The 72,089-nt window shown below is 43.3% G+C and overlaps 5 non-coding genes across 5 annotated transcripts; all 5 read left to right on the top strand.

Moving 5' to 3' along the window:
- The first annotated feature begins 26,697 nt into the window (after positions 1–26,697).
- TRNAI-AAU (transfer RNA isoleucine (anticodon AAU)) lies at positions 26,698–26,771 on the top strand. The gene has a single exon. It is a non-coding gene; the product is annotated as a tRNA-Ile (tRNA).
- Positions 26,772–34,421: 7,650 nt separating this feature from the next.
- On the top strand, positions 34,422–34,495 carry TRNAI-AAU (transfer RNA isoleucine (anticodon AAU)). The gene has a single exon. It is a non-coding gene; the product is annotated as a tRNA-Ile (tRNA).
- A 3,788-nt stretch (positions 34,496–38,283) lies between these two features.
- TRNAI-AAU (transfer RNA isoleucine (anticodon AAU)) lies at positions 38,284–38,357 on the top strand. The gene has a single exon. It is a non-coding gene; the product is annotated as a tRNA-Ile (tRNA).
- Positions 38,358–45,811: 7,454 nt separating this feature from the next.
- On the top strand, positions 45,812–45,885 carry TRNAI-AAU (transfer RNA isoleucine (anticodon AAU)). Its single transcript has one exon. It is a non-coding gene; the product is annotated as a tRNA-Ile (tRNA).
- A 7,260-nt stretch (positions 45,886–53,145) lies between these two features.
- TRNAI-AAU (transfer RNA isoleucine (anticodon AAU)) lies at positions 53,146–53,219 on the top strand. Its single transcript has one exon. It is a non-coding gene; the product is annotated as a tRNA-Ile (tRNA).
- The last annotated feature ends 18,870 nt before the right edge of the window (positions 53,220–72,089 follow it).

Below are 72,089 nucleotides of genomic sequence, written 5' to 3'. Positions count from 1 at the left end.
CAGATGATGATGGGAAAACTTCAAAGCCCTGAAGATTACCATCAACTCCATCTATTTCCATGACCTCCGACTCTCTAGGAAAGACCACTTGAATCGACAGGATCAGTCCAACCCAGTAGCTCTCCAGCCAGGTTTGCTGGCATCTGTTGCGAGGAATTCAGGAGCATCCAGGTGTATTAGTGTCCACTTAGACCAGTGGTCTTCAAACTCTTTAATGCCGCATCCACCCAATGGGAAAAAAAAACATTGGTGCCTCCCCTCTGAATTGTCCACAATTCTTCTATTAAATTGACACTGTTTAAATATGTCTAGACCTATTTAAACATTGCAGTTAAGTTCTGTTACTGTTTTAAAAATGCAATCAAATACATGACCCCAAATATACTATTCTGGTCAGGCCTGCCCTACTAACCAATTGCAGCGTCATGCTCTGCTGAGTAAACTGATCTCACGACAGTGAGGAATGCACAGGCCGGGTGGTGCCCGGCGCACGAAAGTGCGCCTTCTTGTGTTGTACGTCTCTTCGCGCAAATGCAAACTCAGATTTCCTGCACTGTGGTTGGCAGGAGAGACATGGGAAGGCGCAGTAGGGAAGGCTTGAGCAACGAACCGTTGGCTATGTTTTGTTGTTACTTTGTTGACATGAGCTCAAGTAATTTGAAGCAGAAGGAACGGCCAGACCTAAAAAAAACTCTCTTACCTCCAACGCCGAATAACCACTATAATTATAATATCTCAAAAGCAGCTGGCCTTGTAAACTTAATGAGCAAGCAAGCCGATGCATTTTGGGTTTTGTTGTAAAAGAATAAAAATACTATCCATCCTTTCCTTTTTTTCCGGCAACAAGCGATGTTACAAAGATATCACAGCACACAGTGAGATTGAGTGAAAGAAGAGGCACTGAGGCTGGCGTGCAGCACTCCACAGCTCTTGTTATTGTAATCCAGACAGGGGGCGGAAGGAGAAAAGTATGAAGGAATTGCGATAGTAAGACCAACTCTTCTATCTATCTGCATTTCATGGAAAAAGGATATCTGTAGTACTCATGGCCGGTTAGCTCAGTTGGTTAGAGTGTGCTGCTAATAACGCCCAGGTCGCGGGTTTGATCCCCGTACGGGCCAGGTTGCATTTTTTCTCTCAACTAGACTCTTTTTTTATCATTTAATCAAGCTCTTATAAATCCATACACTCTGTTGCTCCAGTATACGTTCACTTTCCATTAGTCCTTCTTTTGCCACTGCTGACCAAAGCTCAAGCCGGCAATGCCAGTAGAACAACACAAGTGCAAGGGATTGTCTCTCCAAGATGGAGACACTGCCTCAGACTATGTCTCGTGAGAGGTGGAGGGAGACCAAGAGCTGATTATTAGATACGTGGGGATAAGAGGAACATAACTCAGGTGAACAGATTCTGGATAGTGATGCTATAGCTAGGATCGGCAACGTTACAGGGGAAAGGATAGGAAAATAATTAGGTGACAGAAGTATAGAAGTGGCTACAAGGGGGTGTGTCTCTTAAGAGGGACGAAAGATACACTGAAGGCGAAGGTGAAGTAAAAGAAGAAAGAAAGATCAAAGGAAGTCGACAGTGATTGAGAGAAAACTCACAAAGGCAAATTGAGCAAAAGACAAGGCCTGGGGAGTTAGACTACTTCAATGCAAATTTACGCCGCAGATGAGCATGACAACTGACCCTTGTACAGTGGTGCTGAAACAATTTTCAGTGTGGGGGTGCTGCCATCAAAGGGCTTCTGAAAATCCAGGAATCATACAAAGAACAAGTCCTGCGGAATGAGCCACTCACATTCAGAAAGAATGGTGATGCGTTGGTTACTTATTGGTAATCTTCATTAGCCTTAGTCCATTGCGTCCTTTTGACAGTCATTACAAAGTAAGGTGATGTCACCTTCCAACAGGAAGAAAGAACAGGAGGATCCTTAAATGCTAGCCCCATGCACCCAACCTGGGTGCCAAGCCCTTGCCAAAGGACTGATGGGAGGGTGGGCAGGATGTAATGTTTGTGACAAAGACAAGATGGACTAAGGGTAATGCAGAGTTCAAAACATTGGTACTCAAATGCAAAACAGAAAAATTATTAAGCCCTAATGCTTGACAAATGTATGATCTGAGGACCAAGTAGCCACCCTAGGAATTTCCTAGATTGTTACTCACTGGAATTTAACCCAGGAGGTGGCCATTCCTCTCGTAGACCATCCCTGAACTGGAAGATATTCTAAAAAGCCTTGCAAAGCCGGAAAAATTGACAACTTAATCCACCTACTCAGAGTCATAAAAGTCACCTTCTTGTCTTTTCCAGGCTGTCCAAAAGTCACAAACAAGGAGTCGGTTTTCCTGAACTGCAGATGCCTGGTGACATAAAAGAAAAGAGCTCTTTAAACATCAAGTGTATTCAGAAAATGTTCCTCCGGAGAGGAAGGAGAGGGAATGAAAGAAGGAAGAATTATTTCCTAAGATCTATCAAAAATAGACTTAACCTTTGCAGCAAAGGTAAGGCTAGGCCTTAAAGTTACCCCATCTTCCAAAGTATCAAATGAAGAGAGGACAGCATTTTAAGGCTCCCAGCTCACCAATTGTTCTCAGCAAGGTGATAGGAAATAGGAAAATAACTTTATAGGAAACAATCTTTATGTCTACAGTATCCAGATCCTCAAAGAGATAAAATTGCAAAGCCTATAAAAGAGTAGGAAGATTCTGAGTTGGAGAAAGGGATTTTTCAACTGGTCTTACAATTGACAAAAGATCAGAACAGTCTAAACACCAAAGACTGTAACATCGACGAAAGTACAGAAAAGTCCCTAAAAACCTTTATCGCAAAGCAATGAGCTTTCAGAGTGGAAAGAGATTCAAGTGAAACCCATTCAGAAGAAAATGCAAAATAGCAGACAAACTACAGGTAGGTGCCAAAAGATCATGAGCAGAACATCACGTCTCAAAAGACTTCCAGTTCTTTGAGTAAGACTTCGAAGTAGAAGGCCTGCTGGAGTGCTGAATTAACTCCACTAAGGAAAAGGAAAGACCCTTTGCTAGCAGTCCAGACTTCTCAACCTCCAAAGCGATAGAGTGAGTTGGAGCAAGAAGGTCAGGGACGACGTTCTGAGAGAGACACACTTGAGCAGTACCCATGGAGGTAGAAGAGCCAGGGGTTCAGAAGAGGAAACCATGACATCTCTGGCCAATAAGGGCCCACAAGAATAAAGTTCCCTCCCCCTGCTGAGACTTGAAGAGAACCATCTGGATCAATAAAAAGTGGGGGAATGTATAAAGGAGACTTCTCAGCCACTTTATCACCAATACGTCCACTACCTAGGCTCCTTGTTCCGGAAGCCTGGATCAGAATCGACAAAGATGAGCATTGTCCTTGTTTGAAAAGAGATCCAGAAAGGGTTTCACAAACTCTCGGCATATCTCTCAAAACAACGACCTGGATAACGTCAACTCCAGCAAATTTGGAAACCTCCAGCTGTCTGCCATCACATTGTCGGTGCCCTTGATGTGTACTGTCGACGTGTGCAACAGGTTGATCTCTGCCCAATAACCCAATTGTTCTGCTATTGCATTGAGGGATTTTGAATGCATGCTTCACTGTTGGTTAATGTAAAAGACAGCTACCTTATTCTCTGTCTTTACTAGCACATTTTTTTGAGACAGATGATGATGGGAAAACTTCAAAGCCCTGAAGATTACCATCAACTCCATCTATTTCCATGACCTCCGACTCTCTAGGAAAGACCACTTGAATCGACAGGATCAGTCCAACACAGTAGCTCTCCAGCCAGGTTTGCTGGCATCTGTTGCGAGGAATTCAGGAGCATCCAGGTGTATTAGTGTCCACTTAGACCAGTGGTCTTCAAACTCTTTAATGCCGCATCCACCCAATGGGAAAAAAAACATTGGTGCCTCCCCTCTGAATTGTCCACAATTCTTCTATTAAATTGACACTGTTTAAATATGTCTAGACCTATTTAAACATTGCAGTTAAGTTCTGTTACTGTTTTAAAAATGCAATCAAATACATGACCCCAAATATACTATTCTGGTCAGGCCTGCCCTACTAACCAATTGCAGCGTCATGCTCTGCTGAGTAAACTGATCTCACGACAGTGAGGAATGCACATGCCGGGTGGTGCCCGGCGCACGAAAGCGCGCCTTCTTGTGTTGTACGTCTCTTCGCGCAAATGCAAACTCAGATTTCCTGCACTGTGGTCGGCAGGAGAGACATGGGAAGGCGCAGTAGGGAAGGCTTGAGCAACGAACCGTTGGCTATGTTTTGTTGTTACTTTGTTGACATGAGCTCAAGTAATTTGAAGCAGAAGGAACGGCCAGACCTAAAAAAAACTCTCTTACCTCCAACGCCGAATAACCACTATAATTATAATATCTCAAAAGCAGCTGGCCTTGTAAACTTAATGAGCAAGCAAGCCGATGCATTTTGGGTTTTGTTGTAAAAGAATAAAAATACTATCCATCCTTTCCTTTTTTTCCGGCAACAAGCGATGTTACAAAGATATCACAGCACACAGTGAGATTGAGTGAAAGAAGAGGCACTGAGGCTGGCGTGCAGCACTCCACAGCTCTTGTTATTGTAATCCAGACAGGGGGCGGAAGGAGAAAAGTATGAAGGAAATGCGATAGTGAGACCAACTCTTCTATCTATCTGCATTACATGGAAAAAGGATATATTTAGTACTCCTGGCCGGTTAGCTCAGTTGGTTAGAGCGTACTGCTAATAACGCCAAGGTCGCGGGTTCGATCCCCGCACGGGCCAGGTTGGATTTTTTCTCTCAACTAAACTCTTTTTTTCTCATTTTATCAAGCTCTTATAAATCCATACACTCTGTTGCTCCAGTATACGTTCACTTTCCATTAGTCCTTCTTTTGCCACTGCTGACCAAAGCTCAAGCCGGCAGCGCCAGTAGAACAACACAAGTGCAAGGGATTGTCTCTCCAAGATGGAGACACTGCCTCAGACTATGTCTCGTGAGAGGTGGAGGGAGACCAAGAGCTGATTATTAGATGCGTGGGGATAAGAGGAACATAACTCAGGTGAACAGATTCTGGATAGTGATGCTATAGCTAGGATCAGCAACGTTACAGGGCAAAGGATAGGAAAATAATTAGGTGACAGAAGTATAGAAGTGGCTACAAGGGGGTGTGTCTCTTAAGAGGGCCGAAAGATACACTGAAGGCGAAGGTGAAGTGAAAGAAGAAAGAAAGATCAAAGGAAGTCGACAGTGATTGAGAGAAAACTCACAAAGGCAAATTGAGCAAAAGACAAGGCCTGGGGAGTTAGACTACTTCAATGCAAATTTACGCCGCAGATGAGCATGACAACTGACCCTTGTACAGTGGTGCTGAAACAATTTTCAGTGTGGGGGTGCTGCCATCAAAGGGCTTCTGAAAATCCAGGAATTATACAAAGAACAAGTCCTACGGAATGAGCCACGCACATTCAGAAAGAGTGGTGATGCGTTGGTTACTTATTGCTAATCTTCCTTAGCCTTAGTCCATTGCGTCCTTTTGACAGTCATTACAAAGTAAGGTTATGTCACCTTCCAACAGGAAGAAAGAACAGGAAGATCCTTAAATGCTAGCCCCATGCACCCAACCTGGGTGCCAAGCCCTTGCCAAAGGACTGATGGGAAGGTGGGCAGGATGTAATGTTTGTGACAAAGACAAGATGGACTAAGGGTAATGCAGAGTTCAAAACATTGGTACTCAAATGCAAAACAGAAAAATTATTAAGCCATAATGCTTGACAAATGTATGCTCTGAGGACCAAGTAGCCACCCTAGGAATTTCCTAGATTGTTACTCACTGGAATTCAACCCAGGAGGTGGCCATTCCTCTCGTAGACCATCCCTGAACTGGAAGATATTCTAAAAAGCCTTGCAAAGCCAGAAAAATTGACAACTTAATCCACCTACTCAGAGTCATAAAAGTCACCTTCTTGTCTTTTCCAGGCTGTCCAAAAGTCACAAACAAGGAGTCGGTTTTCCTGAACTGCAGAGGCCTGGTGACATAAATGAAAAGAGCTCTTTAAACATCAAGTGTATTCAGCAAATGTTCCTCCGGAGAGGAAGGAGAGGGAATGAAAGAAGGAAGAATTATTTCCTAAGATCTATCAAAAATAGACTTAACCTTTGCAGCAAAGGTAAGGCTAGGCCTTAAAGTTACCCCATCTTCTAAAGTATCAAGTGAAGAGAGGACAGCATTTTAAGGCTCCCAGCTCCCCAATTGTTCTCAGCAAGATGATAGGAAATAGGAAAATAACTTTATAGGAAACAATCTTTATGTCTACAGTATCCAGATCCTCAAAGAGATAAAATTGCAAAGCCTATAAAAGAGTAGGAAGATTCTGAGTTGGAGAAAAGGGATTTTTCAACTGGTCTTACAATTGACAAAAGATCAGAACAGTCTAGACACCAAAGATTGTAACATCTTCGAAGGTACAGAAAAGTCCCTAAAAACCTTTATCGCAAAGCAATGAGCTTTCAGAGTGGAAAGAGATTGAAGTGAAACCCATTTGAAGAAAATGCAAAATAGCAGACAAACTACAGGTAGGTGCCAAAAGATCATGAGCAGAACATCACGTCTCAAAAGACTTCCAGTTCTTTGAGTAAGACGTCGAAGTAGAAGGCCTGCTGGAGTGCTGAATTAACTCCACTAAGGAAGAGGAAAGACCCTTTGCTAGCAGTCCAGACTTCTCAACCTCCAAAGCGATAGAGTGAGTTGGAGCAAGAAGGTCAGGGACGACGTTCTGAGAGAGACACACTTGAGCAGTACCCAATGAGGTAGAAGAGCCAGGGTTCAGAAGAGGAAACCATGACATCTCTGGCCAATAAGGGCCCACAAGAATAAAGTTCCCTCGCCCCTGCTGAGACTTGAAGAGAACCATCTGGATCAATAAAAAGTGGGGGAATGTATAAAGGAGACTTCTCAGCCACTTTATCACCAATACGTCCACTACCTAGGCTCCTTGTTCCGGAAGCCTGGATCAGAATCGACAAAGATGAGCATTGTCCTTGTTTGAAAAGAGATCCAGAAAGGGTTTCACAAACTCTCGGCATATCTCTCAAAACAACGACCTGGATAACGTCAACTCCAGCAAATTTGGAAACCTCCAGCTGTCTGCCATCACATTGTCGGTGCCCTTGATGTGTACTGTCGACGTGTGCAACAGGTTGATCTCTGCCCAATAACCCAATTGTTCTGCTATTGCATTGAGGGATTTTGAATGCATGCTTCACTGTTGGTTAATGTAAAAGACAGCTACCTTATTCTCTGTCTTTACTAGCACATTTTTTTGAGACAGATGATGATGGGAAAACTTCAAAGCCTTGAAGATTACCATCAACTCCATCTATTTCCATGACCTCCGACTCTCTAGGAAAGACCTCTTGAATCGACAGGATCAGTCCAACACAGTAGCTCTCCAGCCAGGTTTGCTGGCATCTGTTGCGAGGAATTCAGGAGCATCCAGGTGTATTAGTGTCCACTTAGACCAGTGGTCTTCAAACTCTTTAATGCCGCATCCACCCAATGGGAAAAAAAACATTGGTGCCTCCCCTCTGAATTGTCCACAATTCTTCTATTAAATTGACACTGTTTAAATATGTCTAGACCTATTTAAACATTGCAGTTAAGTTCTGTTACTGTTTTAAAAATGCAATCAAATACATGACCCCAAATATACTATTCTGGTCAGGCCTGCCCTACTAACCAATTGCAGCGTCATGCTCTGCTGAGTAAACTGATCTCACGACAGTGAGGAATGCACAGGCCGGGTGGTGCCCGGTGCACGAAAGCGCGCCTTCTTGTGTTGTACGTCTCTTCGCGCAAATGCAAACTCAGATTTCCTGCACTGTGGTCGGCAGGAGAGACATGGGAAGGCGCAGTAGGGAAGGCTTGAGCAACGAACCGTTGGCTATGTTTTGTTGTTACTTTGTTGACATGAGCTCAAGTAATTTGAAGCAGAAGGAACGGCCAGATCTAAAAAAAACTCTCTTACCTCCAACGCCGAATAACCACTATAATTATAATATCTCAAAAGCAGCTGGCCTTGTAAACTTAATGAGCAAGCAAGCCGATGCATTTTGGGTTTTGTTGTAAAAGAATAAAAATACTATCCATCCTTTCCTTTTTTTCCGGCAACAAGCGATGTTACAAAGATATCACAGCACACAGTGAGATTGAGTGAAAGAAGAGGCACTGAGGCTGGCGTGCAGCACTCCACAGCTCTTGTTATTGTAATCCAGACAGGGGGCGGAAGGAGAAAAGTATGAAGGAATTGCGACAGTGAGACCAACTCTTCTATCTATCTGCATTTCATGGAAAAAGGATATGTGTAGTACTCATGGCCGGTTAGCTCAGTTTGTTAGAGTGTGCTGCTAATAACGCTAAGGTTGCGGGTTCGATCCCCGTACGGGCAAGGTTGCAATTTTTCTCTCAACTAAACTCTTTTTTTCTCATTTAATCAAGCTCTTATAAATCCATACACTCTGTTGCTCCAGTATACGTTCACTTTCCATTAGTCCTTCTTTTTCCACTGCTGACCAAAGCTCAAGCCGGCAGCGCCAGTAGAACAACACAAGTGCAAGGGATTGTCTCTCCAAGATGGAGACACTGCCTCAGACTATGTCTCGTGAGAGGTGGAGGGAGACCAAGAGCTGATTATTAGATGCGTGGGGATAAGAGGAACATAACTCAGGTGAACAGATTCTGGATAGTGATGCTATAGCTAGGATCAGCAACGTTACAGGGCAAAGGATAGGAAAATAATTAGGTGACAGAAGTATAGAAGTGGCTACAAGGGGGTGTGTCTCTTAAGAGGGCCGAAAGATACACTGAAGGCGAAGGTGAAGTGAAAGAAGAAAGAAAGATCAAAGGAAGTCGACAGTGATTGAGAGAAAACTCACAAAGGCAAATTGAGCAAAAGACAAGGCCTGGGGAGTTAGACTACTTCAATGCAAATTTACGCCGCAGATGAGCATGACAACTGACCCTTGTACAGTGGTGCTGAAACAATTTTCAGTGTGGGGGTGCTGCCATCAAAGGGCTTCTGAAAATCCAGGAATTATACAAAGAACAAGTCCTGCGGAATGAGCCACGCACATTCAGAAAGAGTGGTGATGCGTTGGTTACTTATTGGTAATCTTCATTAGCCTTAGTCCATTGCGTCCTTTTGACAGTCATTACAAAGTAAGGTTATGTCACCTTCCAACAGGAAGAAAGAACAGGAGGATCCTTAAATGCTAGCCCCATGCACCCAACCTGGGTGCCAAGCCCTTGCCAAAGGACTGATGGGAAGGTGGGCAGGATGTAATGTTTGTGACAAGGACAAGATGGACTAAGGGTAATGCAGAGTTCAAAACATTGGTACTCAAATGCAAAACAGAAAAATTACTAAGCCATAATGCTTGACAAATGTATGCTGTGAGGACCAAGTAGCTACCTTAGGAATTTCCTAGATTGTTACTCACTGGAATTCAACCCAGGAGGTGGCCATTCCTCTCGTAGACCATCTCTGAACTGGAAGATATTCTAAAAAGCCTTGCAAAGCCAGAAAAATTGACAACTTAATCCACCTACTCAGAGTCATAAAAGTCACCTTCTTGTCTTTTCCAGGCTGTCCAAAAGTCACAAACAAGGAGTCGGTTTTCCTGAACTGCAGAGGCCTGGTGACATAAATGAAAAGAGCTCTTTAAACATCAAGTGTATTCAGCAAATGTTCCTCCGGAGAGGAAGGAGAGGGAATGAAAGAAGGAAGAATTATTTCCTAAGATCTATCAAAAATAGACTTAACCTTTGCAGCAAAGGTAAGGTTAGGCCTTAAATTTACCCCATCTTCCAAAGTATCAAATGAAGAGAGGACAGCATTTTAAGGCTCCCAGCTCCCCAATTGTTCTCAGCAAGGTGATAGGAAATAGGAAAATAACTTTAAAGGAAACAATCTTTAAGTCTACAGTATCCAGATCCTCAAAGAGATAAAATTGCAAAGCCTATAAAAGAGTAGGAAGATTCTGAGTTGGAGAAAAGGGATTTTTCAACTGGTCTTACAATTGACAAAAGATCAGAACAGTCTAGACACCAAAGATTGTAACATCGACGAAGGTACAGAAAAGTCCCTAAAAACCTTTATCGCAAAGCAATGAGCTTTCAGAGTGGAAAGAGATTCAAGTGAAACCAATTCAGAAGAAAATGCAAAATAGCAGACAAACTACAGGTTGGTGCCAAAAGATCATGAGCAGAACATCACGTCTCAAAAGACTTCCAGATCTTTGAGTAAGACTTCGAAGTAGAAGGCCTGCTGGAGTGCTGAATTAACTCCACTAAGGAAGAGGAAAGACCCTTTGCTAGCAGTCCAGAGTTCTCAACCTCCAAAGCGATAGAGTGAGTTGGAGCAAGAAGGTCAGGGACGACGTTCTGAGAGAGACAAACTTGAGCAGTACCCAAGGAGGTAGAAGAGCCAGTGGTTCAGAAGAGGAAACCATGACATCTCTGGCCAATAAGGGCCCACAAGAATAAAGTTCCCTCCCCCCTGCTGAGACTTGAAGAGAACCATCTGGATCAATAAAAAGTGGGGGAATGTATAAAGGAAACTTCTCAGCCACTTTATCACCAATACGTCCACTACCTAGGCTCCTTGTTCCAGAAACCTGGATCAGAATCGACAAAGATGAGCATTGTCCTTGTTTGAAAAGAGATCCAGAAAGGTTTTCACAAACTCTCGGCATATCTCTCAAAACAAAGACCTGGATAACGTCAACTCCAGCAAATTTGGAAACCTCCAGCTGTCTGCCATCACATTGTCGGTGCCCTTGATGTGTACTGCCGACGTGTGCAACAGGTTGATCTCTGCCCAATAACCCAATTGTTCTGCTATTGCATTGAGGGATTTTGAATGCATGCTTCACTGTTGGTTAATGTAAAAGACAGCTACCTTATTCTCTGTCTTTACTATCACATTTTTTTGAGACAGATGATGATGGGAAAACTTCAAAGCCCTGAAGATTACCATCAACTCCATCTAATTCCATGACCTCCGACTCTCTAGGAAAGACCACTTGAATCGACAGGATCAGTCCAACACAGTAGCTCTCCAGCCAGGTTTGCTGGCATCTGTTGCGAGGAATTCAGAAGCATCCAGATGTATTAGTGTCCACTTAGACCAGTGGTCTTCAAACTCTTTAATGCCGCATCCACCCAATGGGAAAAAAAAACATTGGTGCCTCCCCTCTGAATTGTCCACAATTCTTCTATTAAATTGACACTGTTTAAATATGTCTAGACCTATTTAAACATTGCAGTTACGTTCTGTTACTGTTTTAAAAATGCAATCAAATACATGACCCCAAATATAGTATTCTGGTCAGGCAGGCCCTACTAACCAATTGCAGCGTCATGCTCTGCTGAGTAAACTGATCTCACGACAGTGAGGAATGCACAGGCCGGGTGGTGCCCGGCGCACGAAAGCGCACCTTCTTGTGTTGTACGTCTCTTCGCGCAAATGCAAACTCAGATTTCCTGCACTGTGGTCGTCAGGAGAGACATGGGAAGGCGCAGTAGGGAAGGCTTGAGCAACGAACCGTTGGCTATGTTTTGTTGTTACTTTGTTGACATGAGCTCAAGTAATTTGAAGCAGAAGGAACGGCAAGACCTAAAAAAAACTCTCTTACCTCCAACGCCGAATAACCACTATAATTATAATATCTCAAAAGCAGCTGGCCTTGTAAACTTAATGACTAAGCAAGCCGATGCATTTTGGGTTTTGTTGTAAAAGAATAAAAATACTATCCATCCTTTCCTTTTTTTCCGGCAACAAGCGATGTTACAAAGATATCACAGCACACAGTGAGATTGAGTGAAAGAAGAAGCACTGAGGCTGGCGTGCAGCACTCCACAGCTCTTGTTATTGTAATCCAGACAGGGGGCGGAAGGATAAAAGTATGAAGGAATTGCGATAGTGAGACTAACTCTTCTATGTATCTGCATTTCATGCAATACGGATAACTGTCGTACTCATGTCCGGTTAGCTCAGTTGGTTAGAGCGTGGTGCTAATAATGCCAAGGTCGAGTGTTTGATCCCCATACGGGCCAGGTTGCATTTTTTCTCTCAACTAAACTCTTTTTTTCTTATTTAATCAAGCTCTTATAAATCCATACACTCTGTTGCTCCAGTATACGTTCACTTTCCATTAGTCCTTCTTTTGCCACTGCTGACCAAAGCTCAAGCCGGCAGAGCCAGTAGAACAACACAAGTGCAAGGGATTGTCTCTCCAAGATGGAGACACTGCCTCAGACTATGTCTCGTGAGAGGTGGAGGGAGACCAAGAGCTGATTATTAGATGCGTGGGGATAAGAGGACCATAACTCAGGTGAACAGATTCTGGATAGTGATGCTATAGCTAGGATCAGCAACGTTACAGGGGAAAGGATAGGAAAATAATTAGGTGACAGAAGTATAGAAGTGGCTACAAGGGGGTGTGTCTCTTAAGAGGGCCGAAAGATACACTGAAGGCGAAGGTGAAGTGAAAGAAGAAAGAAAGATCAAAGGAAGTCGACAGTGATTGAGAGAAAACTCACAAAGGCAAATTGAGCAAAAGACAAGGCCTGGGGAGTTAGACTACTTCAATGCAAATTTACGCCGCAGATGAGCATGACAACTGACCCTTGTCCAGTGGTGCTGAAACAATTTTCAGTGTGGGGGTGCTGCCATCAAAGGGCTTCTGAAAATCCAGGAATCATACAAAGAACAAGTCCTGTGGAATGAGCCACGCACATTCAGAAAGAGTGGTGATGCGTTGGTTACTTATTGGTAATCTTCATTAGCCTTAGTCCATTGCGTCCTTGTGACAGTCATTACAAAGTAAGGTGATGTCACCTTCCAACAGGAAGAAAGAACAGGAGGATCCTTAAATGCTAGCCCCATGCACCCAACCTGGGTGCCAAGCCCTTGCAAAAGGACTGATGGGAAGGTGGGCAGGATGTAATGTTTGTGACAAGGACAAGATGGACTCAGGGTAATGCAGAGTTCAAAACATTGGTACTCAAATGCAAAACAGAAAAATTATTAAGCGATAATGCTTGACAAATGTATGCTCTGAGGACCAAGTAGCCACCCTAGGAATTTCCTAGATTGTTACTCACTGGAATTCAACCCAGGAGGTGGCCATTCCTCTCGTAGACCATCCCTGAACTGGAAGATATTCTAAAAAGCCTTGCAAAGCCAGAAAAATTGACAACTTAATCCACCTACTCAGAGTCATAAAAGTCACCTTCTTGTCTTTTCCAGGCTGTCCAAAAGTCACAAACAAGGAGTCGGTTTTCCTGAACTGCAGAGGCCTGGTGACATAAATGAAAAGAGCTCTTTAAACATCAAGTGTATTCAGCAAATGTTCCTCCGGAGAGGAAGGAGAGGGAATGAAAGAAGGAAGAATTATTTCCTAAGATCTATCAAAAATAGACTTAACCTTTGCAGCAAAGGTAAGGCTAGGCCTTAAAGTTACCCCATCTTCCAAATTATCAAATGAAGAGAGGACAGCATTTTATGGCTCCCAGCTCCCCAATTGTTCTCAGCAAGGTGATAGGAAATAGGAAAATAACTTTATAGGAAACAATCTTTAAGTCTACAGTATCCAGATCCTCAAAGAGATAAAATTGCAAAGCCTATAAAAGAGTAGGAAGATTCTGAGTTGGAGAAAAGGGATTTTTCAACTGCTCTTACAATTGACAAAAGATCAGAACAGTCTAGACACCAAAGACTGTAACATCGACGAAGGTACAGAAAAGTCCCTAAAAACCTTTATTGCAAAGCAATGAGCTTTCAGAGTGGAAAGAGATTCAAGTGAAACCCATTCAGAAGAAAATGCAAAATAGCAGACAAACTACAGGTAGGTGCCAAAAGATCATGAGCAGAACATCACGTCTCAAAAGACTTCCAGTTCTTTGAGTAAGACTTCGAAGTAGAAGGCCTGCTGGAGTGCTGAATTAACTCCACTAAGGAAGAGGAAAGACCCTTTGCTAGCAGTCCAGACTTCTCAACCTCCAAAGCGATAGAGTGAGTTGGAGCAAGAAGGTCAGGGACGACGTTCTAAGAGAGACACACTTGAGCAGTACCCAAGGAGGTAAAAGAGCCAGGGGTTCAGAAGAGGAAACCATGACATCTCTGGCCAATAAGGGCCCACAAGAATAAAGTTCCCTCCCCCTGCTGAGACTTGAAGAGAACCATCTGGATCAATAAAAAGGGGGGGGAATGTATAAAGGAGACTTCTCAGACACTTTATCATTAATACGTCCACTACCTAGGCTCCTTGTTCCGGAAACCTGGATCAGAATCGACAAAGATGAGCATTGTCCTTGTTTGAAAAGAGATCAAGAAAGGGTTTCACAAACTCTTGGCATATCTGTCAAAACAACGACACTCATAACGTCAACTCCAGCAAATTTGGAAACCTCCAGCTGTCTGCCATCACATTGTCGGTGCCCTTGATGTGTACTGCCCGTATGCAACAGGTTGATCTCTGCCCAATAACCCAATTGTTCTGCTATTGCATTGAGGGATTTTGAATGCATGCTTCACTGTTGGTTAATGTAAAAGACAGCTACCTTATTCTCTGTCTTTATTAGCACATTCTTTTGAGACAGATGATGATGGGAAAACTTCAAAGCCCTGAAGATTACCATCAACTCCATCTATTTCCATGACCTCCGACTCTCTAGGAAAGACCACTTGAATCGACAGGATCAGTCCAACACAGTAGCTCTCCAGCCAGGTTTCCTGGCATCTGTTGCGAGGAATTCAGGAGCATCCAGGTGTATTGGTGTCCACTTAGACCAGTGGTCTTCAAACTCTTTAATGCCGCATCCACCCAATGAAAAAAAAATACATTGGTGCCTCCCCTCTGAATTGTCCACAATTCTTCTATTAAATTGACACTGTTTAAATATGTCTAGACCTATTTAGACATTGCAGTTAAGTTCTGTTACTATTTTAAAAATGCAATCAAATACATGACCCCAAATATACTATTCTGGTCAGGCAGGCCTTACTAACCAATTGCAGCGTCATGCTCTGCTGAGTAAACTGATCTCACGACAGTGAGGAATGCACAGGCCAGGTGGTGCCCGGCGCACGAAAGCGCGCCTTCTTGTGTTGTACGTCTCTTCGGGGAAATGCAAACTCAGATTTCCTGCACTGTGGTCGGCAGGAGAGACATGGGAAGGCGCAGTAGGGAAGGCTTGAGCAACGAACTGTTGGCTATGTTTTGTTGTTACTTTGTTGACATGAGCTCAAGTAATTTGAAGCAGAAGGAACGGCCAGACCTAAAAAAAACTCTCTTACCTCCAACGCCGAATAACCACTATAATTATAATATCTCAAAAGCAGCTGGCCTTGTAAACTTAATGACCAAGCAAGCCGATACATTTTGGGTTTTGTTGTAAAAGAATAAAAATACCATCCATCCTTTCCTTTTTTCCCGGCAACAAGCGATGTTACAAAGATATCACAGCACACAGTGAGATTGAGTGAAAGAAGAGGCACTGAGGCTGGCGTGCAGCACTCCACAGCTCTTGTTATTGTAATCCAGACGGGGCGGAAGGAGAAAAGTATGTAGGAATTGCGATAGTGAGACCAACTCTTCTATGTATCTGCATGTCCTGGACTAAGGATAACATTAGTACTCATGGATGGTTAGCTCAGTTATTTAGAGCGTGGTGTCAATAATGCCAAGGTTGTGGGTTCGGTCCACATTTGGGCCAGGTTGATTTTTTCTCTCAACTAAACTCTTTTTTTCTCATTTAATCAAGCTCTTATAAATCCATACACTCTGTTGCTCCAATATACGTTCACTTTCCATTAGTCCTTCTTTTGCCACTGCTGACCAAAGCTCAAGCCGGCAGCGCCAGTAGAACAACACAAGTGCAAGGGATTGTCTCTCCAAGATTGAGACACTGCCTCAGACTATGTCTAGTGAGAGGTGGAGGGAGACCAAGAGCTGATTATTAGATGCGTGGGGATAAGAGGAACATAACTCAGGTGAACAGATTCTGGATAGTGATGCTATAGCTAGGATCAGCAACGTTACAGGGAAAAGGATAGGAAAATAATTAGGTGACAGAAGTATAGAAGTGGGTACAAGGGGGTGTGTCACTTAAGAGGGCCGAAAGATACACTGAAGGCGAAGGTGAAGTAAAAGAAGAAAGAAAGATCAAAGGAAGTCGACAGTGATTGAGAGAAAACTCACAAAGGCAAATTGAGCAAAAGACAAGGCCTGGGGAGTTAGACTACTTCAATGCAAATTTACGATCAGATGAGCATGACAACTGACCCTTGTACAGTGGTGCTGAAACAATTTTCAGTGTGGGGGTGCTGCCATCAAAGGGCTTCTGAAAATCCAGGAATCATACAAAGAACAAGTCCTGCGGAATGAGCCACGCACATTCAGAAAGAGTGGTGATGCGTTGGTTACTTATTGGTAATCTTCATTAGCCTTAGTCCATTGCGTCCTTGTGACAGTCATTACAAAGTAAGGTGATGTCACCTTCCAACAGGAAGAAAGAACAGGAGGATCCTTAAATGCTAGCCCCATGCACCCAACCTGGGTGCCAAGCCCTTGCCAAAGGACTGATGGGAAGGCGGGCAGGATGTAATGTTTGTGACAAGGACAAGATGGACTAAGGGTAATGCAGAGTTCAAAACATTGGTACTCAAATGCAAAACAGAAAAATTATTAAGCGATAATGCTTGACAAATGTATGCTCTGAGGACCAAGTAGCCACCCTAGGAATTTCCTAGATTGTTACTCACTGGAATTCAACCCAGGAGGTGGCCATTCCTCTCGTAGACCATCCCTGAACTGGAAGATATTCTAAAAAGCCTTGCCAAGCCAGAAAAATTGACAACTTAATCCACCTACTCAGAGTCATAAAAGTCACCTTCTTGTCTTTTCCAGGCTGTCCAAAAGTCACAAACAAGGAGTCGGTTTTCCTGAACTGCAGAGGCCTGGTGACATAAATGAAAAGAGCTCTTTAAACATCAAGTGTATTCAGCAAATGTTCCTCCGGAGAGGAAGGAGAGGGAATGAAAGAAGGAATAATTATTTCCTAAGATCTATCAAAAATAGACTTAACCTTTGCAGCAAAGGTAAGGCTAGACCTTAAAGTTACCCCATCTTCCAAATTATCAAATGAAGAGAGGACAGCATTTTAAGGCTCCCAGCTCCCCAATTGTTCTCAGCAAGGTGATAGGAAATAGGAAAATAACTTTATAGGAAACAATCTTTAAGTCTACAGTATCCAGATCCTCAAAGAGAAAAAATTGCAAAGCCTATAAAAGAGTAGGAAGATTCTGAGTTGGAGAAAAGGGATTTTTCAACTGGTCTTACAATTGACAAAAGATCAGAACAGTCTAGACACCAGAGATTGTAACATCGACGAAGGTACAGAAAAGTCCCTAAAAACCTTTATCGCAAAGCAATGAGCTTTCAGAGTGGAAAGAGATTCAAGTGAAACCCATTCAGAAGAAAATGCAAAATAGCAGACAAACTACAGGTAGGTGCGAAAAGATCATGAGCAGAACATCACGTCTCAAAAGACTTCCAGTTCTTTGAGTAAGACTTCGAAGTAGAAGGCCTGCTGGAGTGCTGAATTAACTCCACTAAGGAAGAGGAAAGACCCTTTGCTAGCAGTCCAGACTTCTCAACCTCCAAAGCGATAGAGTGAGTTGGAGCAAGAAGGTCAGTGACGACGTTCTGAGAGAGACACACTTGAGCAGTACCCAAGGAGGTAGAAGAGCCAGGGGTTCAGAAGAGGAAACCATGACATCTCTGGCCAATAAGGGCCCACAAGAATAAAGTTCCCTCCCCCCTGCTGAGACTTGAAGAGAACCATCTGGGTCAATAAAAAGGGGGGGAATGTATAAAGGAGACTTCTCAGCCACTTTATCACCAATACGTCCACTACCTAGGCTCCTTGTTCCGGAAACCTGGATCAGAATCGACAAAGATGAGCATTGTCCTTGTTTGAAAAGAGATCCAGAAAGGGTTTCACAAACTCTCGGCATATCTCTCAAAACAACGACTTGGATAACGTCAACTCCAGCAAATTTGGAAACCTCCAGCTGTCTGCCATCACATTGTCGGTGCCCTTGATGTGTACTGCCGATGTATGCAACAGGTTGATCTCTGGCCAAAATCTCAATTGTTCTGCTATTGCATTGAGGGATTTTGAATGCATGCTTCACTGTTGGTTAATGTAAAAGACAGCTACCTTATTCTCTGTCTTTACTAGCACATTTTTTTGAGACAGATGATGATGGGAAAACTTCAAAGCCCTGAAGATTACCATCAACTCCATCTATTTCCATGACCTCCGACTCTCTAGGAAAGACCACTTTAATCGACAGGATCAGTCCAACACAGTAGCTCTCCAGCCAGGTTTGCTGGCATCTGTTGCGAGGAATTCAGGAGCATCCAGGTGTATTAGTGTCCACATAGACCAGTGGTCTTCAAACTCTTTAATGCCGCATCCACCCAATGGGAAACAAAAACATTGGTGCCTCCCCTCTGAATTGTCCACAATTCTTCTATTAAATTGACACTGTTTAAATATGTCTAGACCTATTTAAACATTGCAGTTAAGTTCTGTTACTGTTTTAAAAATGCAATCAAATACATGAGCCCAAATATACTATTCTGGTCAGGCAGGCTCTACTAACCAATTACAGCGTCATGCTCTGCTGAGTAAACTGATCTTACGACAGTGAGGAATGCACAGGACGGGTGGTGCCCGGCACACGAAAGCGCACCTTCTTGTGTTGTACGTCTCTTCGCGCAAATGCAAACTCAGATTTCCTGCACTGTGGTCGTCAGGAGAGACATGGGAAGGCGCAGTAGGGAAGGCTTGAGCAACGAACCGTTGGCTATGTTTTGTTGTTACTTTGTTGACATGAGCTCAAGTAATTTGAAGCAGAAGGAACGGCAAGACCTAAAAAAAACTCTCTTACCTCCAACGCCGAATAACCACTATAATTATAATATCTCAAAAGCAGCTGGCCTTGTAAACTTAATGACTAAGCAAGCCGATGCATTTTGGGTTTTGTTGTAAAAGAATAAAAATACTATCCATCCTTTCCTTTTTTTCCGGCAACAAGCGATGTTACAAAGATATCACAGCACACAGTGAGATTGAGTGAAAGAAGAAGCACTGAGGCTGGCGTGCAGCACTCCACAGCTCTTGTTATTGTAATCCAGACAGGGGGCGGAAGGAGAAAAGTATGAAGGAATTGCGATAGTGAGACTAACTCTTCTATGTATCTGCATTTCATGCAATACGGATAACTGTCGTACTCATGGCCGGTTAGCTCAGTTGGTTAGAGCGTGGTGCTAATAATGCCAAGGTCGAGTGTTTGATCCCCATACGGGCCAGGTTGCATTTTTTCTCTCAACTAAACTCTTTTTTTCTCATTTAATCAAGCTCTTATAAATCCATACACTCTGTTGCTCCAGTATACGTTCACTTTCCATTAGTCCTTCTTTTGCCACTGCTGACCAAAGCTCAAGCCGGCAGAGCCAGTAGAACAACACAAGTGCAAGGGATTGTCTCTCCAAGATGGAGACACTGCCTCAGACTATGTCTCGTGAGAGGTGGAGGGAGACCAAGAGCTGATTATTAGATGCGTGGGGATAAGAGGACCATAACTCAGGTGAACAGATTCTGGATAGTGATGCTATAGCTAGGATCAGCAACGTTACAGGGGAAAGGATAGGAAAATAATTAGGTGACAGAAGTATAGAAGTGGCTACAAGGGGGTGTGTCTCTTAAGAGGGCCGAAAGATACACTGAAGGCGAAGGTGAAGTGAAAGAAGAAAGAAAGATCAAAGGAAGTCGACAGTGATTGAGAGAAAACTCACAAAGGCAAATTGAGCAAAAGACAAGGCCTGGGGAGTTAGACTACTTCAATGCAAATTTACGCCGCAGATGAGCATGACAACTGACCCTTGTCCAGTGGTGCTGAAACAATTTTCAGTGTGGGGGTGCTGCCATCAAAGGGCTTCTGAAAATCCAGGAATCATACAAAGAACAAGTCCTGTGGAATGAGCCACGCACATTCAGAAAGAGTGGTGATGCGTTGGTTACTTATTGGTAATCTTCATTAGCCTTAGTCCATTGCGTCCTTGTGACAGTCATTACAAAGTAAGGTGATGTCACCTTCCAACCGGAAGAAAGAACAGGAGGATCCTTAAATGCTAGCCCCATGCACCCAACCTGGGTGCCAAGCCCTTGCAAAAGGACTGATGGGAAGGTGGGCAGGATGTAATGTTTGTGACAAGGACAAGATGGACTCAGGGTAATGCAGAGTTGAAAACATTGGTACTCAAATGCAAAACAGAAAAATTATTAAGCGATAATGCTTGACAAATGTATGCTCTGAGGACCAAGTAGCCACCCTAGGAATTTCCTAGATTGTTACTCACTGGAATTCAACCCAGGAGGTGGCCATTCCTCTCGTAGACCATCCCTGAACTGGAAGATATTCTAAAAAGCCTTGCAAAGCCAGAAAAATTGACAACTTAATCCACCTACTCAGAGTCATAAAAGTCACCTTCTTGTCTTTTCCAGGCTGTACAAAAGTCACAAACAAGGAGTCGGTTTTCCTGAACTGCAGAGGCCTGGTGACATAAATGAAAAGAGCTCTTTAAACATCAAGTGTATTCAGCAAATGTTCCTCCGGAGAGGAAGGAGAGGGAATGAAAGAAGGAAGAATTATTTCCTAAGATCTATCAAAAATAGACTTAACCTTTGCAGCAAAGGTAAGGCTAGGCCTTAAAGTTACCCCATCTTCCAAAGTATCAAATGAAGAGAGGACAGCATTTTATGGCTCCCAGCTCCCCAATTGTTCTCAGCAAGGTGATAGGAAATAGGAAAATAACTTTATAGGAAACAATCTTTAAGTCTACAGTATCCAGATCCTCAAAGAGATAAAATTGCAAAGCCTATAAAAGAGTAGGAAGATTCTGAGTTGGAGAAAAGGGATTTTTCAACTGCTGTTATAATTGACAAAAGATCAGAACAGTCTAGACACCAAAGACTGTAACATCGACGAAGGTACAGAAAAGTCCCTAAAAACCTTTATTGCAAAGCAATGAGTTTTCAGAGTGGAAAGAGATTCAAGTGAAACCCATTCAGAAGAAAATGCAAAATAGCAGACAAACTACAGGTAGGTGCCAAAAGATCATGAGCAGAACATCACGTCTCAAAAGACTTCCAGTTCTTTGAGTAAGACTTCGAAGTAGAAGGCCTGCTGGAGTGCTGAATTAACTCCACTAAGGAAGAGGAAAGACCCTTTGCTAGCAGTCCAGACTTCTCAACCTCCAAAGCGATAGAGTGAGTTGGAGCAAGAAGGTCAGGGACGACGTTCTAAGAGAGACACACTTGAGCAGTACCCAAGGAGGTAAAAGAGCCAGGGGTTCAGAAGAGGAAACCATGACATCTCTGGCCAATAAGGGCCCACAAGAATAAAGTTCCCTCCCCCTGCTGAGACTTGAAGAGAACCATCTGGATCAATAAAAAGGGGGGGAATGTATAAAGGAGACTTCTCAGCCACTTTATCATTAATACGTCCACTACCTAGGCTCCTTGTTCCGGAAACCTGGATCAGAATCGACAAAGATGAGCATTGTCCTTGTTTGAAAAGAGATCAAGAAAGGGTTTCACAAACTCTTGGCATATCTGTCAAAACAACGACACTCATAACGTCAACTCCAGCAAATTTGGAAATCTCCAGCTGTCTGCCATCACATTGTCGGTGCCCTTGATGTGTACTGCCCGTATGCAACAGGTTGATCTCTGCCCAATAACCCAATTGTTCTGCTATTGCATTGAGGGATTTTGAATGCATGCTTCACTGTTGGTTAATGTAAAAGACAGCTACCTTATTCTCTGTCTTTATTAGCACATTCATTTGAGACAGATGATGATGGGAAAACTTCAAAGCCCTGAAGATTACCATCAACTCCATCTATTTCCATGACCTCCGACTCTCTAGGAAAGACCACTTGAATCGACAGGATCAGTCCAACACAGTAGCTCTCCAGCCAGGTTTCCTGGCATCTGTTGCGAGGAATTCAGGAGCATCCAGGTGTATTGGTGTCCACTTAGACCAGTGGTCTTCAAACTCTTTAATGCCGCATCCACCCAATGAAAAAAAAATACATTGGTGCCTCCCCTCTGAATTGTCCACAATTCTTCTATTAAATTGACACTGTTTAAATATGTCTAGACCTATTTAGACATTGCAGTTAAGTTCTGTTACTATTTTAAAAATGCAATCAAATACATGACCCCAAATATACTATTCTGGTCAGGCAGGCCTTACTAACCAATTGCAGCGTCATGCTCTGCTGAGTAAACTGATCTCACGACAGTGAGGAATGCACAGGCCAGGTGGTGCCCGGCGCACGAAAGCGCGCCTTCTTGTGTTGTACGTCTCTTCGGGGAAATGCAAACTCAGATTTCCTGCACTGTGGTCGGCAGGAGAGACATGGGAAGGCGCAGTAGGGAAGGCTTGAGCAACGAACCGTTGGCTATGTTTTGTTGTTACTTTGTTGACATGAGCTCAAGTAATTTGAAGCAGAAGGAACGGCCAGACCTAAAAAAAACTCTCTTACCTCCAACGCCGAATAACCACTATAATTATAATATCTCAAAAGCAGCTGGCCTTGTAAACTTAATGACCAAGCAAGCCGATACATTTTGGGTTTTGTTGTAAAAGAATAAAAATACCATCCATCCTTTCCTTTTTTCCCGGCAACAAGCGATGTTACAAAGATATCACAGCACACAGTGAGATTGAGTGAAAGAAGAGGCACTGAGGCTGGCGTGCAGCACTCCACAGCTCTTGTTATTGTAATCCAGACGGGGCGGAAGGAGAAAAGTATGTAGGAATTGCGATAGTGAGACCAACTCTTCTATGTATCTGCATGTCCTGGACTAAGGATAACATTAGTACTCATGGCCGGTTAGCTCAGTTGTTTAGAGCGTGGTGTCAATAATGCCAAGGTTGTGGGTTCGGTCCACATTTGGGCCAGGTTGATTTTTTCTCTCAACTAAACTCTTTTTTTCTCATTTAATCAAGCTCTTATAAATCCATACACTCTGTTGCTCCAATATACGTTCACTTTCCATTAGTCCTTCTTTTGCCACTGCTGACCAAAGCTCAAGCCGGCAGCGCCAGTATAACAACACAAGTGCAAGGGATTGTCTCTCCAAGATGGAGACACTGCCTCAGACTATGTCTAGTGAGAGGTGGAGGGAGACCAAGAGCTGATTATTAGATGCGTGGGGATAAGAGGAACATAACTCAGGTGAACAGATTCTGGATAGTGATGCTATAGCTAGGATCAGCAACGTTACAGGGAAAAGGATAGGAAAATAATTAGGTGACAGAAGTATAGAAGTGGGTACAAGGGGGTGTGTCACTTAAGAGGGCCGAAAGATACACTGAAGGCGAAGGTGAAGTAAAAGAAGAAAGAAAGATCAAAGGAAGTCGACAGTGATTGAGAGAAAACTCACAAAGGCAAATTGAGCAAAAGACAAGGCCTGGGGAGTTAGACTACTTCAATGCAAATTTACGATCAGATGAGCATGACAACTGACCCTTGTACAGTGGTGCTGAAACAATTTTCAGTGTGGGGGTGCTGCCATCAAAGGGCTTCTGAAAATCCAGGAATCATACAAAGAACAAGTCCTGCGGAATGAGCCACGCACATTCAGAAAGAGTGGTGATGCGTTGGTTACTTATTGGTAATCTTCATTAGCCTTAGTCCATTATGTCCTTGTGACAGTCATTACAAAGTAAGGTGATGTCACCTTCCAACAGGAAGAAAGAACAGGAGGATCCTTAAATGCTAGCCCCATGCACCCAACCTGGGTGCCAAGCCCTTTCCAAAGGACTGATGGGAAGGTGGGCAGGATGTAATGTTTGTGACAAGGACAAGATGGACTAAGGGTAATGCAGAGTTCAAAACATTGGTACTCAAATGCAAAACAGAAAAATTATTAAGCGATAATGCTTGACAAATGTATGCTCTGAGGACCAAGTAGCCACCCTAGGAATTTCCTAGATTGTTACTCACTGGAATTCAACCCAGGAGGTGGCCATTCCTCTCGTAGACCATCCCTGACCTGGAAGATATTCTAAAAAGCCTTGCAAAGCCAGAAAAATTGACAACTTAATCCACCTACTCAGAGTCATAAAAGTCACCTTCTTGTCTTTTCCAGGCTGTCCAAAAGTCACAAACAAGGAGTCGGTTTTCCTGAACTGCAGAGGCCTGGTGACATAAATGAAAAGAGCTCTTTAAACATCAAGTGTATTCAGCAAATGTCCCTCCGGAGAGGAAGGAGAGGGAATGAAAGAAGGAAGAATTATTTCTTAAGATCTATCAAAAATAGACTTAACCTTTGCAGCAAAGGTAAGGCTAGGCCTTAAAGTTACCCCATCTTCCAAAGTATCAAATGAAGAAAGGACAGCATTTTAAGGTTCCCAGCTCCCCAATTGTTCTCAGCAAGGTGATAGGAAATAGGAAAATAACTTTATAGGAAACAATCTTTATGTCTACAGTATCCAGATCCTCAAAGAGATAAAATTGCAAAGCCTATAAAAGAGTAGGAAGATTCTGAGTTGGAGAAAAGGGATTTTTCAACTGGTCTTACAATTGACAAAAGATCAGAACAGTCTAGCCGCCAAAGATTGTAACATCGACGAAGGTACAGAAAAGTCTCTAAAAACCTTTATCGCAAAGCAATGAGCTTTCAGAGTGGAAAGAGATTCAAGTGAAACCCATTCAGAAGAAAATGCAAAATAGCAGACAAACTACAGGTAGGTGCCAAAAGATCATGAGCAGAACATCACGTCTCAAAAGACTTCCAGTTCTTTGAGTAAGACTACGAAGTAGAAGGCCTGCTGGAGTGCTGAATTAACTCTATTAAGGAAGAGGAAAGACCCTTTGCTAGCAGTCCAGACTTCTCAACCTCCAAAGCGATAGAGTGAGTTGGAGCAAGAAGGTCGGGGACGACGTTCTGAGAGAGACACACTTGAGCAGTACCCAAGGAGGTAGAAGAGCCAGGGGTTCAGAAGAGAAAACTATGACATCTCTGGCCAATAAGGGCCCACAAGAATAAAGTTCCCTCCCCCCTGCTGAGACTTGAAGAGAACCTTCTGGATCAATAAAAAGTGGGGGAATGTATAAAGGAGACTGCTCAGCCACTTTTTCACCAATACGTCCACTACCTAGGCTCCTTGTTCCGGAAGCCTGGATCAGAATCGACAAAGATGAGCATTGTCCTTGTTTGAAAAGAAATCCGGAAAGGGTTTCACAAACTCTCGGCATATCTCTCAAAACAACGACCTGGATAACGTCAACTCCAGCAAATTTGGAAACCTCCAGCTGTCTGCCATCACATTGTCGGTGCCCTTGATGTGTACTGCCGACGTGTGCAACAGGTTGATCTCTGCCCAATAACCCAATTGTTCTGCTATTCCATTGAGGGATTTTGAATGCATGCTTCACTGTTGGTTAATGTAAAAGACAGCTACCTTATTCTCTGTCTTTACTAGCACATTTTTTTGAGACAGATGATGATGGGAAAACTTCAAAGCCCTGAAGATTACCACCAACTCCATCTATTTCCATGACCTCCGACTCTCTAGGAAAGACCACTTGAATCGACAGGATCAGTCCAACACAGTAGCTCTCCAGCCAGGTTTGCTGGCATCTGTTGCGAGGAATTCAGGAGCATCCAGGTGTATTAGTGTCCACTTAGACCAGTGGTCTTCAAACTCTTTAATGCCGCATCCACCCAATGGGAAAAAAAAACATTGGTGCCTCCCCTCTGAATTGTCCACAATTCTTCTATTAAATTGACACTGTTTAAATATGTCTAGACCTATTTAAACATTGGAGTTAAGTTCTGTTACTGTTTTAAAAATGCAATAAAATACATGACCCCAAATATACTATTCTGGTCAGCCAGGCCCTACTAACCAATTGCAGCGTCATACTCTGCTGAGTAAACTGATCTCACGACAGTGAGGAATGCACAGGCCGGGTGGTGCCCAGCGCACGAAAGCGCGCCTTCTTGTGTTGTACGGCTCTTCGCGCAAATGCAAACTCAGATTTCCTGCACTGTGGTCGGCAGGAGAGACATGGGAAGGCGCAGTAGGGAAGGCTTGAGCAACGGACCGTTGGCTATGTTTTGTTGTTACTTTGTTGACATGAGCTCAAGTAATTTGAAGCAGAAGGAACGGCCGGACCTAAAAAAAACTCTCTTACCTCCAACGCCGAATAACCACTATAATTAGAATATCTCAAAAGCAGCTGGCCTTGTAAACTCAATGACCGAGGAAGCCGATACATTTTGGGTTTTGTTGTAAAAGAATAAAAATACTATCCATCCTTTCTTTTTTTTCCGGCAACAAGCGATGTTACAAAGATATCACAGCACACAGTGAGATTGAGTGAAAGAAGAGGCACTGAGGCTGGCGTGCAACACTCCACAGCTCTTGTTATTGTAATCCAGACAGGGGGCGGACGGAGAAAAGTATGAAGGAATTGCGATAGTGAGACCAACTCTTCTATGTATCTGCATGTCATGGACAAAGGATATCTTTAGTTCTCATGGCTGGTTAGCTCAGTTGGTTAGAGCGTGGTGCTAATAACGCCAAGGTCGTGGGTTCGATCCCCGTACGGGCCAGATTGCATTTTTTCTCTCAACTAAACTCTTTTTTTCTCATTTAATCAAGCTCTTATAAATCCATACACTCTGTTGCTCCAGTATACGTTCACTTTCCATTAGTCCTTCTTTTGCCACTGCTGACCAAAGCTCAAGCCGGCAGCGCCAGTAGAACAACACAAGTGCAAGGGATTGTCTCTCCAAGATGGAGACTCTGCCTCAGACTATGTCTCGTGAGAGGTGGAGGGAGACCAAGAGCTGATTATTAGATGCGTGGGGATAAGAGGAACATAACTCAGGAGAACAGATTCTGGATAGTGATGCTATAGCTAGGATCAGCAACGTTACAGGGAAAAGGATAGGAAAATAATTAGGTGACAGAAGTATAGAAGTGGCTACAAGGGGGTGTGTCTCTTAAGAGGGCCGAAAGATACACTGAAGGCGAAGGTGAAGTAAAAGAAGAAAGAAAGATCAAAGGAAGTCGACAGTGATTGAGAGAAAACTCACAAAGGCAAATTGAGCAAAAGACAAGGCCTGGGGAGTTAGACTACTTCAATGCAAATTTACGCTCAGATGAGCATGACAACTGACCCTTGTACAGTGGTGCTGAAACAATTTTCAGTGTGGGGGGTGCTGCCATCAAAGGGCTTCTGAAAATCCAGGAATCATACAAAGAACAAGTCCTGCGGAATGAGCCACGCACATTCAGAAAGAGTGGTGATGCGTTGGTTACTTATTGGTAATCTTCATTAGCCTTAGTCCATTGCGTCCTTGTGACAGTCATTACAAAGTAAGGTGATGTCACCTTCCAACAGGATGAAAGAACAGGAGGATCCTTAAATGCTAGCCCCATGCACCCAACCTGGGTGCCAAGCCCTTTCCAAAGGACTGATGGGAAGGTGGGCAGGATGTAATGTTTGTGACAAGGACAAGATGGACTAAGGGTAATGCAGAGTTCAAAACATTGGTACTCAAATGCAAAACAGAAAAATTATTAAGCGATAATGCTTGACAAATCTATGCTCTGAGGACCAAGTAGCCACCCTAGGAATTTCCTAGATTGTTACTCACTGGAATTCAACCCAGGAGGTGGCCATTCCTCTCGTACACCATCCCTGAACTGGAAGATATTCTAAAAAGCCTTGCAAAGCCAGAAAAATTGACAACTTAATCCACCTACTCAGAGTCATAAAAGTCACCTTCTTGTCTTTTCCAGGCTGTCCAAAAGTCATAAACAAGGAGTCGGTTTTCCTGAACTGCAGAGGCCTGGTGACATAAATGAAAAGAGCTCTTTAAACATCAAGTGTATTCAGCAAATGTTCCTCCGGAGAGGAAGGAGAGGGAATGAAAGAAGGAAGAATTATTTCTTAAGATATATCAAAAATAGACTTAACCTTTGCAGCAAAGGTAAGGCTAGGCCTTAAAGTTACCCCATCTTCCAAAGTATCAAATGAAGAAAGGACAGCATTTTAAGGTTCCCAGCTCCCCAATTGTTCTCAGCAAGGTGATAGGAAATAGGAAAATAACTTTATAGGAAACAATCTTTAAGTCTACAGTATCCAGATCCTCAAAGAGATAAAATTGCAAAGCCTATAAAAGAGTAGGAAGATTCTGAGTTGGAGAAAAGGGATTTTTCAACTGGTCTTACAATTGACAAAAGATCAGAACAGTCTAGGCACCAAAGATTGTAACATCGATGAAGGTACAGAAAAGTCTCTAAAAACCTTTATCGCAAAGCAATGAGCTTTCAGAGTGGAAATAGATTCAAGTGAAACCCATTCAGAAGAAAATGCAAAATAGCAGACAAACTACAGGTAGGTGCCAAAAGATCATGAGCAGAACATCACGTCTCAAAAGACTTCCAGTTCTTTGAGTAAGACTACGAAGTAGAAGGCCTGCTGGAGTGCTGAATTAACTCCATTAAGGAAGAGAAAGACCCTTTGCTAGCAGTCCAGACTTCTCAACCTCCAAAGCCATAGAGTGAGTTGGAGCAAGAAGGTCGGGGACGACGTTCTGAGAGAGACACACTTGAGCAGTACCCAAGGAGGTAGAAGAGCCAGGGGTTCAGAAGAGAAAACTATGACATCTCTGGCCAATAAGGGCCCACAAGAATAAAGTTCCCTCCACCCTGCTGAGACTTGAAGAGAACCATCTGGATCAATAAAAAGTGGGGGAATGTATAAAAGAGACTTCTCAGCCACTTTATCACCAATACGTCCACTACCTAGGCTCCTTGTTCCGGAAGCCTGGATCAGAATCGACAAAGATGAGCATTGTCCTTGTTTGAAAAGAGATCCAGAAAGGGTTTCACAAACTCTCGGCATATCTCTCAAAACAACGACCTGGATAACGTCAACTCCAGCAAATTTGGAAACCTCCAGCTGTCTGCCATCACATTGTCGGTGCCCTTGATGTGTACTGCCGACGTGTGCAACAGGTTGATCTCTGCCCAATAACCCAATTGTTCTGCTATTCCATTGAGGGATTTTGAATGCATGCTTCACTGTTGGTTAATGTAAAAGACAGCTACCTTATTCTCTGTCTTTACTAGCACATTTTTTTGAGACAGATGATGATGGGAAAACTTCAAAGCCCTGAAGATTACCATCAACTCCATCCAGTGCTTTAAATGGGCCGGTACTCTCCGGTACTGAGTACCGTCACTTTTTTATTTTGAGAGGGAGAGTACCGGCATATCTCAGGAAAAACGTAATACTTTTAATTGGAGAGTACCGGCACTTCTCAGAAACAAGCAGGTACTCTATTACAGAGTACCTGCACTTCTATTTTTCCACTTAAAGCACTGACTCCATCTATTTCCATGACCTCCGACTCTCTAGGAAAGACCACTTGAATCGACAGGATCAGTCCAACACAGTAGCTCTCCAGCCAGGTTTGCTGGCATCTGTTGCGAGGAATTCAGGAGCATCCAGGTGTATTAGTGTCCACTTAGACCAGTGGTCTTCAAACTCTTTAATGCCGTATCCACCCAATGGGAAAAAAAAACATTGGTGCCTCCCCTCTGAATTGTCCACAATTCTTCTATTAAATTGACACTGTTTAAATATGTCTAGACCTATTTAAACATTGCAGTTAAGTTCTGTTACTGTTTTAAAAATGCAATAAAATACATGACCCCAAATATACTATTCTGGTCAGGCAGGCCCTACTAACCAATTGCAGCGTCATGCTCTGCTGAGTAAACTGATCTCACGACAGTGAGGAATGCACAGGCCGGGTGGTGCCCAGCGCACGAAAGCGCGCCTTCTTGTGTTGTACGGCTCTTCGCGCAAATGCAAACTCAGATTTCCTGCACTGTGGTCGGCAGGAGAGACATGGGAAGGCGCAGTAGGGAAGGCTTGAGCAACGAACCGTTGGCTATGTTTTGTTGTCACTTTGTTGACATGAGCTCAAGTAATTTGAAGCAGAAGGAACGGCCGGACCTAAAAAAAACTCTCTTACCTCCAACGCCGAATAACCACTATAATTATAATATCTCAAAAGCAGCTGGCCTTGTAAACTCAATGACCAAGCAAGCCGATGCATTTTGGGTTTTGTTGTAAAAGAATAAAAATACTATCCATCCTTTCTTTTTTTTCCGGCAACAAGCGATGTTACAAAGATATCACAGCACACAGTGAGATTGAGTGAAAGAAGAGGCACTGAGGCTGGCGTGCAGCACTCCACAGCTCTTGTTATTGTAATCCAGACAGGGGGCGGAAGGAGAAAAGTATGAAGGAATTGCGATAGTAAGACCACCTCTCCTATCTATCTGCATTACATGGAAAAGGGATATCTGTAGTACTCATGACTGGTTAGCTCAGTTGGTTAGAGCATAGTGCTAATAACGCCAAGGTCGTGGGTTCGATCCCCGTACGGGCCAGGTTGCATTTTTTCTCTCAACTAAACTCTTTTTTTCTCATTTAATCAAGCTCTTATAAATCCATACACTCTGTTGCTCCAGTATACGTTCACTTTCCATTAGTCCTTCTTTTGCCACTGCTGACCAAAGCTCAAGCCGGCAGCGCCAGTAGAACAACACAAGTGCAAGGGATTGTCTCTCCAAGATGGAGACTCTGCCTCAGACTATGTCTCGTGAGAGGTGGAGGGAGACCAAGAGCTGATTATTAGATGCGTGGGGATAAGAGGAACATAACTCAGGAGAACAGATTCTGGATAGTGATGCTATAGCTAGGATCAGCAACGTTACAGGGAAAAGGATAGGAAAATAATTAGGTGACAGAAGTATAGAAGTGGCTACAAGGGGGTGTGTCTCTTAAGAGGGCCGAAAGATACACTGAAGGCGAAGGTGAAGTAAAAGAAGAAAGAAAGATCGAAGGAAGTCGACAGTGATTGAGAGAAAACTCACAAAGGCAAATTGAGCAAAAGACAAGGCCTGGGGAGTTAGACTACTTCAATGCAAATTTACGCTCAGATGAGCATGACAACTGACCCTTGTACAGTGGTGCTGAAACAATTTTCAGTGTGGGGGGTGCTGCCATCAAAGGGCTTCTGAAAATCCAGGAATCATACAAAGAACAAGTCCTGCGGAATGAGCCACGCACATTCAGAAAGAGTGGTGATGCGTTGGTTACTTATTGGTAATCTTCATTAGCCTTAGTCCATTGCGTCCTTGTGACAGTCATTACAAAGTAAGGTGATGTCACCTTCCAACAGGATGAAAGAACAGGAGGATCCTTAAATGCTAGCCCCATGCACCCAACCTGGGTGCCAAGCCCTTTCCAAAGGACTGATGGGAAGGTGGGCAGGATGTAATGTTTGTGACAAGGACAAGATGGACTAAGGGTAATGCAGAGTTCAAAACATTGGTACTCAAATGCAAAACAGAAAAATTATTAAGCGATAATGCTTGACAAATCTATGCTCTGAGGACCAAGTAGCCACCCTAGGAATTTCCTAGATTGTTACTCACTGGAATTCAACCCAGGAGGTGGCCATTCCTCTCGTACACCATCCCTGAACTGGAAGATATTCTAAAAAGCCTTGCAAAGCCAGAAAAATTGACAACTTAATCCACCTACTCAGAGTCATAAAAGTCACCTTCTTGTCTTTTCCAGGCTGTCCAAAAGTCATAAACAAGGAGTCGGTTTTCCTGAACTGCAGAGGCCTGGTGACATAAATGAAAAGAGCTCTTTAAACATCAAGTGTATTCAGCAAATGTTCCTCCGGAGAGGAAGGAGAGGGAATGAAAGAAGGAAGAATTATTTCTTAAGATATATCAAAAATAGACTTAACCTTTGCAGCAAAGGTAAGGCTAGGCCTTAAAGTTACCCCATCTTCCAAAGTATCAAATGAAGAAAGGACAGCATTTTAAGGTTCCCAGCTCCCCAATTGTTCTCAGCAAGGTAATAGGAAATAGGAAAATAACTTTATAGGAAACAATCTTTAAGTCTACAGTATCCAGATCCTCAAAGAGATAAAATTGCAAAGCCTATAAAAGAGTAGGAAGATTCTGAGTTGGAGAAAAGGGATTTTTCAACTGGTCTTACAATTGACAAAAGATCAGAACAGTCTAGGCACCAAAGATTGTAACATCGATGAAGGTACAGAAAAGTCTCTAAAAACCTTTATCGCAAAGCAATGAGCTTTCAGAGTGGAAATAGATTCAAGTGAAACCCATTCAGAAGAAAATGCAAAATAGCAGACAAACTACAGGTAGGTGCCAAAAGATCATGAGCAGAACATCACGTCTCAAAAGACTTCCAGTTCTTTGAGTAAGACTACGAAGTAGAAGGCCTGCTGGAGTGCTGAATTAACTCCATTAAGGAAGAGAAAGACCCTTTGCTAGCAGTCCAGACTTCTCAACCTCCAAAGCCATAGAGTGAGTTGGAGCAAGAAGGTCGGGGACGACGTTCTGAGAGAGACACACTTGAGCAGTACCCAAGGAGGTAGAAGAGCCAGGGGTTCAGAAGAGAAAACTATGACATCTCTGGCCAATAAGGGCCCACAAGAATAAAGTTCCCTCCACCCTGCTGAGACTTGAAGAGAACCATCTGGATCAATAAAAAGTGGGGGAATGTATAAAAGAGACTTCTCAGCCACTTTATCACCAATACGTCCACTACCTAGGCTCCTTGTTCCGGAAGCCTGGATCAGAATCGACAAAGATGAGCATTGTCCTTGTTTGAAAAGAGATCCAGAAAGGGTTTCACAAACTCTCAGCATATCTCTCAAAACAACGACCTGGATAACGTCAACTCCAGCAAATTTGGAAACCTCCAGCTGTCTGCCATCACATTGTCGGTGTCCTTGATGTGTACTGCCGACGTGTGCAACAGGTTGATCTCTGCCCAATAACCCAATTGTTCTGCTATTCCATTGAGGGATTTTGAATGCATGCTTCACTGTTGGTTAATGTAAAAGACAGCTACCTTATTCTCTGTCTTTACTAGCACATTTTTTTGAGACAGATGATGATGGGAAAACTTCAAAGCCCTGAAGATTACCATCAACTCCATCCAGTGCTTTAAATGGGCCGGTACTCTCCGGTACTGAGTACCGGCACTTTTTTATTTTGAGAGGGAGAGTACCGGCATATCTCAGGAAAAACGTAATACTTTTAATTGGAGAGTACCGGCACTTCTCAGAAACAAGCAGGTACTCTATTACAGAGTACCTGCACTTCTATTTTTCCACTTAAAGCACTGACTCCATCTATTTCCATGACCTCCGACTCTCTAGGAAAGACCACTTGAATCGACAGGATCAGTCCAACACAGTAGCTCTCCAGCCAGGTTTGCTGGCATCTGTTGCGAGGAATTCAGGAGCATCCACGTGTATTAGTGTCCACTTAGACCAGTGGTCTTCAAACTCTTTAATGCCGTATCCACCCAATGGGAAAAAAAAACATTGGTGCCTCCCCTCTGAATTGTCCACAATTCTTCTATTAAATTGACACTGTTTAAATATGTCTAGACCTATTTAAACATTGCAGTTAAGTTCTGTTACTGTTTTAAAAATGCAATAAAATACATGACCCCAAATATACTATTCTGGTCAGGCAGGCCCTACTAACCAATTGCAGCGTCATGCTCTGCTGAGTAAACTGATCTCACGACAGTGAGGAATGCACAGGCCGGGTGGTGCCCAGCGCACGAAAGCGCGCCTTCTTGTGTTGTACGGCTCTTCGCGCAAATGCAAACTCAGATTTCCTGCACTGTGGTCGGCAGGAGAGACATGGGAAGGCGCAGTAGGGAAGGCTTGAGCAACGAACCGTTGGCTATGTTTTGTTGTCACTTTGTTGACATGAGCTCAAGTAATTTGAAGCAGAAGGAACGGCCGGACCTAAAAAAAACTCTCTTACCTCCAACGCCGAATAACCACTATAATTATAATATCTCAAAAGCAGCTGGCCTTGTAAACTCAATGACCAAGCAAGCCGATGCATTTTGGGTTTTGTTGTAAAAGAATAAAAATACTATCCATCCTTTCTTTTTTTTCCGGCAACAAGCGATGTTACAAAGATATCACAGCACACAGTGAGATTGAGTGAAAGAAGAGGCACTGAGGCTGGCGTGCAGCACTCCACAGCTCTTGTTATTGTAATCCAGACAGGGGGCGGAAGGAGAAAAGTATGAAGGAATTGCGATAGTAAGACCACCTCTTCTATCTATCTGCATTACATGGAAAAGGGATATCTGTAGTACTCATGGCCGGTTAGCTCAGTTGGTTAGAGCGTGGTGCTAATAACGCCAAGGTCGCGGGTTCGATCCCCGTACGGGCCAGGTTGCATTTTTTCTCTCAACTAAACTCTTTTTTTCTCATTTAATCAAGCTCTTATAAATCCATACACTCTGTTGCTCCAGTATACGTTCACTTTCCATTAGTCCTTCTTTTGCCACTGCTGACCAAAGCTCAAGCCGGCAGCGCCAGTAGAACAACACAAGTGCAAGGGATTGTCTCTCCAAGATGGAGACTCTGCCTCAGACTATGTCTCGTGAGAGGTGGAGGGAGACCAAGAGCTGATTATTAGATGCGTGGGGATAAGAGGAACATAACTCAGGAGAACAGATTCTGGATAGTGATGCTATAGCTAGGATCAGCAACGTTACAGGGAAAAGGATAGGAAAATAATTAGGTGACAGAAGTATAGAAGTGGCTACAAGGGGGTGTGTCTCTTAAGAGGGCCGAAAGATACACTGAAGGCGAAGGTGAAGTAAAAGAAGAAAGAAAGATCAAAGGAAGTCAACAGTGATTGAGAGAAAACTCACAAAGGCAAATTGAGCAAAAGACAAGGCCTGGGGAGTTAGACTACTTCAATGCAAATTTACGCTCAGATGAGCATGACAACTGACCCTTGTACAGTGGTGCTGAAACAATTTTCAGTGTGGGGGGTGCTGCCATCAAAGGGCTTCTGAAAATCCAGGAATCATACAAAGAACAAGTCCTGCGGAATGAGCCACGCACATTCAGAAAGAGTGGTGATGCGTTGGTTACTTATTGGTAATCTTCATTAGCCTTAGTCCATTGCGTCCTTGTGACAGTCATTACAAAGTAAGGTGATGTCACCTTCCAACAGGATGAAAGAACAGGAGGATCCTTAAATGCTAGCCCCATGCACCCAACCTGGGTGCCAAGCCCTTTCCAAAGGACTGATGGGAAGGTGGGCAGGATGTAATGTTTGTGACAAGGACAAGATGGACTAAGGGTAATGCAGAGTTCAAAACATTGGTACTCAAATGCAAAACAGAAAAATTATTAAGCGATAATGCTTGACAAATGTATGCTCTGAGGACCAAGTAGCCACCCTAGGAATTTCCTAGATTGTTACTCACTGGAATTCAACCCAGGAGGTGGCCATTCCTCTCGTAGACCATCCCTGAACTGGAAGATATTCTAAAAAGCCTTGCAAAGCCAGAAAAATTGACAACTTAATCCACCTACTCAGAGTCAAAAAAGTCACCTTCTTGTCTTTTCCAGGCTGTCCAAAAGTCACAAACAAGGAGTCGGTTTTCCTGAACTGCAGAGGCCTGGTGACATAAATGAAAAGAGCTCTTTAAACATCAAGTGTATTCAGCAAATGTTCCTCCGGAGAGGAAGGAGAGGGAATGAAAGAAGGAAGAATTATTTCTTAAGATATATCAAAAATAGACTTAACCTTTGCAGCAAAGGTAAGGCTAGGCCTTAAAGTTACCCCATCTTCCAAAGTATCAAATGAAGAAAGGACAGCATTTTAAGGCTCCCAGCTCCCCAATTGTTCTCAGCAAGGTGATAGGAAATAGGAAAATAACTTTATAGGAAACATTCTTTAAGTCTACAGTATCCAGATCCTCAAAGAGATAAAATTGCAAAGCCTATAAAAGAGTAGGAAGATTCTGAGTTGGAGAAAAGGGATTTTTCAACTGGTCTTACAATTGACAAAAGATCAGAACAGTCTAGGCACCAAAGATTGTAACATCGATGAAGGTACAGAAAAGTCTCTAAAAACCTTTATTGCAAAGCAATGAGCTTTCAGAGTGGAAATAGATTCAAGTGAAACCCATTCAGAAGAAAATGCAAAATAGCAGACAAACTACAGGTAGGTGCCATAAGATCATGAGCAGAACATCACGTCTCAAAAGACTTCCAGTTCTTTGAGTAAGACTACGAAGTAGAAGGCCTGCTGGAGTGCTTAATTAACTCCATTAAGGAAGAGAAAGACCCTTTGCTAGCAGTCCAGACTTCTCAACCTCCAAAGCGATAGAGTGAGATGGAGCAAGAAGGTCGGGGACGACGTTCTGAGAGAGACACACTTGAGCAGTACCCAAGGAGGTAGAAGAGTCAGGGGTTCAGAAGAGAAAACTATGACATCTCTGGCCAATAAGGGCCCACAAGAATAAAGTTCCCTCCACCCTGCTGAGACTTGAAGAGAACCATCTGGATCAATAAAAAGTGGGGGAATGTATAAAAGAGACTTCTCAGCCACTTTATCACCAATACGTCCACTACCTAGGCTCCTTGTTCCGGAAGCCTGGATCAGAATCGACAAAGATGAGCATTGTCCTTGTTTGAAAAGAGATCCAGAAAGGGTTTCACAAACTCTCGGCATATCTCTCAAAACAACGACCTGGATAACGTCAACTCCAGCAAATTTGGAAACCTCCAGCTGTCTGCCATCACATTGTCGGTGCCCTTGATGTGTACTGCCGACGTGTGCAACAGGTTGATCTCTGCCCAATAACCCAATTGTTCTGCTATTCCATTGAGGGATTTTGAATGCATGCTTCACTGTTGGTTAAAGTAAAAGACAGCTACCTTATTCTCTGTCTTTACTAGCACATTTTTTTGAGACAGATGATGATGGGAAAACTTCAAAGCCCTGAAGATTACCATCAACTCCATCCAGTGCTTTAAATGGGCCGGTACTCTCCGGTACTGAGTACCGGCACTTTTTTATTTTGAGAGGGAGAGTACCGGCATATCTCAGGAAAAACGTAATACTTTTAATTGGAGAGTACCGGCACTTCTCAGAAACAAGCAGGTACTCTATTACAGAGTACCTGCACTTCTATTTTTCCACTTAAAGCACTGACTCCATCTATTTCCATGACCTCCGACTCTCTAGGAAAGACCACTTGAATCGACAGGATCAGTCCAACACAGTAGCTCTCCAGCCAGGTTTGCTGGCATCTGTTGCGAGGAATTCAGGAGCATCCAGGTGTATTAGTGTCCACTTAGACCAGTGGTCTTCATACTCTTTAATGCCGTATCCACCCAATGGAAAATAAAAACATTGGTGCCTCCCCTCTGAATTGTCCACAATTCTTCTATTAAATTGACACTGTTTAAATATGTCTAGACCTATTTAAACATTGCAGTTAAGTTCTGTTACTGTTTTAAAAATGCAATAAAATACATGACCCCAAATATACTATTCTGGTCAGGCAGGCCCTACTAACCAATTGCAGCGTCATGCTCTGCTGAGTAAACTGATCTCACGACAGTGAGGAATGCACAGGCCGGGTGGTGCCCAGCGCACGAAAGCGCGCCTTCTTGTGTTGTACGGCTCTTCGCGCAAATGCAAACTCAGATTTCCTGCACTGTGGTCGGCAGGAGAGACATGGGAAGGCGCAGTAGGGAAGGCTTGAGCAACGAACCGTTGGCTATGTTTTGTTGTCACTTTGTTGACATCAGCTCAAGTAATTTGAAGCAGAAGGAACGGCCGGACCTAAAAAAAACTCTCTTACCTCCAACGCCGAATAACCACTATAATTATAATATCTCAAAAGCAGCTGGCCTTGTAAACTCAATGACCAAGCAAGCCGATGCATTTTGGGTTTTGTTGTAAAAGAATAAAAATACTATCCATCCTTTCTTTTTTTTCCGGCAACAAGCGATGTTACAAAGATATCACAGCACACAGTGAGATTGAGTGAAAGAAGAGGCACTGAGGCTGGCGTGCAGCACTCCACAGCTCTTGTTATTGTAATCCAGACAGGGGGCGGAAGGAGAAAAGTATGAAGGAATTGCGATAGTAAGACCACCTCTTCTATCTATCTGCATTACATGGAAAAGGGATATCTGTAGTACTCATGGCCGGTTAGCTCAGTTGGTTAGAGCGTGGTGCTAATAACGCCAAGGTCGCGGGTTCGATCCCCGTACGGGCCAGGTTGCATTTTTTCTCTCAACTAAACTCTTTTTTTCTCATTTAATCAAGCTCTTATAAATCCATACACTCTGTTGCTCCAGTATACGTTCACTTTCCATTAGTCCTTCTTTTGCCACTGCTGACCAAAGCTCAAGCCGGCAGCGCCAGTAGAACAACACAAGTGCAAGGGATTGTCTCTCCAAGATGGAGACTCTGCCTCAGACTATGTCTCGTGAGAGGTGGAGGGAGACCAAGAGCTGATTATTAGATGCGTGGGGATAAGAGGAACATAACTCAGGAGAACAGATTCTGGATAGTGATGCTATAGCTAGGATCAGCAACGTTACAGGGAAAAGGATAGGAAAATAATTAGGTGACAGAAGTATAGAAGTGGCTACAAGGGGGTGTGTCTCTTAAGAGGGCCGAAAGATACACTGAAGGCGAAGGTGAAGTAAAAGAAGAAAGAAAGATCAAAGGAAGTCGACAGTGATTGAGAGAAAACTCACAAAGGCAAATTGAGCAAAAGACAAGGCCTGGGGAGTTAGACTACTTCAATGCAAATTTACGCTCAGATGAGCATGACAACTGACCCTTGTACAGTGGTGCTGAAACAATTTTCAGTGTGGGGGGTGCTGCCATCAAAGGGCTTCTGAAAATCCAGGAATCATACAAAGAACAAGTCCTGCGGAATGAGCCACGCACATTCAGAAAGAGTGGTGATGCGTTGGTTACTTATTGGTAATCTTCATTAGCCTTAGTCCATTGCGTCCTTGTGACAGTCATTACAAAGTAAGGTGATGTCACCTTCCAACAGGATGAAAGAACAGGAGGATCCTTAAATGCTAGCCCCATGCACCCAACCTGGGTGCCAAGCCCTTTCCAAAGGACTGATGGGAAGGTGAGCAGGATGTAATGTTTGTGACAAGGACAAGATGGACTAAGGGTAATGCAGAGTTCAAAACATTGGTACTCAAATGCAAAACAGAAAAATTATTAAGCGATAATGCTTGACAAATGTATGCTCTGAGGACCAAGTAGCCACCCTAGGAATTTCCTAGATTGTTACTCACTGGAATTCAACCCAGGAGGTGGCCATTCCTCTCGTAGACCATCCCTGAACTGGAAGATATTCTAAAGAGCCTTGCAAAGCCAGAAAAATTGACAACTTAATCCACCTACTCAGAGTCATAAAAGTCACCTTCTTGTCTTTTCCAGGCTGTCCAAAAGTCACAAACAAGGAGTCGGTTTTCCTGAACTGCAGAGGCCTGGTGACATAAATGAAAAGAGCTCTTTAAACATCAAGTGTATTCAGCAAATGTTCCTCCGGAGAGGAAGGAGAGGGAATGAAAGAAGGAAGAATTATTTCTTAAGATCTATCAAAAATAGACTTAACCTTTGCAGCAAAGGTAAGGCTAGGCCTTAAAGTTACCCCATCTTCCAAAGTATCAAATGAAGAAAGGACAGCATTTTAAGGCTCCCAGCTCCCCAATTGTTCTCAGCAAGGTGATAGGAAATAGGAAAATAACTTTATAGGAAACAATCTTTAAGTCTACAGTATCCAGATCCTCAAAGAAATAAAATTGCAAAGCCTATAAAAGAGTAGGAAGATTCTGAGTTGGAGAAAAGGGATTTTTCAACTGGTCTTACAATTTACAAAAGATCAGAACAGTCTAGGCACCAAAGATTGTAACATCGATGAAGGTACAGAAAAGTCTCTAAAAACCTTTATCGCAAAGCAATGAGCTTTCAGAGTGGAAATAGATTCAAGTGAAACCCATTCAGAAGAAAATGCAAAATAGCAGACAAACTACAGGTAGGTGCCATAAGATCATGAGCAGAACATCACGTCTCAAAAGACTTCCAGTTCTTTGAGTAAGACTACGAAGTAGAAGGCCTGCTGGAGTGCTTAATTAACTCCATTAAGGAAGAGAAAGACCCTTTGCTAGCAGTCCAGACTTCTCAACCTCCAAAGCGATAGAGTGAATTGGAGCAAGAAGGTCGGGGACGACGTTCTGAGAGAGACACACTTGAGCAGTACCCAAGGAGGTAGAAGAGCCAGGGGTTCAGAAGAGAAAACTATGACATCTCTGGCCAATAAGGGCCCACAAGAATAAAGTTCCCTCCACCCTGCTGAGACTTGAAGAGAACCATCTGGATCAATAAAAAGTGGGGGAATGTATAAAAGAGACTTCTCAGCCACTTTATCACCAATACGTCCACTACCTAGGCTCCTTGTTCCGGAAGCCTGGATCAGAATCGACAAAGATGAGCATTGTCCTTGTTTGAAAAGAGATCCAGAAAGGGTTTCACAAACTCTCGGCATATCTCTCAAAACAACGACCTGGATAACGTCAACTCCAGCAAATTTGGAAACCTCCAGCTGTCTGCCATCACATTGTCGGTGCCCTTGATGTGTACTGCCGACGTGTGCAACAGGTTGATCTCTGCCCAATAACCCAATTGTTCTGCTATTCCATTGAGGGATTTTGAATGCATGCTTCACTGTTGGTTAATGTAAAAGACAGCTACCTTATTCTCTGTCTTTACTAGCACATTTTTTTCAGACAGATGATGATGGGAAAACTTCAAAGCCCTGAAGATTACCATCAACTCCATCCAGTGCTTTAAATGGGCCGGTACTCTCCGGTACTGAGTACCGGCACTTTTTTATTTTGAGAGGGAGAGTACCGGCATATCTCAGGAAAAACGTAATACTTTTAATTGGAGAGTACCGGCACTTCTCAGAAACAAGCAGGTACTCTATTACAGAGTACCTGCACTTCCATTTTTCCATTTAAAGCACTGACTCCATCTATTTCCATGACCTCCGACTCTCTAGGAAAGACCACTTGAATCGACAGGATCAGTCCAACACAGTAGCTCTCCAGCCAGGTTTGCTGGCATCTGTTGCGAGGAATTCAGGAGCATCCAGGTGTATTAGTGTCCACTTAGACCAGTGGTCTTCAAACTCTTTAATGCCGTATCCACCCAATGGGAAAAAAAAACATTGGTGCCTCCCCTCTGAATTGTCCACAATTCTTCTATTAAATTGACACTGTTTAAATATGTCTAGACCTATTTAAACATTGCAGTTAAGTTCTGTTACTGTTTTAAAAATGCAATAAAATACATGACCCCAAATATACTATTCTGGTCAGGCAGGCCCTTCTAACCAATTGCAGCGTCATGCTCTGCTGAGTAAACTGATCTCACGACAGTGAGGAATGCACAGGCCGGGTGGTGCCCAGCGCACGAAAGCGCGCCTTCTTGTGTTGTACGGCTCTTCGCGCAAATGCAAACTCAGATTTCCTGCACTGTGGTCGGCAGGAGAGACATGGGAAGGCGCAGTAGGGAAGGCTTGAGCAACGAACCGTTGGCTATGTTTTGTTGTCACTTTGTTGACATGAGCTCAAGTAATTTGAAGCAGAAGGAACGGCCGGACCTAAAAAAAACTCTCTTACCTCCAACGCCGAATAACCACTATAATTATAATATCTCAAAAGCAGCTGGCCTTGTAAACTCAATGACCAAGCAAGCCGATGCATTTTGGGTTTTGTTGTAAAAGAATAAAAATACTATCCATCCTTTCTTTTTTTTCCGGCAACAAGCGATGTTACAAAGATATCACAGCACACAGTGAGATTGAGTGAAAGAAGAGGCACTGAGGCTGGCGTGCAGCACTCCACAGCTCTTGTTATTGTAATCCAGACAGGGGGCGGAAGGAGAAAAGTATGAAGGAATTGCGATAGTGAGACCACCCTCTTCTATCTATCTGCATTACATGGAAAAGGGATATCTGTAGTACTCATTGCCGGTTAGCTCAGTTGGTTAGAGCGTGGTGCTAATAACGCGAAGGTCGCGGGTTGAATCCCCGTACGGGCCAGGTTGCATTTTTTCTCTCAACTAAACTCTTTTTTTCTCATTTAATCAAGCTCTTATAAATCCATACACTCTGTTGCTCCAGTATATGTTCACTTTCCATTAGTCCTTCTTTTGCCACTGCTGACCAAAGCTCAAGCCGGCAGCGCCAGTAGAACAACACAAGTGCAAGGGATTGTCTCTCCAAGATGGAGACTCTGCCTCAAACTATGTCTCGTGAGAGGTGGAGGGAGACCAAGAGCTGATTATTAGATGCGTGGGGATAAGAGGAACATAACTCAGGAGAACAGATTCTGGATAGTGATGCTATAGCTAGGATCAGCAACGTTACAGGGAAAAGGATAGGAAAATAATTTGGTGACAGAAGTATAGAAGTGGCTACAAGGGGGTGTGTCTCTTAAGAGGGCCGAAAGATACACTGAAGGCGAAGGTGAAGTAAAAGAAGAAAGAAAGATCAAAGGAAGTCGACAGTGATTGAGAGAAAACTCACAAAGGCAAATTGAGCAAAAGACAAGGCCTGGGGAGTTAGACTACTTCAATGCAAATTTACGCTGCAGATGAGCATGACAACTGACCCTTGTACAGTGGTGCTGAAACAATTTTCAGTGTGGGGGTGCTGCCATCAAAGGGCTTCTGAAAATCCAGGAATCATACAAAGAACAAGTCCTGCGGAATGAGCCACGCACATTCAGAAAGAGTGGTGATGCGTTGGTTACTTATTGGTAATCTTCATTAGCCTTAGTCCATTGTGTCCTTGTGACAGTCATTACAAAGTAAGGTGATGTCACCTTCCAACAGGAAGAAAGAACAGGAGGATCCTTAAATGCTAGCCCCATGCACCCAACCTGGGTGCCAAGCCCTTTCCAAAGGACTGATGGGAAGGTGGGCAGGATGTAATGTTTGTGACAAGGACAAGATGGACTAAGGGTAATGCAGAGTTCAAAACATTGGTACTCAAATGCAAAACAGAAAAATTATTAAGCCATAATGCTTGACAAATGTATGCTCTGAGGACCAAGTAGCCACCCTAGGAATTTCCTAGATTGTTACTCACTGGAATTCAACCCAGGAGGTGGCCATTCCTCTCGTAGACCATCCCTGAACTAGAAGATATTCTAAAAAGCCTTGCAAAGCCAGAAAAATTGACAACTTAATCCACCTACTCAGAGTCATAAAAGTCACCTTCTTGTCTTTTCCATGCTGTCCAAAAGTCACAAACAAGTAGTCGGTTTTCCTGAACTGCAGAGGCCTGGTGACATAAATGAAAAGAGCTCTTTAAACATCAAGTGTATTCAGCAAATGTTCCTCCGGAGAGGAAGGAGAGGGAATGAAAGAAGGAAGAATTATTTCTTAAGATCTATCAAAAATAGACTTAACCTTTGCAGCAAAGGTAAGGCTAGGCCTTAAAGTTACCCCATCTTCCAAAGTATCAAATGAAGAAAGGACAGCATTTTAAGGCTCCCAGCTCCCCAATTGTTCTCAGCAAGGTGATAGGAAATAGGAAAATAACTTTATAGGAAACAATCTTTAAGTCTACAGTATCCAGATCCTCAAAGAGATAAAATTGCAAAGCCTATAAAAGAGTAGGAAGATTCTGAGTTGGAGAAAAGGGATTTTTCAACTGGTCTTACAATTGACAAAAGATCAGAACAGTCTAGGCACCAAAGGTTGTAACATCGATGAAGGTACAGAAAAGTCTCTAAAAACCTTTATCGCAAAGCAATGAGCTTTCAGAGTGGAAATAGATTCAAGTGAAACCCATTCAGAAGAAAATGCAAAATAGCAGACAAACTACAGGTAGGTGCCAAAAGATCATGAGCAGAACATCACGTCTCAAAAGACTTCCAGTTCTTTGAGTAAGACTACGAAGTAGAAGGCCTGCTGGAGTGCTGAATTAACTCCATTAAGGAAGAGAAAGACCCTTTGCTAGCAGTCCAGACTTCTCAACCTCCAAAGCGATAGAGTGAGTTGGAGCAAGAAGGTCGGGGACGACGTTCTGAGAGAGACACACTTGAGCAGTACCCAAGGAGGTAGAAGAGCCAGGGGTTCAGAAGAGAAAACTATGACATCTCTGGCCAATAAGGGCCCACAAGAATAAAGTTCCCTCCACCCTGCTGAGACTTGAAGAGAACCATCTGGATCAATAAAAAGTGGGGGAATGTATAAAAGAGACTTCTCAGCCACTTTATCACCAATACGTCCACTACCTAGGCTCCTTGTTCCGGAAGCCTGGATCAGAATCGACAAAGATGAGCATTGTCCTTGTTTGAAAAGAGATCCAGAAAGGGTTTCACAAACTCTCGGCATATCTCTCAAAACAACGACCTGGATAACGTCAACTCCAGCAAATTTGGAAACCTCCAGCTGTCTGCCATCACATTGTCGGTGCCCTTGATGTGTACTGCCGACGTGTGCAACAGGTTGATCTCTGCCCAATAACCCAATTGTTCTGCTATTCCATTGAGGGATTTTGAATGCATGCTTCACTGTTGGTTAATGTAAAAGACAGCTACCTTATTCTCTGTCTTTACTAGCACATTTTTTTGAGACAGATGATGATGGGAAAACTTCAAAGCCTTGAAGGTTACCATCAACTCCATCTATTTCCATGACCTCCGACTCTCTAGGAAAGACCACTTGAATCGACAGGATCAGTCCAACACAGTAGCTCTCCAGACAGGTTTGCTGGCATCTGTTGCGAGGAATTCAGGAGCATCCAGGTGTATTAGTGTCCACTTAGACCAGTGGTCTTCAAACTCTTTAATGCCGCATCCACCCAATGGGAAAAAAAACATTGGTGCCTCCCCTCTGAATTGTCCACAATTCTTCTATTAAATTGACACTGTTTAAATATGTCTAGACCTATTTAAACATTGCAGTTAAGTTCTGTTACTGTTTTAAAAATGCAATCAAATACATGACCCCAAATATACTATTCTGGTCAGGCCTGCCCTACTAACCAATTGCAGCGTCATGCTCTGCTGAGTAAACTGATCTCACGACAGTGAGGAATGCACAGGCCGGGTGGTGCCCGGCGCACGAAAGCGCGCCTTCTTGTGTTGTACGTCTCTTCGCGCAAATGCAAACTCAGATTTACTGCACTGTGGTCGGCAGGAGAGACATGGGAAGGCGCAGTAGGGAAGGCTTGAGCAACGAACCGTTGGCTATGTTTTGTTGTTACTTTGTTGACATGAGCTCAAGTAATTTGAAGCAGAAGGAACGGCCAGACCTAAAAAAAACTCTCTTACCTCCAACGCCGAATAACCACTATAATTATAATATCTCAAAAGAAGCTGGCCTTGTAAACTTAATGAGCAAGCAAGCCGATGCATTTTGGGTTTTGTTGTAAAAGAATAAAAATACTATCCATTCTTTCCTTTTTTTCCGGCAACAAGCGATGTTACAAAGATATCACAGCACACAGTGAGATTGAGTGAAAGAAGAGGCACTGAGGCTGGCGTGCAGCACTCCACAGCTCTTGTTATTGTAATCCAGACAGGGGGCCGAAGGAGAAAAGTATGAAGGAATTGTGATAGTAAGACCAACTCTTCTATCTATCTGCATTTCATGGAAAAAGGATATCTATAGAACTCATGGCTGGTTAGCTCAGTTGGTTAGAGCGTGGTGCTAATAACGCCAAGGTCGCGGGTTCGATCCCTGTACGGGCCACGTTGCATTTTTTCTCTCAACTAAACTCTTTTTTTCTCATTTAATCAAGCTCTTATAAATCCATACACTCTGTTGCTCCAGTATACGTTCACTTTCCGTTAGTCCTTCTTTTGCCACTGCTGACCAAAGCTCAAGCCGGCAGCGCCAGTAGAACAACACAAGTGCAAGGGATTGTCTCTCCAAGATGGAGACACTGCCTCAGACTATGTCTCGTGAGAGGTGGAGGGAGACCAAGAGCTGATTATTAGATGCGTGGGGATAAGAGGAACATAACTCAGGTGAACAGATTCTGGATAGTGATGCTATAGCTAGGATCAGCAACGTTACAGGGCAAAGGATAGGAAAATAATTAGGTGACAGAAGTCTTGAAGTGGCTACAAGGGGGTGTGTCTCTTAAGAGGGCCGAAAGATACACTGAAGGCGAAGGTGAAGTGAAAGAAGAAAGAAAGATCAAAGGAAGTCGACAGTGATTGAGAGAAAACTCACAAAGGCAAATTGAGCAAAAGACAAGGCCTGGGGAGTTAGACTACTTCAATGCAAATTTACGCCGCAGATGAGCATGACAACTGACCCTTGTACAGTGGTGCTGAAACAATTTTCAGTGTGGGGGTGCTGCCATCAAAGGGCTTCTGAAAATCCAGGAATTATACAAAGAACAAGTCCTGCGGAATGAGCCACGCACATTCAGAAAGAGTGGTGATGCGTTGGTTACTTATTGGTAATCTTCATTAGCCTTAGTCCATTGCGTCCTTGTGACAGTCATTACAAAGTAAGGTGATGTCACCTTCCAACAGGAAGAAAGAACAGGAAGATCCTTAAATGCTAGCCCCATGCACCCAACCTGGGTGCCAAGCCCTTGCCAAAGGACTGATGGGAAGGTGGGCAGGATGTAATGTTTGTGACAAAGACAAGATGGACTAAGGGTAATGCAGAGTTCAAAACATTGGTACTCAAATGCAAAACAGAAAAATTATTAAGCCATAATGCTTGACAAATGTATGCTCTGAGGACCAAGTAGCCACCCTAGGAATTTCCTAGATTGTTATTCACTGGAATTCAACCCAGGAGGTGGCCATTCCTCTCGTAGACCATCCCTGAACTGGAAGATATTCTAAAAAGCCTTGCAAAGCCAGAAAAATTGACAACTTAATCCACCTACTCAGAGTCATAAAAGTCACCTTCTTGTCTTTTCCAGGCTGTCCAAAAGTCACAAACAAGGAGTCGGTTTTCCTGAACTGCAGAGGCCTGGTGACATAAATGAAAAGAGCTCTTTAAACATCAAGAGTATTCAGCAAATGTTCCTCCGGAGAGGAAGGAGAGGGAATGAAAGAAGGAAGAATTATTTCCTAAGATCTATCAAAAATAGACTTAACCTTTGCAGCAAAGGTAAGGCTAGGCCTTAAAGTTACCCCATCTTCCAAAGTATCAAATGAAGAGAGGACAGCATTTTAAGGCTCCCAGCTCCCCAATTGTTCTCAGCAAGGTGATAGGAAATAGGAAAATAACTTTATAGGAAACAATCTTTAAGTCTACAGTATCCAGATCCTCAAAGAGATAAAATTGCAAAGCCTATAAAAGAGTAGGAAGATTCTGAGTTAGAGAAAAGGGGTTTTTCAACTGGTCTTACAATTGACAAAAGATCAGAACAGTCTAGACACCAAAGATTGTAACATCGACGAAGGTACAGAAAAGTCCCTAAAAACCTTTATCGCAAAGCAATGAGCTTTCAGAGTGGAAAGAGATTCAAGTGAAACCCATTCAGAAGAAAATGCACAATAGCAGACAAACTACAGGTAGGTGCCAAAAGATCATGAGCAGAACATCACGTCTCAAAAGACTTCCAGTTCTTTGAGTAAGACTTCGAAGTAGAAGGCCTGCTGGAGTGCTGAATTAACTCCACTAAGGCGGAGGAAAGACCCTTTGCTAGCAGTCCAGACTTCTCAACCTCAAAAGCGATAGAGTGAGTTGAAGCAAGAAGGTCAGGGACGACGTTCTGACAGAGACACACTTGAGCAGTACTGAAGGAGGTAGAAGAGCCAGACGTTCAGAAGAGGAAACCATGACATCTCTGGCCAATAAGGGCCCACAAGAATAAAGTTCCCTCTCCCCTGGTGAGACTTGAAGAGAACCATCTGGATCAATAAAAAGTGGGGGAATGTATAAAGGAGACTTCTCAGACACTTTATCACCAATACGTCCACTACCTAGGCTCCTTGTTCCGGAAGCCTGGATCAGAATCGACAAAGATGAGCATTGTCCTTGTTTGAAAAGAGATCCAGAAAGGGTTTCACAAACTCTCGGCATATCTCTCAAAACAACGACCTGGATAACGTCAACTCCAGCAAATTTGGAAACCTCCAGCTGTCTGCCATCACATTGTCAGTGCCCTTGATGTGTACTGCCGACGTGTGCAACAGGTTGATCTCTGCCCAATAACCCAATTGTTCTGCTATTGCATTGAGGGATTTTGAATGCATGCTTCACTGTTGGTTAATGTAAAAGACAGCTACCTTATTCTCTGTCTTTACTAGCAAATTTTTTTGAGACAGATGATGATGGGAAAACTTCAAAGCCTTGAAGATTACCATCAACTCCATCTATTTCCATGACCTCCGACTCTCTAGGAAAGACCACTTGAATAGACAGGATCAGTCCAACACAGTAGCTCTCCAGCCAGGTTTGCTGGCATCTGTTGCGAGGAATTCAGGAGCATCCAGGTGTATTAGTGTCCACTTAGACCAGTGGTCTTCAAACTCTTTAATGCCGCATCCACCCAATGGGAAAAAAAAACATTGGTGCCTCCCCTCTGAATTGTCCACAATTCTTCTATTAAATTGACACTGTTTAAATATGTCTAGACCTATTTAAACATTGCAGTTAAGTTCTGTTACTGTTTTAAAAATGCAATCAAATACATGACCACAAATATACTATTCTGGTCAGGCCTGCCCTACTAACCAATTGCAGCGTCATGTTCTGCTGAGTAAACTGATCTCACGACAGTGAGGAATGCACAGGCCGGGTGGTGCCCGGCGCACGAAAGCGCGCCTTCTTGTGTTGTACGTCTCTTCGCGCAAATGCAAACTCAGATTTCCTGCACTGTGGTCGGCAGGAGAGACATGGGAAGGCGCAGTAGGGAAGGCTTGAGCAACGAACCGTTGGCTATGTTTTGTTGTTACTTTGTTGACATGAGCTCAAGTAATTTGAAGCAGAAGGAACGGCCAGACCTAAAAAAAACTCTCTTACCTCCAACGCCGAATAACCACTATAATTATAATATCTCAAAAGCAGCTGGCCTTGTAAACTTAATGAGCAAGCAAGCCGATGCATTTTGGGTTTTGTTGTAAAAGAATAAAAATACTATCCATCCTTTTCTTTTTTTCCGGCAACAAGCGATGTTACAAAGATATCACAGCACACAGTGAGATTGAGTGAAAGAAGAGGCACTGAGGCTGGCGTGCAGCACTCCACAGCTCTTGTTATTGTAATCCAGACAGGGGGCGGAAGGAGAAAAGTATGAAGGAATTGCGATAGTGAGACCAACTCTTCTATCTATCTGCATTACATGGAAAAAGGATATATTTAGTAATCATTGCTGGTTAGCTCAGTTGGTTAGAGCGTGGTGCTAATAACGCCAAGGTCGCGGGTTCGATCCCTGTACGGGCCAGGTTGCATTTTTTCTCTCAACTAAACTCTTTTTTTCTCATTTAATCAAGCTCTTATAAATCCATACACTCTGTTGCTCCAGTATACGTTCACTTTCCATTAGTCCTTCTTTTACCACTGCTGACCAAAGCTCAAGCCGGCAGACCCAGTAGAACAACACAAGTGCAAGGGATTGTCTCTCCAAGATGGAGACACTGCCTCAGACTATGTCTCGTGAGAGGTGGAGGGAGACCAAGAGCTGATTATTAGATGCGTGGGGATAAGAGGAACATAACTCAGGTGAACAGATTCTGGATAGTGATGCTATAGCTAGGATCAGCAATGTTACAGGGCAAAGGATAGGAAAATAATTAGGTGACAGAAGTATAGAAGTGGCTACAAGGGGGTGTGTCTCTTAAGAGGGCCGAAAGATACACTGAAGGCGAAGGTGAAGTGAAAGAAGAAAGAAAGATCAAAGGAAGTCGACAGTGATTGAGAGAAAACTCACAAAGGCAAATTGAGCAAAAGACAAGGCCTGGGGAGTTAGACTACTTCAATGCAAATTTACGCCGCAGATGAGCATGACAACTGACCCTTGTACAGTGGTGCTGAAACAATTTTCAGTGTGGGGGTGCTGCCATCAAACGGCTTCTGAAAATCCAGGAATTATACAAAGAACAAGTCCTGCGGAATGAGCCACGCACATTCAGAAAGAGTGGTGATGCGTTGGTTACTTATTGGTAATCTTCATTAGCCTTAGTCCATTGCGTCCTTGTGACAGTCATTACAAAGTAAGGTGATGTCACCTTCCAACAGGAAGAAAGAACAGGAAGATCCTTAAATGCTAGCCCCATGCACCCAACCTGGGTGCCAAGCCCTTGCCAAAGGACTGATGGGAAGGTGGGCAGGATGTAATGTTTGTGACAAAGACAAGATGGACTAAGGGTAATGCAGAGTTCAAAACATTGGTACTCAAATGCAAAACAGAAAAATTATTAAGCCATAATGCTTGACAAATGTATGCTCTGAGGACCAAGTAGCCACCCTAGGAATTTCCTAGATTGTTATTCACTGGAATTCAACCCAGGAGGTGGCCATTCCTCTCGTAGACCATCCCTGAACTGGAAGATATTCTAAAAAGCCTTGCAAAGCCAGAAAAATTGACAACTTAATCCACCTACTCAGAGTCATAAAAGTCACCTTCTTGTCTTTTCCAGGCTGTCCAAAAGTCACAAACAAGGAGTCGGTTTTCCTGAACTGCAGAGGCCTGGTGACATAAATGAAAAGAGCTCTTTAAACATCAAGAGTATTCAGCAAATGTTCCTCCGGAGAGGAAGGAGAGGGAATGAAAGAAGGAAGAATTATTTCCTAAGATCTATCAAAAATAGACTTAACCTTTGCAGCAAAGGTAAGGCTAGGCCTTAAAGTTACCCCATCTTCCAAAGTATCAAATGAAGAGAGGACAGCATTTTAAGGCTCCCAGCTCCCCAATTGTTCTCAGCAAGGTGATAGGAAATAGGAAAATAACTTTATAGGAAACAATCTTTAAGTCTACAGTATCCAGATCCTCAAAGAGATAAAATTGCAAAGCCTATAAAAGAGTAGGAAGATTCTGAGTTAGAGAAAAGGGGTTTTTCAACTGGTCTTACAATTGACAAAAGATCAGAACAGTCTAGACACCAAAGATTGTAACATCGACGAAGGTACAGAAAAGTCCCTAAAAACCTTTATCGCAAAGCAATGAGCTTTCAGAGTGGAAAGAGATTCAAGTGAAACCCATTCAGAAGAAAATGCACAATAGCAGACAAACTACAGGTAGGTGCCAAAAGATCATGAGCAGAACATCACGTCTCAAAAGACTTCCAGTTCTTTGAGTAAGACTTCGAAGTAGAAGGCCTGCTGGAGTGCTGAATTAACTCCACTAAGGCGGAGGAAAGACCCTTTGCTAGCAGTCCAGACTTCTCAACCTCAAAAGCGATAGAGTGAGTTGGAGCAAGAAGGTCAGGGACGACGTTCTGACAGAGACACACTTGAGCAGTACTGAAGGAGGTAGAAGAGCCAGACGTTCAGAAGAGGAAACCATGACATCTCAGGCCAATAAGGGCCAACAAGAATAAAGTTCCCTCTCCCCTGGTGAGACTTGAAGAGAACCATCTGGATCAATAAAAAGTGGGGGAATGTATAAAGGAGACTTCTCAGACACTTTATCACCAATACGTCCACTACCTAGGCTCCTTGTTCCGGAAGCCTGGATCAGAATCGACAAAGATGAGCATTGTCCTTGTTTGAAAAGAGATCCAGAAAGGGTTTCACAAACTCTCGGCATATCTCTCAAAACAACGACCTGGATAACGTCAACTCCAGCAAATTTGGAAACCTCCAGCTGTCTGCCATCACATTGTCAGTGCCCTTGATGTGTACTGCCGACGTGTGCAACAGGTTGATCTCTGCCCAATAACCCAATTGTTCTGCTATTGCATTGAGGGATTTTGAATGCATGCTTCACTGTTGGTTAATGTAAAAGACAGCTACCTTATTCTCTGTCTTTACTAGCAAATTTTTTTGAGACAGATGATGATGGGAAAACTTCAAAGCCTTGAAGATTACCATCAACTCCATCTATTTCCATGACCTCCGACTCTCTAGGAAAGACCACTTGAATCGACAGGATCAGTCCAACACAGTAGCTCTCCAGCCAGGTTTGCTGGCATCTGTTGCGAGGAATTCAGGAGCATCCAGGTGTATTAGTGTCCACTTAGACCAGTGGTCTTCAAACTCTTTAATGCCGCATCCACCCAATGGGAAAAAAAAACATTGGTGCCTCCCCTCTGAATTGTCCACAATTCTTCTATTAAATTGACACTGTTTAAATATGTCTAGACCTATTTAAACATTGCAGTTAAGTTCTGTTACTGTTTTAAAAATGCAATCAAATACATGACCACAAATATACTATTCTGGTCAGGCCTGCCCTACTAACCAATTGCAGCGTCATGCTCTGCTGAGTAAACTGATCTCACGACAGTGAGGAATGCACAGGCCGGGTGGTGCCCGGCGCACGAAAGCGCGCCTTCTTGTGTTGTACGTCTCTTCGCGCAAATGCAAACTCAGATTTCCTGCACTGTGGTCGGCAGGAGAGACATGGGAAGGCGCAGTAGGGAAGGCTTGAGCAACGAACCGTTGGCTATGTTTTGTTGTTACTTTGTTGACATGAGCTCAAGTAATTTGAAGCAGAAGGTACGGCCAGACCTAAAAAAAACTCTCTTACCTCCAACGCCGAATAACCACTATAATTATAATATCTCAAAAGCAGCTGGCCTTGTAAACTTAATGAGCAAGCAAGCCGATGCATTTTGGGTTTTGTTGTAAAAGAATAAAAATACTATCCATCCTTTTCTTTTTTTCCGGCAACAAGCGATGTTACAAAGATATCACAGCACACAGTGAGATTGAGTGAAAGAAGAGGCACTGAGGCTGGCGTGCAGCACTCCACAGCTCTTGTTATTGTAATCCAGACAGGGGGCGGAAGGAGAAAAGTATGAAGGAATTGCGATAGTGAGACCAACTCTTCTATCTATCTGCATTACATGGAAAAAGGATATATTTAGTAATCATGGCTGGTTAGCTCAGTTGGTTAGAGCGTGGTGCTAATAACACCAAGGTCGCGGGTTCGATCCCTGTACGGGCCAGGTTGCATTTTTTCTCTCAACTAAACTCTTTTTTTCTCATTTAATCAAGCTCTTATAAATCCATACACTCTGTTGCTCCAGTATACGTTCACTTTCCATTAGTCCTTCTTTTGCCACTGCTGACCAAAGCTCAAGCCGGCAGACCCAGTAGAACAACACAAGTGCAAGGGATTGTCTCTCCAAGATGGAGACACTGCCTCAGACTATGTCTCGTGAGAGGTGGAGGGAGACCAAGAGCTGATTATTAGATGCGTGGGGATAAGAGGAACATAACTCAGGTGAACAGATTCTGGATAGTGATGCTATAGCTAGGATCAGCAATGTTACAGGGCAAAGGATAGGAAAATAATTAGGTGACAGAAGTATAGAAGTGGCTACAAGGGGGTGTGTCTCTTAAGAGGGCCGAAAGATACACTGAAGGCGAAGGTGAAGTGAAAGAAGAAAGAAAGATCAAAGGAAGTCGACAGTGATTGAGAGAAAACTCACAAAGGCAAATTGAGCAAAAGGCAAGGCCTGGGGAGTTAGACTACTTCAATGCAAATTTACGCCGCAGATGAGCATGACAACTGACCCTTGTACAGTGGTGCTGAAACAATTTTCAGTGTGGGGGTGCTGCCATCAAAGGGCTTCTGAAAATCCAGGAATTATACAAAGAACAAGTCCTGCGGAATGAGCCACGCACATTCAGAAAGAGTGGTGATGCGTTGGTTACTTATTGGTAATCTTCATTAGCCTTAGTCCATTGCGTCCTTGTGACAGTCATTACAAAGTAAGGTGATGTCACCTTCCAACAGGAAGAAAGAACAGGAAGATCCTTAAATGCTAGCCCCATGCACCCAACCTGGGTGCCAAGCCCTTGCCAAAGGACTGATGGGAAGGTGGGCAGGATGTAATGTTTGTGACAAAGACAAGATGGACTAAGGGTAATGCAGAGTTCAAAACATTGGTACTCAAATGCAAAACAGAAAAATTATTAAGCCATAATGCTTGACAAATGTATGCTCTGAGGACCAAGTAGCCACCCTAGGAATTTCCTAGATTGTTATTCACTGGAATTCAACCCAGGAGGTGGTCATTCCTCTCGTAGACCATCCCTGAACTGGAAGATATTCTAAAAAGCCTTGCAAAGCCAGAAAAATTGACAACTTAATCCACCTACTCAGAGTCATAAAAGTCACCTTCTTGTCTTTTCCAGGCTGTCCAAAAGTCACAAACAAGGAGTCGGTTTTCCTGAACTGCAGAGGCCTGGTGACATAAATGAAAAGAGCTCTTTAAACATCAAGTGTATTCAGCAAATGTTCCTCCGGAGAGGAAGGAGAGGGAATGAAAGAAGGAAGAATTATTTCCTAAGATCTATCAAAAATAGACTTAACCTTTGCAGCAAAGGTAAGGCTAGGCCTTAAATTTACCCCATCTTCCAAAGTATCAAATGAAGAGAGGACAGCATTTTAAGGCTCCCAGCTCCCCAATTGTTCTCAGCAAGGTGATAGGAAATAGGAAAATAACTTTATAGGAAACAATCTTTATGTCTACAGTATCCAGATCCTCAAAGAGATAACATTGCAAAGCCTATGAAAGAGTAGGAAGATTCTGAATTGGAGAAAAGGGATTTTTCAACTGGTCTTACAATTGACAAAAGATCAGAACAGTCTAGACACCAAAGACTGTAACATCGACGAAGGTACAGAAAAGTCCCTAAAAACCTTTATCGCAAAGCAATGAGCTTTCAGAGTGGAAAGAGATTCAAGTGAAACCCATTCAGAAGAAAATGCAAAATAGCAGACAAACTACAGGTAGGTGCCAAAAGATCATGAGCAGAACATCACGTCTCAAAAGACTTCCAGTTCTTTGAGTAAGACTTCGAAGTAGAAGGCCTGCTGGAGTGCTGAATTAACTCCACTAAGGAAGAGGAAAGACCCTTTGCTAGCAGTCCAGACTTCTCAACCTCCAAAGCGATAGAGTGAGTTGGAGCAAGAAGGTCAGGGACGACGTTCTGAGAGAGACACACTTGAGCAGTACCCAAGGAGGTAGAAGAGCCAGGGGTTCAGAAGAGGAAACCATGACATCTCTGGCCAATAAGGGCCCACAAGAATAAAGTTCCCTCCCCCCTGCTGAGACTTGAAGAGAACCATCTGGATCAATAAAAAGTGGGGGAATGTATAAAGGAGACTTCTCAGCCACTTTATCACCAATACGTCCACTACCTAGGCTCCTTGTTCCGGAAGCCTGGATCACAATCGACAAAGATGAGCATGGTCCTTGTTTGAAAAGAGATCAAGAAAGGGTTTCACAAACTCTCGGCATATCTCTCAAAACAACGACCTGGATAACGTCAACTCCAGCAAATTTGGAAACCTCCAGCTGTCTGCCATCACATTGTCGGTGCCCTTGATATGTACTGCCGACGTGTGCAACAGGTTGATCTCTGCCCAATAACCCAATTGTTCTGCTATTGCATTGAGGGATTTTGAATGCATTCTTCACTGTTGGTTAATGTAAAAGACAGCTACCTTATTCTCTGTCTTTACTAGCACATTTTTTTGAGACAGATGATGATGGGAAAACTTCAAAGCCTTGAAGATTACCATCAACTCCATCTATTTCCATGACTACCGACTCTCTAGGAAAGACCACTTGAATCGACAGGATCAGTCCAACACAGTAGCTCTCCAGCCAGGTTTGCTGGCATCTGTTGCGAGGAATTCAGGAGCATCCAGGTGTATTAGTGTCCACTTAGACCAGTGGTCTTCAAACTCTTTAATGCCGCATCCACCCAATGGGAAAAAAAACATTGGTGCCTCCCCTCTGAATTGTCCACAATTCTTCTATTAAATTGACACTGTTTAAATATGTCTAGACCTATTTAAACATTGCAGTTAAGTTCTGTTACTGTTTTAAAAATGCAATCAAATACATGACCCCAAATATACTATTCTGGTCAGGCAGGCCCTACTAACTAATTGCAGCGTCATGCTCTGCTGAGTAAACTGATCTCACAACAGTGAGGAATGCATAGGCCGGGTGGTGCCCGGCGCACAAAAGCGCGCCTTCTTGTGTTGTACGTCTCTTCGCGCAAATGCAAACTCAGATTTCCTGCACTGTGGTCGGCAGGAGAGACATGGGAAGGCGCAGTAGGGAAGGCTTGAGCAACGAACCGTTGGCTATGTTTTGTTGTTACTTTGTTGACATGAGCTCAAGTAAATTGAAGGAGAAGGAACGGCCAGACCTAAAAAAAACTCTCTTACCTCCAACGCCGAATAACCACTATAATTATAATATCTCAAAAGAAGCTGGCCTTGTAAACTTAATGAGCAAGCAAGCCGATGCATTTTGGGTTTTGTTGTAAAAGAATAAAAATACTATCCATCCTTTCCTTTTTTTCCGGCAACAAGCGATGTTACAAAGATATCACAGCACACAGTGAGATTGAGTGAAAGAAGAGGCACTGAGGCTGGCGTGCAGCACTCCACAGCTCTTGTTATTGTAATCCAGACAGGGGGCGGAAGGAGAAAAGTATGAAGGAATTGCGATAGTGAGACCAACTCTTCTGTGTATCTGCATGTCATGGAAAAAGGATAACTCTGGCATTGATGGCCGGTTAGCTCAGTTGGTTAGAGCGTGGTGCTAATAACGCCAAGGTCGCGGTTTTGATGACCGAACGGGCCAAGTTAAGTTTTTTCTCTCAAGTAAACTCTTTTTTTCTCATTTAATCAAACGCTTGTAAATCCATAGACTCTCTTGCTTCAGTACACGTTCACTTTCCATTAGTCCTTCTTTTGCCACTTCTGACCAAAGCTGAAGCCGGCAGCGCCAGTAGAACAACAGAAGTGCAAGAGATTGTCTCTCCAAGATGGAGACACTGGCTCAGACTATGTCACGTGAGAGGTGGAGGGAGACCATAAGCTGATTATTAGATGCGTGGGGATAAGAGGAACATAACTCAGGTGAACAGATTCTGGATAGTCATGCTATAGCTAGGATCAGCAACGTTACAGGGTAAAGGATAGGAAAATAATTAGGTGACAGAGGTATAGAAGTGGCTACAAGGGGGCGTGTCTCTTAACAGGGCCGAAAGATACACTGAAGGCGAAGGTGAAGTGAAAGAAGAAAGAAAGATCAAAGGAAATCAACAGTGATTGAGAGAAAACTCACAAAGGCAAATTGAGCAAAAGACAGGACCTGGGGAGTTAGACTACTTCAATGCAAATTTACGCCGCAGATGAGCATGACAACTGACCCTTGTCCAGTGGTGCTGAAACAATTTTCAGTGTGGGGCTGCTGCCATCAAAGGGCTTCTGAAAATCCAGGAATCATACAAAGAACAAGTCCTGCAGAATGACCCACGCACATTCAGAAAGAGTGGTGATGCGTTGGTTACTTATTGGTAATCTTCATTAGCCTTAGTCCACTGTGTCCTTGTGACAGTCATTACAAAGTAAAGTGATGTCACCCTCCAAGAGGAAGAAAGAACAGGAGGATTCTTAAATGCTAGTGCCATGCACCCAACCTGGGTGCCAAGCCCTTGCCAAAGGACTGATGGGAAGGTGGGCAGGATTTAATGTTTGTGACAAGGACAAGATGGACTTAGGGTAATGCAGAGTTCAAAACATTGGTACTCAAATGCAAAACAGAAAATTTATTAAGCGATAATGCTTCACAAATGTATGCATTGAGGCTCAAGTAACCACCCTAGGAATTTCCTAGATTGTTACTCACTGGAATTCAACCCAGGAGGTGGCCATTCCTCTCGTAGACCATCCCTGACCTGGAAGATTTTCTAAAAAGCCTTGCAAAGCCAGAAAAATTGACAACTTAATCCACCTACTCAGAGTCATAAAAGTCACCTTCTTGTCTTTTCCAGGCTGTCCAAAAGTCACAAACAAGGAGTCGGTTTTCCGGAACTGCAGAGGCCTGGTGACATAAATGAAAAGAGCTCTTTAAACATCAAGTGTATTCAACAAATGTTCTTCCGGAGAGGAAGGAGAGGGAATGAAAGAAGGAAGAATTATTTCCTAAGATCTATCAAAAATAGACTTAACCTTTGCAGCAAAGGTAGGGCTAGGCCTGAAAGTTACCCCATCTTCCAAAGTATCAAATGAAGAGAGGACAGCATTTTAAGGCTCCCAGCTCCCCAATTGTTCTCAGCAAGGTGATAGCAAATAGGAAAATAACTTTATAGGAGACAATCTTTAATTGTACAGTATCCAGATCCTCAAAGAGATAAAATTGCAAAGCCTATAAAAGAGTAGGAAGATTCTGAGTTGGAGAAAAGGGATTTTTCATTGTTCTTACCATTGACAAAAGATCATAACAGTCTAGACACCAAAGAGTGTAACATCGATGAAAGTTCAGAAAAGTCCCTAAAAGCCTTTATCGCAAACCAATGAGCTTTCAGAGTGGAAAGAGATTCAAGTGAAACATATTCAGAAGAAAATGCAAAATAGCAGACAAACTACAGGTAGGTGCCAAAAGATCATGAGCAGAACATCACGTCTGAAAGGACTTCCAGTTCTTTGAGTAAGACTTCGAAGTAGAAGGCCTGCTGGAGTGCTGAATTAACTCCACTAAGGAAGAGGAAAGACCCTTTGCTAGCAGTCCAGACTTCTCAACCTCCAAAGCGATAGAGTGAGTTGGAGCAAGAAGGTCAGGGACGACGTTCTGAGAAGAGACACACTTGAGCAGTACCCAAGGAGGTAGAAGAGCCAGGGGTTCAGAAGACGAAACCATGACATCTCTAGCCAATCAGGGCCAACAAGAATCAAGTTCCCTCCCCCTGCTGAGACTTGAAGAGAACCATCTGGATCAATAAAAAGGGGGGGAATGTATAAAGGAGACTTCTCAGCCACTTTATCACCAATACGTACACTACCTAGGCTCCTTGTTCCGGAAACCTGGATCAGAATCGACAAAGATGAGCATTGTCCTTGTTTGAAAAGAGATCCAAAAAGGGTTTCACAAACTCTCGGCATATCTCTCAAAACAACGACCTGGATAACGTCAACTCCAGCAAATTTGGAAACCTCCAGCTGTCTGCCATCACATTGTCGGTGCCCTTGATGTGTACTGCCGACGTATGCAACAGGTTGATCTCTGCCCAATAGCCCAATTGTTCTGATATTGCATTGAGGGATTTTGAATGCATGCTTCACTGCTGGTTAATGTAAAAGACCGCTACCTTATTCTCTGTCTTTACTAGCACATTTTTCTGAGACAGATGATGATGGGAAAACTTCAAAGTCCTGAAGCTTACCATCAACTCCATCTACTTCCATGACCTCCGACTCTCTAGGAAAGACCACTTGAATCGACAGGATCAGTCCAACACAGTAGCTCTCCAGCCAGGTTTGCTGGCATCTGTTGCGAGGAATTCAGGAGGATCCAGGTGTATTAGTGTCCACTTAGACCAGTGGTCTTCAAACTCTTTAATGCCACATCCACCCAAAGGGAAAAAAAAACATTGGTGCCTCCCCTCTGAATTTTCCAGAATTCTTCTATCAAATTGACACTGTTTACATATGTCTAGACCTATTTAAACATTGCAGTTAAGTTCTGTTACTGTTTTAAAAATGCAATCAAATACATGACCCCAAATATACTATTCTGGTCAGGCAGGCCTTACTAACCAATTGCAGAGTAATGCTCTGCTGAGTAAACTGATCTCACGGCAGTGAGGAATGCACAGGCCGGGTGGTGCCCGGCGCACGAAAGCGCGCCTTCTTGTGTTGTACGTCTCTTTGCGCAAATGCAAACTCAAATTTCCTGCACTGTGGTCAGCAGGAGAGACATGGGAAGGTGGAGTAGGGAAGGCTTGAGCAACAAACCGTTGGCTATGTTTTGTTGTTACTTTGTTGACATGAGCTAGAGTAATTTAAAGCAGAAGGAACGGCCAGACCTAAAAACAACTCTCTTACCTCCAACGCCGAATAACCACTATAATTAAAATATCTCAAAAGCTGCTGGCCTTGTAAACTTAATGAGCAAGCAAGCCAATGCATTTTGGGTTTTGTTGTAAAAGAATAGAAATCCTATCCATCCTTTCCTTTTCTTCCGGCAACAACCAATGTTACAAAGATATCACAGCACACAGTGACATTGACTGAAAGAAGAGGCGCTGAGGTTGACGTCCAGCACTCAACAGCTCTTGTTATTGCAATCCAGACAGGGGACGGAAGTAGAAAAGTATGAAGGAATTGCGATAGTGAGACCGACTCTTCTGTGTATCTGCATGTCATGGAAAATGGATAACTCTGTCATTCATGGCCGGTTAGCTCAGTTGGTTAGAGGGTGGTGCTAATAACGCCAAGGTCGCGGGTTTGATCCCTGTACGAGCCAAGTTAAGTGTTTTTCTCTCAAGTAAACTCTTTTTTTCTCATTTAATCAAACGCTTGTAAATCCATACACTCTGTTGCTCCAGTACACGTTCACTTTCCATTAGTCCTTCTTTTGCCACTTCTGACCAAAGCTCAAGCCGGCAGCGCCAGTAGAACAACAGAAGTGCAAGAGATTGTCTCTCCAAGATGGAGACACTGGCTCAGACTATGTCACGTGAGAGGTGGAGGGAGACCAAGAGCTGATTATTAGATGCGTGGGGATAAGAGGAACATAACTCAGGTGAACAGATTCTGGATAGTCATGCTATAGCTAGGATCAGCAACGTTACAGGGGAAAGGATAGGAAAATAATTAGGTGACAGAAGTATAGAAGTGGCTACAAGGGGGCGTGTCTCTTAACAGGGCCGAAAGATACACTGAAGGCGAAGGTGAAGTGAAAGAAGAAAGAAAGATCAAAGGAAATCAACAGTGATTGAGAGAAAACTCACAAAGGCAAATTGAGCAAAAGACAGGACCTGGGGAGTTAGACTACTTCAATGCAAATTTACGCCGCAGATGAGCATGACAAATGACCCTTGTCCAGTGGTGCTGAAACAATTTTCAGTGTGGGGGTGCTGCCATCAAAGGGCTTCTGAAAATCCAGAAATCATACAAAGAACAAGTCCTGCAGAATGAGCCACGCACATTCAGAAAGAGTGGTGATGCGTTGGTTACTTATTGGTAATCTTCATTAGCCTTAGTCCATTGCGTCCTTGTGACAGTCATTACAAAGTAAAGTGATGTCACCCTCCAAGAGGAAGAAAGAACAGGAGGATTCTAAAATGCTAGCGCCATGCACCCAACCTGGGTGCCAAGCCCTTGCCAAAGGACTGATGGGAAGGTGGGCAGGATGTAATGTTTGTGACAAGGACAAGATGGACTTAGGGTAATGCAGAGTTCAAAACATTGGTACTCAAATGCAAAACAGAAAATTTATTAAGCGATAATGCTTCACAAATGTATGCACTGAGGCCCAAGTAACCACCCTAGGAATTTCCTAGATTGTTACTCACTGGAATTCAACCCAGGAGGTGGCCATTCCTCTCGTAGACCATCCCTGACCTGGAAGATTTTCTAAAAAGCCTTGCAAAGCCAGAAAAATTGACAACTTAATCCACCTACTCAGAGTCATAAAAGTCACCTTCTTGTCTTTTCCAGGCTGTCCAAAAGTCACAAACAAGGAGTCGGTTTTCCGGAACTGCAGAGGCCTGGTGACATAAATGAAAAGAGCTCTTTAAACATCAAGTGTATTCAACAAATGTTCTTCCGGAGAGGCAGGAGAGGGAATGAAAGAAGGAAGAATTATTTCCTAAGATCTATCAAAAATAGACTTAACCTTTGCAGCAAAGGTAGGGCTAGGCCTTAAAGTTACCCCATCTTCCAAAGTATCAAATGAAGAGAGGACAGCATTTTAAGGCTCCCAGCTCCCCAATTGTTCTCAGCAAGGTGATAGCAAATAGGAAAATAACTTTATAGGAGACAATCATTAATTGTACAGTATCCAGATCCTCAAAGAGATAAAATTGCAAAGCCTATAAAAGAGTAGGAAGATTCTGAGTTGGAGAAAAGGGATTTTTCATTGTTCTTACCATTGACAAAAGATCATAACAGTCTAGACACCAAAGAGTGTAACATCAATGAAAGTTCAGAAAAGTCCCCAAAAGCTTTTTTCGCAAACCAATGAGCTTTCAGAGTGGAAAGAGATTCAAGTGAAACCCATTCAGAAGAAAATGCAAAATAGCAGACAAACTACAGGTAGGTGCCAAAAGATCATGAGCAGAACCTCACGTCTGAAAGGACTTCCAGTTCTTTGAGTAAGACTTCGAAGTAGAAGGCCTGCTGGAGTGCTGAATTAACTCCACTAAGGAAGAGGAAAGATCCTTTGCTAGCAGTCCAGACTTCTCAACCTCCAAAGCGATAGAGTGAGTTGGAGCAAGAAGGTCAGGGACGACGTTCTGAGAGAGACACACTTGAGCAGTACCCAAGGAGGTAGAAGAGCCAGGGGTTCAGAAGAGGAAACCATGACATCTCTGGCCAATCAGGGCCAACAAGAATCAAGTTCTCTCCCCCTGCTGAGACTTGAAGAGAACCATCTGGATCAATAAAAAGGGGGGGAATGTATAAAGGAGACTTCTCAGCCACTTTATCACCAATACGTCCACTACCTAGGCTCCTTGTTCCGGAAACCTGGATCAGAATCGACAAAGATGAGCATTGTCCTTGTTTGAAAAGAGATCCAAAAAGGGTTTCACAAACTCTCGGCATATCTCTCAAAACAACGACCTGGATAACGTCAACTCAAGCAAATTTGGAAACCTCCAGCTGTCTGCCATCACATTGTCGGTGCCCTTGATGTGTACTGCCGACGTATGCAACAGGTTTATCTCTGCCCAATAGCCCAATTGTTCTGCTATTGCATTGAGGGATTTTGAATGCATGCTTCACTGCTGGTTAATGTAAAAGACCGCTACCTTATTCTCTGTCTTTACTAGCACATTTTTCTGAGACAGATGATGATGGGAAAACTTCAAAGTCCTGAAGCTTACCATCAACTCCATCTACTTCCATGACCTCCGACTCTCTAGGAAAGACCACTTGAATCGACAGGATCAGTCCAACACAGTAGCTCTCCAGCCAGGTTTGCTGGCATCTGTTGCGAGGAATTCAGGAGGATCCAGGTGTATTAGTGTCCACTTAGACCAGTGGTCTTCAAACTCTTTAATGCCACATCCACCCAAAGGGAAAAAAAAACATTGGTGCCTCCCCTCTGAATTTTCCAGAATTCTTTTATCAAATTGACACTGTTTACATATGTCTAGACCTATTTAAACATTGCAGTTAAGTTCTGTTACTGTTTTAAAAATGCAATCAAATACATGACCCCAAATATACTATTCTGGTCAGGCAGGCCTTACTAACCAATTGCAGAGTCATGCTCTGCTGAGTAAACTGATCTCACGGCAGTGAGGAATGCACAGGCCGGGTGGTGCCCGGCGCACGAAAGCGCGCCTTCTTGTGTTGTACGTCTCTTTGCCAAATGCAAACTCAAATTTCCTGCACTGTGGTCGGCAGGAGAGACATGGGAAGGTGCAGTAGGGAAGGCTTTAGCAACAAACCGTTGGCTATGTTTTGTTGTTACTTTGTTGACATGAGCTAGAGTAATTTAAAGCAGAAGGAACGGCCAGACCTAAAAACAACTCTCTTACCTCCAACGCCGAATAACCACTATAATTTGAATATCTCAAAAGCCGCTGGCCTTGTAAACTTAATGAGCAAGCAAGCCGATGCATTTTGGGTTTTGTTGTAAAAGAATAGAAATCCTATCCATCCTTTCCTTTTCTTCCGGCAACAACCAATGTTACAAAGATATCACAGCACACAGTGACATTGACTGAAAGAAGAGGCGCTGAGGCTGGCGTCCAGCACTCAACAGCTCTTGTTATTGCAATCCAGACAGGGGACGGAAGGAGAAAAGTATGAAGGAATTGCGATAGTGAGACCGACTCTTCTGTGTATCTGCATGTCATGGAAAAAGGAGAACTCTGTCAATCATAGCCGGTTAGCTCAGCTGGTTAGAGCGTGGTGCTAATAACGTCAAGGTCGCGGGTGCGATCCCCGTTGGGGCTAGGTTAAGTTTTTTCTCTCAAGTAAACTCTTTTTTTCTCATTTAATCAAACGCTTGTAAATCCATACACTCTGTTGCTCCAGTACACGTTCACTTTCCATTAGTCCTTCTTTTGCCACTTCTGACCAAAGCTCAAGCCGGCAGCGCCAGTAGAACAACAGAAGTGCAAGAGATTGTCTCTCCAAGATGGATACACTGGCTCAGACTATGTCACGTGAGAGGTGGAGGGAGACCAAGAGCTGATTATTAGATGCGTGGGGATAAGAGGAACATAACTCAGGTGAACAGATTCTGGATAGTCATGCTATAGCTAGGATCAGCAACGTTACAGGGGAAAGGACAGGAAAATAATTAGGTGACAGAAGTATAGAAGTGGCTACAAGGGGGCGCGTCTCTTAACAGGGCCGAAAGATACACTGAAGGCGAAGGTGAAGTGAAAGAAGAAAGAAAGATCAAAGGAAATCAACAGTGATTTAGAGAAAACTCACAAAGGCAAATTGAGCAAAAGACAGGACCTGGGGAGTTAGACTACTTCAATGCAAATTTACGACGCAGATGAGCATGACAACTGACCCTTCTCCAGTGGTGCTGAAACAATTTTCAGTGTGGGGGTGCTGCCATCAAAGGGCTTCTGAAAATCCAGGAATCATACAAAGAACCAGTCCTGCAGAATGAGCCACGCACATTCAGAAAGAGAGGTGATGCGTTGGTTACTTATTGGTAATCTTCATTAGCCTTAGTCCATTGCGTCCTTGTGACAGTCATTACAAAGTAAAGTGATGTCACCCTCCAAGAGGAAGAAAGGACAGGAGGATTCTTAAATGCTAGCGCCATGCACCCAACCTGGGTGCCAAGCCCTTGCCAAAGGACTGATGGGAAGGTGGGCAGGATGTAATGTTTGTGACAAGGACAAGATGGACTTAGGGTAATGCAGAGTTCAAAACATTGGTACTCAAATGCAAAACAGAAAATTTATTAAGCGATAATGCTTCACAAATGTATGCATTGAGGCCCAAGTAACCACCCTAGGAATTTCCTAGATTGTTACTCACTGGAAATCAACCCAGGACGTGGCCATTCCTCTCGTAGACCATCCCTGACCTGGAAGATTTTCTAAAAAGCCTTGCAAAGCCAGAAAAATTGACAACTTAATCCACCTACTCAGAGTCATAAAAGTCACCTTCTTGTCTTTTCCAGGCTGTCCAAAAGTCACAAACAAGGAGTCGGTTTTCCTGAACTGCAGAGGCCTGGTGACATAAATGAAAAGAGCTCTTTAAACATCAAGTGTATTCAACAAATGTTCTTCCGGAGAGGAAGGAGAGGGAATGAAAGAAGGAAGAATTATTTCCTAAGATCTATCAAAAATAGACTTAACCTTTGCAGCAAAGGTAGGGCTAGGCCTTAAAGTTACCCCATCTTCCAAAGTATCAAATGAAGAGAGAACAGCATTTTAAGGCTCCCAGCTCGCCAATTGTTCTCAGCAAGGTGATAGCAAATAGGAAAATAACTTTATAGGAGACAATCTTTAATTGTACAGTATCCAGATCCTCAAAGAGATAAAATTGCAAAGCCTATAAAAGAGTAGGAAGATTCTGAGTTGGAGAAAAGGGATTTTTCATTGTTCTTACCATTGACAAAAGATCATAACAGTCTAGACACCAAAGAGTGTAACATCGATGAAAGTTCAGAAAAGTCCCTAAAAGCTTTTTTCGCAAACCAATGAGCTTTCAGAGTGGAAAGAGATTCAAGTGAAACCCATTCAGAAGAAAATGCAAAATAGCAGACAAACTACAGGTAGGTGCCAAAAGATCATGAGCAGAACCTCACGTCTGAAAGGACTTCCAGTTCTTTGAGTAAGACTTCGAAGTAGAAGGCCTGCTGGAGTGCTGAATTAACTCCACTAAGGAAGAGGAAAGACCCTTTGCTAGCAGTCCAGACTTCTCAACCTCCAAAGCGATAGAGTGAGTTGGAGCAAGAAGGTCAGGGACGACGTTCTGAGAAGAGACACACTTGAGCACTACCCAAGGAGGTAGAAGAGCCAGTGGTTCAGAAGAGGAAACCATGACATCTCTGGCCAATCAGGGCCAACAAGAATCAAGTTCCCTCCCCCTGCTGAGACTTGAAGAGAACCATCTGGATCAATAAAAAGGGGGGGAATGTATAAAGGAGACTTCTCAGCCACTTTATCAATAATACGTCCACTACCTAGGCTCCTTGTTCCGGAAACCTGGATCAGAATCGACAAAGATGAGCATTGTCCTTGTTTGAAAAGAGATCCAAAAAGGGTTTCACAAACTCTCGGCATATCTCTCAAAACAACGACCTGGATAACGTTAACTCCAGCAAATTTGGAAACCTCCAGCTGTCTGCCATCACATTGTCGGTGCCCTTGATGTGTACTGCCGACGTATGCAACAGGTTGATCTCTGCCCAATAGCCCAATTGTTCTGCTATTGCATTGAGGGATTTTGAATGCATGCTTCACTGCTGGTTAATGTAAAAGACCGCTACCTTATTCTCTGTCTTTACTAGCACATTTTTCTGAGACAGATGATGATGGGAAAACTTCAAAGCCCTAATGCTTACCATCAACTCCATCTACTTCCATGACCTCCGACTCTCTAGGAAAGACCACTTGAATCGACTGGATCAGTCCAACACAGTAGCTCTCCAGCCAGGTTTGCTGGCATCTGTTGCGAGGAATTCAGGAGGATCCAGGTGTATTAGTGTCCACTTAGACCAGTGGTCTTCAAACTCTTTAATGCCACATCCACCCAAAGGGAAAAAAAAACATTGGTGCCTCCCCTCTGAATTTTCCAGAATTCTTCTATCAAATTGACACTGTTTACATATGTCTAGACCTATTTAAACATTGCAGTTAAGTTCTGTTACTGTTTTAAAAATGCAATCAAATACATGACCCCAAATATACTATTCTGGTCAGGCAGGCCTTACTAACCAATTGCAGAGTCATTCTCTGCTGAGTAAACTGATCTCACGGCAGTGAGGAATGCACAGGCCGGGTGGTGCCCGGCGCACGAAAGCGCACCTTCTTGTGTTGTACGTCTCTTTGCGCAAATGCAAACTCAAATTTCCTGCACTGTGGCCGGCAGGAGAGACATGGGAAGGTGCAGTAGGGAAGGCTTGAGCAACAATCCGTTGGCTATGTTTTGTTGTTACTTTGTTGACATGAGCTAGAGTAATTTAAAGCAGAAGGAACGGCCAGACCTAAAAACAACTCTCTTACCTCCAACGCCGAATAACCACTATAATTAGAATATCTCAAAAGCCGCTGGCCTTGTAAACTTAATGAGCAAGCAAGCCGATGCATTTTGGGTTTTGTTGTAAAAGAATAGAAATCCTATCCATCCTTTCCTTTTCTTTCGGCAACAACCAATGTTACAAAGATATCACAGCACACAGTGACATTGACTGAAAGAAGAGGCGCTGAGGCTGGAGTCCAGCACTCAACATCTCTTGTTATTGCAATCCAGACAGGGGACGGAAGGAGAAAAGTATGAAGGAATTGCGATAGTGAGACCGACTCTTCTGTGTATCTGCATGTCATGGAAAAAGGATACCTCTGTCATTCATGGCCGGTTAGCCCAGTTGGTTAGAACGTCGTGCTAATAACGTCAAGGTCGTGGGTTAGATCCCCGTACGGGCCAAGTTAAGTTTTTTCTCTTAAGTAAACTCTTTTTTTCTCATTTAATCAAACGCTTGTAAATCCATACACTCTGTTGCTCCAGTACACGTTCACTTTCCATTAGTCCTTCTTTTGCCACTTCTGACCAAAGCTCAAGCCGGCAGCGCCAGTAGAACAACAGAAGTGCAAGAGATTGTCTCTCCAAGATGGAGACACTGGCTCAGACTATGTCACGTGAGAGGTGGAGGGAGACCAAGAGCTGATTATTAGATGCGTGGGGATAAGAGGAACATAACTCAGGTGAACAGATTCTGGATAGTCATGCTATAGCTAGGATCAGCAACGTTACAGGGGAAAGGACAGGAAAATAATTAGGTGACAGAAGTATAGAAGTGGCTACAAGGGGGCGTGTCTCTTAACAGGGCCGAAAGATACACTGAAGGCGAAGGTGAAGTGAAAGAAGAAATAAAGATCAAAGGAAATCAACAGTGATTTAGAGAAAACTCACAAAGGCAAATTGAGCAAAAGACAGGACCTGGGGAGTTAGACTACTTCAATGCAAATTTACGCCGCAGATGAGCATGACAACTGACCCTTGTCCAGTGGTGCTGAAACAAATTCAGTGTGGGGGTGCTGCCATCAAAGGGCTTCTGAAAATCCAGGAATCATACAAAGAACCAGTCCTGCAGAATGAGCCACGCACATTCAGAAAGAGTGGTGATGCGTTGGTTACTTATTGGTAATCTTCATTAGCCTTAGTCCATTGCGTCCTTGTGACAGTCATTACAAAATAAAGTGATGTCACCCTCCAAGAGGAAGAAAGGACAGGAGGATTCTTAAATGCTAGCGCCATGCACCCAACCTGGGTGCCAAGCCCTTGCCAAAGGACTGATGGGAAGGTGGGCAGGATGTAATGTTTGTGACAAGGACAAGATGGACTTAGGGTAATGCAGAGTTCAAAACATTGGTACTCAAATGCAAAACAGAAAATTTATTAAGCGATAATGCTTCACAAATGTATGCATTGAGGCCCAAGTACCCACCCTAGGAATTTCCTAGATTGTTACTCACTGGAATTCAACCCAGGAGGTGGCCATTCCTCTCGTAGACCATCCCTGACCTGGAAGATTTTCTAAAAAGCCTTGCAAAGCCAGAAAAATTGACAACTTAATTCACCTACTCAGAGTCATAAAAGTCACCTTCTTGTCTTTTCCAGGCTGTCCAAAAGTCACAAACAAGGAGTCGGTTTTCCTGAACTGCAGAGGCCTGGTGACATAAATGAAAAGAGCTCTTTAAACATCAAGTGTATTCAATAAATGTTCTTCCGGAGAGGAAGGAGAGGGAATGAAAGAAGGAAGAATTATTTCCTAAGATCTATCAAAAATAGACTTAACCTTTGCAGCAAAGGTAGGGCTAGGCCTTAAAGTTACCCCATCTTCCAAAGTATCAAATGAAGAGAGGACAGCATTTTAAGGCTCCCAGCTCCCCAATTGTTCTCAGCAAGGTGATAGCAAATAGGAAAATAACTTTATAGGAGACAATCTTTAATTGTACAGTATCCAGATCCTCAAAGAGATAAAATTGCAAAGCCTATAAAAGAGTAGGAAGATTCTGAGTTGGAGAAAAGGGATTTTTCATTGTTCTTACCATTGACAAAAGATCATAACAGTCTAGACACCAAAGAGTGTAACATCGATGAAAGTTCAGAAAAGTCCCTAAAAGCCTTTATCGCAAACCAATGAGCTTTCAGAGTGGAAAGAGATTCAAGTGAAACCCATTCAGAAGAAAATGCAAAATAGCAGACAAACTACAGGTAGGTGCCAAAAGATCATGAGCAGAACATCACGTCTGAAAGGACTTCCAGTTCTTTGAGTAAGACTTCGAAGTAGAAGGCCTGCTGGAGTGCTGAATTAACTCCACTAAGGAAGAGGAAAGACCCTTTGCTAGCAGTCCAGACTTCTCAACCTCCAAAGCGATAGAGTGAGTTGGAGCAAGAAGGTCAGGGACGACGTTCTGAGAAGAGACACACTTGAGCAGTACCCAAGGAGGTAGAAGAGCCAGGGGTTCAGAAGAGGAAACCATGACATCTCTGGCCAATCAGGGCCAACAAGAATTAAGTTCCCTCCCCATGCTGAGACTTGAAGAGAACCATCTGGATCAATAAAAAGGGGGGGAATGTATAAAGGAGACTTCTCAGCCACTTTATCACCAATACGTCCACTACCTAGGCTCCTTGTTCCGGAAACCTGGATCAGAATCGACAAAGATGAGCATGGTCCTTGTTTGAAAAGAGATCCAGAAAGGGTTTCACAAACTCTCGGCATATCTCTCAAAACAACGACCTGGATAACGTCAACTCCAGCAAATTTGGAAACCTCCAGCTGTCTGCCATCACATTGTCGGTGCCCTTGATGTGTATTGCCGACGTATGCAACAGGTTGATCTCTGCCCAATAGCCCAATTGTTCTGCTATTGCATTGAGGGATTTTGAATGCATGCTTCACTGCTGGTTAATGTAAAAGACCGCTACCTTATTCTCTGTCTTTACTAGCACATTTTTCTGAGACAGATGATGATGGGAAAACTTCAAAGACCTGAAGCTTACCATTAACTCCATCTACTTCCATGACCTCCGACTCTCTAGGAAAGACCACTTGAATCGACAGGATCAGTCCAACACAGTAGCTCTCCAGCCAGGTTTGCTGGCATCTGTTGCGAGGAATTCAGGAGGATCCAGGTGTATTAGTGTCCACTTAGACCAGTGGTCTTCAAATTCTTTAATGCCACATTCACCCAAAGGGGAAAAAAAAACATTGGTGCCTCCCCTCTGAATTTTCCAGAATTCTTCTATGAAATTGACACTGTTTAAATATGTCTAGACCTATTTAAACATTGCAGTTAAGTTCTGTTACTGTTTTAAAAATGCAATCAAATACATGACCCCAAATATACTATTCTGGTCAGGCAGGCCTTACTAACCAATTGCAGCGTCATGCTCTGCTGAGTAAACTGATCTCACGGCAGTGAGGAATGCACAGGCCGGGTGGTGCCCGGCGCACGAAAGTGCGCCTTCGTTTGTTGTACGTCTCTTTGCGCAAATGCAAACTCAAATTTCCTGCACTGTGGTCGGCAGGAGAGACATGGGAAGGTGCAGTAGGGAAGGCTTGAGCAACAAACCGTTGGCTATGTTTTGTTGTTACTTTGTTGACATGAGCTAGAGTAATTTAAAGCAGAAGGAACGGCCCGACCTAAAAACAACTCTCTTACCTCCAACGCCGAATAACCACTATAATTAGAATATCTCAAAAGCAGCTGGCCTTGTAAACTTAATGAGCAAGCAAGCCAATGCATTTTGGGTTTTGTTGTAAAAGAATAGAAATCCTATCCATCCTTTCCTTTTCTTCCGGCAACAACCAATGTTACAAAGATATCACAGCACACAGTGACATTGACTGAAAGAAGAGGCGCTGAGGCTGGCGTGCAGCACTCAACAGCTCTTGTTATTGCAATCCAGGCAGGGGACGGAAGGAGAAAAGTATGAAGGAATTGCGATAGTGTGGGCCTGACTCTTCTGTGTATCTGCATGTCATGGAAAAAGGATAACTTTGTCATTCATGGCCGGTTAGCTCAGTTGGTTAGAGCGTGGTGCTAATAACGCCAAGGTCGCAGGGTCGATCCCCGTACGGGCCAAGTTAAGTTTTTTCTCTCAAGTAAACTCTTTTTTTCTCATTTAATCAAACGCTTTTAAATCCATACACTCTGTTGCTCCAGTAGACGTTCACTTTCCATTAGTCCTTCTTTTGCCACTTCTGACCAAAGCTCAAGCCGGCAGCGCCAGTAGAACAACAGAAGTGCAAGAGATTGTCTTTCCAAGATGGAGACACTGGCTCAGACTATGTCACGTGAGAGGTGGAGGGAGACCAAGAGCTGATTATTAGATGCGTGGGGATAAGAGGAACATAACTCAGGTGAACAGATTCTGGATAGTCATGCTATAGCTAGGATCAGCAACGTTACAGGGGAAAGGATAGGAAAATAATTAGGTGACAGAAGTATAGAAGTGGCTACAAGGGGGCGTGTCTCTTAACAGGGCCGAAAGATACACTGAAGGCGAAGGTGAAGTGAAAGAAGAAATAAAGATCAAAGGAAATCAACAGTGATTGAGAGAAAACTCACAAAGGCAAATTGAGCAAAAGACAGGACCTGGGGAGTTAGACTACTTCAATGCA

The sequence above is a fragment of the Pleurodeles waltl genome, chromosome 12 (assembly GCF_031143425.1).
Source record: "Pleurodeles waltl isolate 20211129_DDA chromosome 12, aPleWal1.hap1.20221129, whole genome shotgun sequence".
Classification (NCBI taxonomy): domain Eukaryota; kingdom Metazoa; phylum Chordata; class Amphibia; order Caudata; family Salamandridae; genus Pleurodeles; species Pleurodeles waltl.
The sequence above is the reverse complement of the archived record's forward strand: the minus strand, read 5'-3'. Positions and strand labels throughout refer to the sequence as shown.